At 42.6% G+C, this 59642-nt stretch overlaps 1 protein-coding gene across 1 annotated transcript; it reads left to right on the forward strand.

The window, feature by feature from the left end:
- The first annotated feature begins 5843 nt into the window (after positions 1 to 5843).
- On the forward strand, positions 5844 to 41021 carry LOC132400411 (protein LEG1 homolog). Its single transcript, XM_059981351.1, has 6 exons — positions 5844 to 6171; positions 13168 to 13254; positions 23523 to 23707; positions 37011 to 37135; positions 37621 to 37889; positions 40849 to 41021. Exons 1-6 carry the CDS (start codon positions 5844 to 5846, stop codon positions 41019 to 41021), a joined length of 1167 nt encoding a protein of 388 aa, XP_059837334.1.
- Positions 41022 to 59642: the final 18621 nt, after the last annotated feature.

A 59642-nucleotide genomic window follows, 5' to 3' on the forward strand; every position in this document is an offset into this window, starting at 1 on the left:
TCTTTCTGGATTTTGGCTTCTCTGATGGCCAGTTTCATTTTCAAAACTGCTTTTTGTCTGGCGTAACGCAGTCGCACCTTGGCGGCTTCTGCCTTGGCTCTTACCTGTGTGGACTTACTTGATGTCGTTCTACTGCCCTTGTCGCAGGGCGCCATCGACTTGATCCCGGATCGAGCTGACATTGCAGCACTTGGAACACCTGATAACGCCTGGGTGGGCTTACTTGATGTCGGTTTACTGCCCTTGTCGCTAGGCGGCGTCGACTTGATGCTGGATTGAGCTGACATTGCAGCACTTGAAACACCTGATAATGCCGCTTTTTCACTGTAACGTTCTCCTTCGCGTGTCACTGATAATGCCGAATTTAACGTCGAGATAAACCAGTTAATAAGAACCAGATCGCAGTAAGATTAACCATTTACTGTTCACTCTTCACATTAACATATGGTGAAAACTGTTGATAAAACAATACAAGATTGATACAGTATTTGTTCCTTCCTTAATATCACATTTCAAGTGTAAATACTTGCAAAGGTGACTATAACTACATTACACTAAGGTGCAGTATACAGGGAGAGTTTACCTGCTCCATTGACTACTTTAAATACACTTCCATGCAAACTATCCGCGACTCTTTAACTAACGAAAGCATAAACATTATCTACCGTCGTTACTTCTAACAGGATCGGCATTAACATCTTAGTTCAATATATCGATTATCTATTAACTTACAGCGTTGCTCTCACTGTGATTTCTCATGCCTGCAAAACAACTTCTGCTCAGGTGAGCCTCGTGGTAAGCCCCCACCCTCGTGCTAATTTCAAACCGGTGTTTTCCCACAAGACGCGGCGAAACCGGATGTGACGTCATCGCATGCCGATATATTTTACATGCAATGAATATACTTTAAACACTTCTAATTCTAACTAGAAAATACTATTAATGAATTACTAAGCGAAAATATTATAAACTAAATAACTGTCGTAAAGACAGCACACTGGCCCTTATAAATCAGAGAATTGAGTATAGGAGTTGGGATGTAATGTTAAAATTGTACAAGCCATTGGTGAGGGCAAATTTGGTGTATTGTGTACAGTTCTGGTCATCAAATTATAGGAAAGATGTCAACAAAATAGAGAGAGTACAGAGGAGATTTACTAGAATGTTACTTGGGTTTCAGCACCTAAGTTACAGAGGAAGGTTGAACAAGTTAGGTCTTTATTCTTTGGAGCGTAGAAGGTTGAGGGGGGACTTGATAGAGGTATTTAAGATTATGAGGGGGTTGGATAGGGTTGACGTGGATAGGCTTTTTCCATTGAGAGCAGGGGAGATTCAAATAAGAGGACATGAATTGAGAGTTAAGGGGCAAAAGTTTAGGGGTAACGCGAGGGGTATCTTCTTTACTCAGAGAGTGGTAGCTGTGCGGAACGAGCTTCCAGTAGAAGTGGTAGAGGCAGGTTCGATTTTGTCATTTAAAAAAAATTGGATAGGTATATGGACAGGAAAGGAATGGAGGGTTATGGGCTGAGTGCAGGTCGGTGGGACTAGGTGAGAGTAAGTGTTCGGCACCGACTAGAAGGGCCAAGATGGCCTGTTTCTGTGCTGTCATTGTTATATATGCTTATATGTTATAAGTATAAATATGTGAATTCAAAGTCCAAAATTTATTATCAGTGTACATACATCTTTTTCTGTAGGCATACTTAGCAAATCTATAGAATAGTAACTGTAAACAGGATCAATGGACAACAAACTGTGCAAATGCAGATATAAATAAATAGCAATGAATAACCAGTGTGAAATTACAAGATAACGAGTCCTTAAAGTGAGACCATTGGTTGTGGGAACACCAGATTTGCATGATACGGAATATATTTGTTGTAAGGTTCTAATTAAAGATCAACCCGAGATGTTGAGGCTGCCAGTCTCATCACTTACTGTATGGTACCTGAACATTGCCATAATTTTCTGTTTTTAATTGCAGATTTCCATTTTCCTCTATATTTTCCATTGGATTCACAGAAGGAATAGTGGAAGCAGAGAAAGGGATAACTACTGGAGATGAAAATGAGCATGAGGCTCTTGAGTAGCATGTAGAATTAAGATTGATTAGAGACATTTCTCAATAAGTTAGAATGGACATGATGATAACTTTCTGTGCTATATTAATCTAAAGACTTTCTAAGCAAAACTAATTTATAGATGCATGCCAAGCAAAACTAATTCATAATTTAAACTAATTTATGTGATTTCATTTATGAGATAATTAAAACAAACACGTTAAGTGTTATAAATTTGTATTTGTTGGGAATTGAAGTGCTAAATTCAGTTAATATGCAGAAGTTAACTTCCATTGATCCATAAATTTAAAATGCAGGCGTAGATTTTTAATTTGCAGACCATATCTGTCAAAGACTATAAACTCACTGTTGAGTATAGGTTGGGAACATAGCAGCTGTTTAATTTCACTGACCTTAATCTGTACCTGCCTGTTACAGAAAAGGAGGATAAAGTTAACCAACATTTGGATCAGAGCAGGAGAGATGAAGGTCATTTATAGTGAAATAAAAAGAACATCATGAAGTAGAAAAGGCTACATTGTGGAAAGAAAAAAAGCATATTTGCAAGGTCAGGGATGTATTTTTCATTATTTCTAATATTGCTTATCCTCCTCCACTTCAAGGGGAATTTGGTAGCATGTTTTTTCAAAAATAAGTTCACATTTTTTGAACTGGACACAGTTCATGAACCTATACATCTATGAGATTGGGGCCGAGGGGTGAGATGCAGACACCCAAGGAATGAATGCTCACAACGACCTATAATCAGGGATATGGAGATCATTCAGCTGTCCAGTTGGCCGGGACTGAGCGGAGGCGAGCAGCCAGCATGGCAGCCAACCAATCAGAACAACGAGTCAGACCAATATAAACGTGAGCACTCAGCACTTACATTATTGATGTCACCTAGACTTGTAATGAAACATTTACAGCCTAACCTCCAGGCTCAGAAAGCAACCCTACAAACAAGCAGCCAATCCAGCTACCAATCTCTTCCATTTCAAATAAGTTTCCAAAATAATTTCAAAAGTCACTGGATGTACCCTTTAGAATACAGACAATTTTAGAGATATCTGGAGGCACACTATAAATAACGAGCATGAAATAACAAGATAAGGAGTTCTTAAAGTGAGAGCATTGGTTGTAGGAGCACCAGATGATTGGGGGAGCACCCCTTTTGTTCAAGGGCTGGATGGTTGCGGGGTAGTAACTGTTCTTGAACCTGCTGGTGTGAGTCCTGAGGCACTTGTACCTTCTGTCTGATGGCTGCAGCAAAAAAAGAGCACAGCCTGGGTGGTGTGGATCTCCAATGATAGATGCTCCTTTTCTACAGCAACATTTCATGTAGATGTGCTCAATGGTTTGGAGGGCTTTACCCGTAATGTACTGGGCCAAATCCACTACCTTTTGTAAGATTTTCTGTTCAAAGGCATTGGTGTTTCCATACCAGGCTGTAATGCAGCCAATCAATATAGGCAGCATTCACAAGAAAAGCAGAAATGAAACACAATTTTTACAAGAAAGAACACAATTAGAATAAAAGTAAGTCAATTTTAGTGCAAAGTGATCATAGTTTTGCTAAAATCTAATGGTTAGAGTTTTGCTGTTTGGATCAAGAAATTAGGAGATGAAGGGTGTTCAGTTTGAAAACGGGACAGTGGGATGATGTAATGGTCTTGTGAGTAGGATTATGTAATTGTCTCTTGACCATGGGGTAACGTTATGTCTCGTGATGGCATGTTCCAAATGGTATTTAAACCAAGCCCGCGGTCTGTGACGCAGTTCTCATTTTTATTTTTGTGCAACGTTGTTGTTCCTGGTCGGAGGTGTGGAGGCTCCACCGCTTTTGTTTGTTGCAACTTTATTTTTCCCTTACAGTCCCGTATCGGAGAGTGAAGGCATTACCGGAGTTATCCAAGTTCAAAGGATTGGATAAAGTTAACGTTGTTCAGCGTTTTGGGGAATGATAGACCTTTGTGACTTCATTCGGGAATTGTGACATGCACATTTGAGTTAAACCCCTGCAGGGTTGGGAAGGTTTGTGCAGTGACCACCCTCCGGTCAAAGGATCAGTTCCATTTATTTCCTCGTGATTTCTTCGAACAAGGCATCTCCCGGCTGTGGAATCGGCAGATCGTCGATACTTCAAAGGATTCATTTGTTTCGGGGAAGTCTCTCCTTAATGACTGTATAAATCACATGGAATTTTGAATTTACCACTTTAAGTCTGCGCTTAGATGAGAACTCGTTAAGAGCAGTTTCTAAGTTTGAATGTTTGTGCCACCTAACTGTTAACTTACGTTTAAGTTAGTCGTTTGTTTACTTTTCTAAGTTTGAGCAGAAGTTAATAAATCTCCGGATTTGTTTTAAACCCTGTCTCAGTTTCATGTTCATTGCTGCTGCATTCGTAACAAGGGAAATAGCTTTTCTTGAACCTGACGATTTGGGATTTCAGCCTTCTGCACTTCCTGCCTGATTATAGCTACAGGACTATAGCTTGGCTCAGATGGGAGGGATCTTTGATGATGCATATTGCCTGCTTGAGACCACCTCCAGATACTGCTGATGGTGGGGAGGGGTGTCCCTTTGATGTATTGAGCTGATTTCACTGCTTTCAGCAGCTTCTTAAGGCTGATTTATAGTTCTGCGTAGTAGCCTACACCGTAGCCTTCGTAAGTGGCCTGCACTGTTGTGAGCATTTATACCTGTGCGTCGGCGTGTCTGTGTCGCTCTGCAATTCACCGCCAAAATGCTAGTTGGCGATGGGGTTTCTAATGGCGACTGAGTGCATCATGTTGGAATTGACGCTAATAAATGTTGAACAGGGGTTTATTGCTGCTTTTATTGAAATGATACTGCAAAGCAGAAAAGAAAGAAGACGTCGGAGGAGATGGTATGGAACGGATTGAGGCAGGAGGAGGGTGAATTTTCTGTGCTTCTCCGGCCACTGAGAGACATGGACGAGGAAATGCATTTCAAATATTTTCAGATGTCGGCAGGTAGATTTGACGATTTGGTTCATTGTCTCCAACCATTTATTTCGCATCAGTGTACACACAGTATGCCTACAGACAGGAGGAAATGCGATGCTACCAAGCGGACCGATCACAGTTGTTTCGGTCTGCGTCGCCATGACGCACAGTTACATTTTTGGAGAGGTGCGCGTCAGGCTATGGCGTAGGGTAGGTCGTAAAGTACAGAGTAGATTACGTGGCCAAGCCATACACACGGTGTTCATTCGATGCAGAAGTATGAATCAGCTTTTACGTTCTTGTTTATTTAAATTACAGCATCAAACCGTGATGCACCCAATCAGAATAGTCTCAACACTGCATCTGCAAAACTTTGTTGAAGGGTTCAGTGATTAGCCAAACCCCCTTAGCATCCTAAGAAAGTAAAAATACTGATGCACTTTCCTTACGAGTGCATCTACGTCTGCTGGGCCCAGGACAGGTAATCCAATATGTTGAAGCCTAGGAGTTTACAGCTGCTGACTCTTTCTCCAGCCAATTCCCCCAATGCAAACTGGCCCATGTTTACTCTCCTTCAGATCGATTTCTTAGTCTTGCAATGATCTTACAAAGTCTCTTTAGGTCGATGTCATAGGTTGATTTGTTGATTATTAAGCTCCCAGATGAGTTAGGCCAAAACCTTTTCCCATTGCTGGGAAATGAAACACTTGTGAACTAGTTTGGTTATCTGAAAACTCGAGGTCCACATCAGCAGAGGAGATCTTGGAGCATATATAAATGGATTTCAGACCACTGTGCGAAGACACCTAAAATGACTCGATTTACTTTAGCTTTTAAAACATTTGCCTTTGTGCTTCTAACTTCACTACTGACAAATAATCTTACTGCACATGGACAGAAGAGAGGGCGAGGAAATAGCAATTACCCACCACTTTGGGATGATGTCCCTGGTTCACTGGCTGGTTTCGTTAGCGTCCGTAACAAAACTGTGATCAATCCTTGGAATTACATCGAACGGATGGGAATGTATAAAATACTACTGAGTGTCACCGCTAAGTACATGAGTAATCTTGGACCCAGCAACACTGGAAATGCATTATGGGGGCTGCCTCTGCAACATGGCTGGCAGTTTATTACAGGTATGAGATTAATTGCATGTGCACTTGTGCCAAATTCATGTCTTTTTCTAATTTCTCTAATTATCTAAAACAACTGATTGCTAAATATTTTCAATCGACTTCATGAAAATTTATTTCATTCCCTATAGCATGCAGCACTTTTGCTAAACTAAGCCAATTAATCCCAGCACTGCCACAGGGACAGAGCAACAAAATTAAAGTGCTAGCAAAGTAAGAATTTCTATTGTAAAGCACGACAAATTGAAATACAGATCTGAGATGTCACGGTACATAGATATTGGATGAAAATATGTGTAGAGTTCTTTGTGTATTCAAAAGGGATCCTCACAGGGAGGGGGGAAATGGACAGAGAGTTCCTGCACACTTTGTAACAAGAGATTACAAGGTCGAATTTAAAATGCTGGAGGAACTCAGCAGGTCAGGCAGCATCTGTGGAGAGGAATAAACAGTCCTTCATCAGGACCGGAAAGGAAGAGGGAAGAAGCCAGAATAAGAAGGTGGGTGGGAGGGAGGAGGAGAACAAGCTGGCAGGTGATAGGTGAAACCGGGTGAGGAAGGAAGGAGAAATCTCTTTTTTTTTGTGATTGGATGGTTGGATGGAGAAAAAGGCATTGATGGAAGTGGTCCTCTAATCTATGTCGGGTCTCATCGATGCAGATCATGCTGCACCAGGAGCTCTGGAGATGTTAGTGGACCCCGACAGACTTGCAGTGGCATTGCCTCAACTGGAAGGACTGCTTGAGGCCCTGAATGTTGGTGAGGGACGAGGGGTAGGGGCAAATGGAGCACTTGTCTCACTTACAGGGATAAGTGCCGGGGGAAGATCAGTGGGGAGTGTTGTTGCATGAGCAAAGTCAACAGGGAGAAGTACTGATGGATGTGAAGCATTCTCTTATTCAACAAAATGAGATACAGCTGGTATCATATGAAGACCCTTCCAGAAGAAGAAGGTTTGCTTGACCCAACACTGTATGACATTTTATATGCTAAGTTCAAAGAACAATTCAGGCTGAAGATCGAAGAATAATTCTATATTTACAATACCTCCTTAGAGGTACATAACCACTCTCACACATCTCTCTTTGCATCCACATGAGAGACACCCAAGTAATGAATTTAATCAGCATTGTCTGGTCTTCCAATTAACTGTCGTTCATGGCTCTTAGGAACCCATTGTTCAGAGCTGCATTTTAGATTTAACCCACAGTTCATATTCGCATTGAGAAATTGCACTCGAACAGGCTGCTTCAGGAGTGGCCGAGGTACCAGGAACCAGCTCTTCAACATGCACCTAATAATGGAGAAAATGAGAGAGGTCAATACCACCCCCCCCCCCCCCCCGTACATCTGCTTCATAGATTACTCAAAAGCATTTGACTGTGTCAAATACACCAAACTGTGGACGACAATGATTCAACTGGGAGTGGCACCACACTTACTGGCTCTTCTAGAAACACTGTATGCTACGCAATCCTCCAGCCTTCGGACCACATCTGGTGAGACTGAATGGGAAAGGAGTCCGCCAAGGCTGCATCCTTTCTCCACACCTTTTTAACATCTACACTCAGATGATCTTGAGACTGGCAATTCCAGACAACACTGGCATTAAAACAGGAGGAAGAACCGTCAGTAACTTGAGATACACCGATGACACAGCCCTGATAGCCACAGCAGGAGAAGGCCTACAAGCACCACTCAATAATGTTGCAAGAGTCTCTGCTGAATTTGGATTGCTGATAAATGGCAAAAAGACCAAAGTTATAGTGATAAGTAAAACGGCAATTCAAGCTGACATCTATGATGGAAATGACAAGATCGAACAAGTGTCCCCCTTTATATACCTTGGTGCAGAACTAAATGACACAAACAAATGCAGCAAGGAAATAAGGCGAAGGCTAGCAATGACAAGCACAAGCACCACCGAACTCTGGAACATCTGGAAAGATAGATCTCTGAGCACTGATGCCAAGATACACCTCCTCAAGAGTCTCGTCTGGCCAGTAACCCTATATGGCTGTGATAAAAAGCAGCTGATGAAAAGAAGTTGGCAGCATTTGAGATGTGGACATACAGGCGGATCCTCAGGGTATCATATGTTGAAAGGAGATCCAACAATTTCATCCTAGAAAAGACTGGCACGAAACCAATACTTCTGGAAACCATTAACCAAGGGAAACTTCTCTAGAACTGATGACACACTGGAACGCGCTGTGCTTGAAGGCAAAGTAGAAGGAAGCCGCTTCTGAGGCAGACAGAGAACAACCTAGATCGACAACATCAAGAAGTGGACCAGCCTCATCGCCAAAGATGCACGAGGTTTGACTGCTGACAGATCGCAGTGGAAGGAAGTGGTCGCCAAGGCTTTGGCAGAGTATGTCACTTAATGATGATGATTCGCATCCGAAGACTGGTGACTGAAGTCAGTTGCTGAAGTTATTTGCTATATGTGCTAACCCCTCTAACAAGGAGGAAACATAGAAACATAGAAAATAGGTGCAGGAATAGGCCATTCGGCCCTTCGAGCCTGCAGCGCCATTCAGTATGATCATGGCTGATCTTCCAACTCAGAACCCTGTACCTGCTTTCTCTCCATGCCCCCTGATCCCTTTAGCCACAAGGGCCATATCTAACTTCCTCTTAAATATAGCCAATGAGCCAGCCTCAACTGTTTCCTGTGGCAGAGAATTCCACAGATTCACCACTCTCTGTGTGAAGAAGTTTTTCCTCATCTCAGTCCTAAAAGGCTTCCCATTTATCCTTAAATTGTGACCCCTCGTTCCTGTGACCCCAACATCGGAACCAATCTTCCTGCATCCAGCCTGTCCAATCCCTTTAGAATTTTATACGTTTTAATAAGATACCCCCTCAAACTTCTAAATTCCAGTCAGTATAAGCCTAGTCGATCCAGTCTTTCTTCATATGAAAGTCCTGCCATCCCAGGAATCAATTTGGTGAACCTTCTTTGTACTCCCTCTATGGCAAGAATGTCTTTCCTCAGATTAGGGGACCACATCTGCACACAATACTCTAGGTGCGGTCTCACCAAGGCCTTGTGCCACTGCAGTAGAACCTCCCTGCTCCTGTACTCAAATCCTTTTGCTATGAATGCCAACATACCATTTGCCTTTTTCACCGCCTACTGTACCTACATGTCCACCTTCAATGACTGGTGTACAATGTCACCCAGGTCTCATTGCACCTCCCCTTTTCCTAATCAGCCACCGTTCAGATAATAATCTGTTTTCCTGTTCTTGCGACCAAAGTGGATAACCTCACAATTATCCACATTAAATTGCATCTGCCATGAACTTGCCCACTCACCTAAACTATCCAAGTCACCTTGCATCCTCTTAGCATCCTCCTCACAGCTAACACCGCTGCCCAGCTTTGCGTCATCCACAAACTTGGAGATGCTGCATTTAATTCCCTCGTCTAAATCTTTAATATATATTGTAAACAACTGGGGTCCCAGCACTGAGCCTTGCAGTACCCCACTAGTCATTGCCTGCCATTCTGAAAAGGTCCTGTTTACTCCCACTCTTTGCTTCCTGTCTGCCAACCAATTCTCTATCCACATCAATACCATATCCCGAATACCGTGCGCTTTAAGTTTGCACACGAATCTCCTGTGTGGGACCTTGTCAAAAGCCTTTTGAAAATCTAAATATACCACATCACTGGCTCTCCCCTATCCACTCTACTAGTTACATCTTCAAAAAATTCTATAAGATTCGCCAGACATGATTTTCCTTTCAGAAATCCATGCTGACTTTGTCCGATGATTTCACCTCTTTTCAAATGTGCTGTTATCAGATCTTTGATAACTGACTCTAGCATTTTCCCCACCACCGATGTCAGACTAACCGGTCTATAATTCCCCAGTTTTTCTCTCTCTCCTTTTTTAAAAAGTTTGGTTACATTAGCCACCCTCCAATCCTCAGGAACTAATCCAGAATCTAGTGTTTTGAAAAATTATCACTAATGCATCCACTATTTCTTGGGCTACTTCCTTAAGCACTCTGGGATGCAGACCATCTGGCCCTGGGGATTTATCTGCCTTTAATCCCTTCAATTTACCTAACACCACTTCCCTATTAACATGTATTTCCCTCAGTTCCTCCATCTCACTAGACCCTCGGTCCCCTACTATTTCCAGAAGATTATTTATGTCCTCCTTAGTGAAGGCAGAACCAAAGTAGTTATTCAATTGGTCTGTCATGTCCTTGTTCCCTATGATCAATTCACCTCTTTCTGACTGTAAGGGACCTACATTTGTCTTGACCAATCTTTTTCTTTTCACATATCTATAAAAGCTTTTACAGTCAGTTTTTATGTTCCCTGCCAGCTTTCTCTCATAATCTTTTTTTCCCTTTCCTAATTAAGCCCTTTGTCCTCCTCTGCTGGTCTCTGAATTTCTCCCAGTCCTCAGGTGTGCCACTTTTTTTTGCTAATTTATAAGTTTCTTCTTTGGACTTGATACTATCCCTAATTACCCTTTCAGCCACGGGTGCACTACCTTCCCTGGTTTATTCTTTTGCTAAACTGAGATGAACAATTGTTGTAGTTCATCTATGCGATCTTTAAATGCTTGCCATTGCATATCCACCATCAACCCTTTATCATTTGTCAGTCTATCTTAGCTAATTCACGTCTCATACCTTCAAAGTTACCCTTCTTTAAGTTCAGGACCTTTGTTTCGGAATTAACTATGTCACTCTCCATCTTAATGAAGAATTCCACCATATTATGGTCACTCTTACCCAAGGGGCCTTGCACGACAAGATTGCTAACTAACCCTTCCTCATCGCTCAATACCCAATCTAGAATGGCCTGCTCTCTAGTTGGTTCCTCAACATGTTGGTACAGAAAACCATCCCGCATACATTCCAAGAAATCCTCTTCGTCAGCACCCTTACCAATTTGGTTCACCCAATCTATATGTAGATTGAAGTCACCCATTATAACTACTGTTCCTTTATTGCACACATTTCTAATTTCCTGTTTAATGCCATCCCCAACCTCACTACTACTGTTAGGTGGCCAGTACACAACTCCCGCCAGCGTTTTCTGCCCCTTAGTGTTATGCAGCTCTACCCATATTGATTCCACATCCTCCAGGCTAATGTCCTTCCTTTCTATTGCATTAATCTCCTCTCTAACCAGCAATGCTACCCCACCTCCTTTTCTTTCCTGTCTATCCCTCCTGAATATTGAATATCCCTGGATGTTCAGCTCCCATCCTTGGTCACCCTGGAGCCATGTCTCTGTGATCCCAACTATATCATATTCATTAATAACTATCTGCACATTCAATTCATCCACCTTGTTACGTATGCTCCTTGCATTGACACACAAAGCCTTCAGGCTTGTTTTTAAAACACTCTTAGCCCTCATACAATTATGTTGAAAAGTGGCCCTTTTTGCTTTTTGCCCTGGATTTGCCTGCCTGTCACTTTTACTTTTCACCTTACTACTTTTTGCTTCTACCCTCATTTTACACCCCTCTGTCTCTCTGCACTTGTTCCCATCCCCCTGCCACATTAGTTTAAATCCTCCTGGACAGCAGTAGCAAACGCTCCCCCGAGGACATTGGTTCCGGTCCAGCCCAGGGCCATCCTGTTTATACTGGTCCCACCTCCCCCAGAACTGGTTCCAATGCCCCAGAAATTTGAATCCCTCCCCCTTGCACCATTTTTCAAGCCACGTATTCATCTGAAATATCCTCCTATTTCTACTCTGACTAGCACATGGCACTGGTAGTAATCCAGAGATTATTACCTATGTGGTCCTACTTTTTAGTTTATCTCCTAACTCCCTAAATTCACCTTGTAGGACCTCATCCCATTTTTCACCTATATCGTTGGCACTACGACCACTGGCTGTTCATCCTCCCAATCCAGAATGTCCTGCAGCCGCTCAGAGACATCCTTGACCCTTGCACCAGGGAGGCAACATACCATCCTGGAGTCTCGTTTGCGGCCACAGAAACGCCTATCTATTCCCCTTACAATTGAATCCCCTATCACTATAGCTCTCCCACTCCCTTTCCTTCCCTCCTGTGCTGCAGAGCCACCCATGGTGCAATGAACTCGGCTGCTGCTGCTTTCCCCTGATGAGACATCTCCCCCAGCAGTATCCAAAACAGTATATCTGTTTAGGAGGGAGATGACCTCAGGAGACTCCTGCACTACCTGCCTACTGCTACGCTGTCTAGTGGCCACCCTTTCCCTTTCTGCCTGTGTAGCCTTTACCTGCGGTGTGGCCAGCTCACTGAACGTGCTATTCACGACTTTCTCAGCATCGCGGATGCTCCAGTATGAATCCAATCGCAGCTCCAGACGCTCAATGCGGTCTGCCGGAAGCTGCAGTTGGACACACTTCCTGCACACAAAGTCATCAGGGACACTGGAAGTATCCCTGATTTCCTGCATGCTGCAGGATGAACAAACCACGGGGCCGATCTCAGCTGCCATGACCTACCCAATACTTGCCTCAACTTTTGAAACTTTCTCCTTTTAAAGGAACTTACCCAGCCTTACCTCACTTGGAGTGAAGCTCGTCCTCAGCCTCTGGAGACAAAGCCTTCCTTCTCTGTCTCCCACTACTCCATCGCCCGCTACAACGTTGCCCGCTCCATCTAACAGTTGTCTTTAAATCCTCCTGCTGCCTCACGGTTCAACTTACACACGCTTGCGCAGTCGTGCCCCCGTTAAACTGCCGAAGGAACACAGACAGTGACCTACATGAGTTTATCCATATTCTGCTTTAGCACCTCCTTGGGTATCACTAATTATAATTATGAGCTAGAGTTTATCTGGCCACCTTTCTGAACCTTTTGCACAGGGCTCTGGGCAAGGAAGCAGTTTAGTTATTTAAATCTACGTCTTAAAAATGCGTTTGCCTTATCGTTATAATCTTCAATGAATAAATCATTTGTATGATTGTTCAGTTATTTTAAAGCTTATTTACTGTTGAATATCTGTCATATTATATTAGGTAGGTTAGCAGACCCATCCAACGACTCATCCTGCGGTCAAAAGTTTGGTGACCCACTGTGCATCTCCACAAGAAGCTGGTGGTCTTGTAAGTAACATACTTCTGTTGACTGCTTTAGCAAATGTGCATGGAAGAATCAAATATTCTATGATGCTTATACGGTCATTAGATGATTTCATATTAAAACATGATTCTGAGTAGCTACATTGCAAAGATTAATTCAAATTGTGTGACATGATTCTGTGATTCCATGGCTCTTAGACAATATGTCACTTTTAAACTGTGCAGAGTTGTTGATTCAGAATAATTCTGATTGGTCCAGTATTTGTTGGATAAACTCCCAAACAGTTTGCATCCACTGATACCCAAAGAGGTGCTGAAGCAAAGCGTGGGATTGTCGGTGTACAAGTAGAAATTAATACTCCATTACCGTGCTCCCGAAGAACACCACATACTCTATAATGATTAAAACCAAATCGATGTCCTGCCATTAACCTCAGCCCCGGATGTTGAATTCAGACATGATGATAGCACATAAACATGAGAAAGTCAGCAGATGCTGGAAATCCACAGCAACAGACACAAAATGCTGGAGTCAGGCAGCATCTATGGAAATGAATAAGCAGTCAAAGTTTCAGGCTGAGACCTTCTTCAGGACTGGAGATGAATAAAAAAAAGTAAGGGAAGGGGAAGGAGGATAGCTAGAACGTGATAGGTGAACCAGGTGGGTGAGAAAGATAGTGGGCTAGAGAGGAAGGAATCTGATCGAGGAGAGTGGACCATAGGAGAATGGTAACATAACCTGCTGTCTCAATATTCTCAATGTGGTAAGGGCCTCCGTTGGTCAAAGTTGACCATGGAGATTGCGTCCTAGCTGTCTAGATATGCAAGTCTGGCCAGTACGATATGGAGAGCAAGCTGTTGCCCATGTAGCAAACTCCCCCTCTCCATGCATCTGATGAACCCAAAGGAACGGCAGAGACCGATACAGTTTGGTACCAGAAACATCATGGGAGTTGCCAGTCAACATTAAACTCAATGTAGGACTGCCTTAGGGACTCCAGCTCTGGATTTTTCCCTCAGGGCTTACTCCCGAAGCTTTCCTCATAAGAGGTTATAGCCACAGCTTTGAGATCAGTTTTCCTTCTCCTAGATTAGCTATCAACCATGGGTAACGATCCCCAGCTGCCCGAAGCGACCGGTTTTAAGGTGGCAGTAACCCCCCCTCCCCTTTGCCCCTTCTCCTGTCAGTAGAAATGGTTCCCCCAGGCTTAGTAGCTAAACCACACATGAAGGCCAGGAGCTGAACTTGGTGGTCAGAAGCTCTTTGAGGTGCATGCCATCTGGAGCATTTAATAGGTAGAGGGAGCTTGTCCCCAATACCACCCTCCGGTTATAACAACATTAAGGAACTATATTCTCAGTAATCTTTGGATATTGGTAGGCCATTTAGAACAGAGTTGAGGAAAAACTTTTTCACCCAGAGAGTTGTGGATCTATGGAATGCTCTGCCTCCGAAGGCAGTGGAGGCCAATTCTCTGGATGCTTTCAAGAAAGAGCTACATTGAGCTCTTAAAGATAGCGGAGTCAAGGGATCTGGGGAGAAGGCAGGAACGGGGTGCTGATTGTGGATGATCAGCCATGATCACATTGAATGGTGGTGCTGGCTCGAAGGGCTGAATGGCCTACTCCTGCACCTATTGTCTATTGTCTATGCTGAATGAGAGAGTCATCCCACAGCTCAAGGTGATACTTTCAGCCTATGCTTGTATCTGCATCGCTATCATCCACTGATAGAAACAACCTGCCGGGCGGAGTGGAAGGAATTCACACTGGGAGTTTAATGGAATGCCAAGAGGTTTCATGGCATAAGTTCAAAGGTAAGGGGGCCTCCTGGTGAATAGGTACCTCCTACTACCTTTGTTCAGCTGACAAATCAGTACTCATCCATGTTGAACATCACTTGGAAGAAGCATTAATGTCAGCAAAACCACAGAATGTGCCCAGCATGGTTTCAGTAGCATCATTAATGAGCAGACTGTCCAAGTCCTAAAGGATGCAGCTCTCAGTTTGGGTCTGCAGCTGATCAGTGAGGAAACCACTGATCCTACAAGTCCTTCTCTTGCCCAACGCACCAGATCTAACTGCTGTCCACGACTGCAGTGGTAGGAATGGTTCCTATGCAGTCTGTGTTCATACAAAGGGAATTGTCAGTTGTGTTGGGTGACCTTGGTGAGTGAGATGAATTGCGGGTTGTCAGGAGCAGTCGATTTGTATTTTAACACAACCTGTAATCTTGCGGCATCTCCCTCACTAGTCAAGTCAAAGTTCAACACTGCCTAAATTATGAATGTAATAAAAATGGCCAGAACCAATGGGAATGCAGTTAAGTATGTGGTGGGACCTTGGTGAAGCTCCAATTGGAGGACAATGGGTGTGTTAAATGTCAGAAACAGCATCCTGTAAACTGGCCACAAGAGATCCTGAAGATGCTGGAATTGGAGAGCAACGCACACAAAATGCTTGAGGAACTCAGCAGCAGCTATGGAGAGGAATAAACAGTCGATGCTTTGGGCAAAGACCTTTTATCAAGTCTATAGACTGGAAACATGCAAGCAAATGACTAGATCAAACCGCTGCATATCCTCCACACCCACTTGTGAATGAGAGTGGCTAACTAAACTAATTAGCTACTAATCAAGCACAGTTACATTAACACCCTCAAAGATAGTGGAGCCCAGCCCATTATGACTGCGTGCAAACATTTTCAGACAGAAGCGCTGAACACATGCAAAAAGGTTCAAGTTAAGTACTTGTAATTAGAGTGTATACAAGTGCCAAGTAATGTCCATCTCCAACACGTAAGAGTATATAACTAAACCACTTGAAATTTCACACCTTTCTGCCTGCCGTTAGCACCCTGCAGGTTACCATTGATCAGAAACTGAACCGGTTACTCGCACAAATACACTGGCTTCAGGGGTGGTTGAAGTGCACCTTGCTCCACATACAATCCAGTTATCACCCATTGTGCTGCAGTGAATACCCACTTAGCGGCCACAGTTGTAAATACTTCCCACTGTGCGATTTCACATTATGAGGGGACGGCTGCAGACTAAAAGCTGGAATGTATGTACGATCTTACAACAGAATTGCTACCCACATGACATAGACTACAATAGGAATAAAACAACATCAGATGTCTAACTCGCATCTCCACAAAACAGATTGTTTACTCCCATTTGAAGGAAGGTCTACAAGTGCCTGGTGGGCAAAGGAAACACTTCAAAGATAACAACAAAAAGAGAGACTGAACAACCAGAAGACCCAACTTCAGCCACCACTTACTCTTCCCACACTGCATGTGGATCCTGGATCAGTCTCTACAAACACCTGAGGACCCACCAATAGACAACCCCTTAGGAGAACATCATACTTGACTCAAGAGTTTACATGCTTGGCTGCTGGAGCAGGCGTAGAGGTGATTCGAAGTGGCAGAACTGGGGCGAGGCAGAGTCAAAGTGGCGGTACCCAGGCCCAAGAGTGAGGAACAAGCAGAGTTTTGGCCGAATTGAACACAGGGCCAAATTGAAAAAGCCAGGTATGGGCCGAATAGAGGCAGTGAGCTCCAGGCCCGAGAACATAGCTAAGTGGAAGGGGCCAGGTCCGAGAGCAAGAATCGACCCACTGTTAGGCCGATTTAGCGCCGAGCCAGATTGAAAAGGTCAGGGTGTCAGGGCTGGAGGTGAGTGACAGGCAGGAGTTCAGCCCACTGCTCCACACTCATCTCCACACCGAACTGAGGCTGCAGCCTGCAACTAACTGGCTGCTGGATCGGCTACTATGATGACTAGTTTCGTGGTTGTGGACTCACTTTTGCGAATTTCAATTCTGAATGCTATTTGCTTCTTTTTATTGTTTATATGATGTTTTCTGCACGTCGGGTGTATGATCGTCTTCTTTTTAAAATGAGATTTATTGGGTTTCTTTGCTTGGTGGCTGCCTGTAAGGAGACTAATCTGTCCAATCTCGAAGCTCCTTGCTGTTTCAGTTGGCAACAGGCTGAACTGTTTATTCTACACTTCCCTCCATAGATCTGGTTTCAGGGGTCTATGTGAGATCTCAGATTCCTGCTCATGATTTGTCATCGCATGAACAAAGTTCCAATATACAAAAAGGAAGTCATCCACCTTGCGCTGTAAATGTAACCACAAGCTCGGCTAGCTCGCGTTCATCCAGGGGAAAACAGCCTCTGGCCCTGCCAAACTGAGAATTCACGTTTGTGTGGATGTGTGTAATGTACCGCCCAGTTACAAACCCACAACGCAAAATATCAGACGGTATGCCATATGCAATTAAATGATTGAACTTTATGAATCTTAATCTGAATTAGTAATGAAAATTTAAAAAGGGCCCATTTCAAGGAAAAGTCAAAAGTGCACATTGGAGCTCACTCAGTAGTCATTCTTCCACCGTGGATCTCCTCCGAACATCGCTGACCTTCGGGCCCTCAGATCCCAGTCTACTCCATCCAGTGGTCTACCAGCTCTCTCCACACGTGTCTTCCCTCTTCATCTCTCCTCAACCAAAGACCACGAAAAGTATCCTTCCAGGTCCACAAGACAGACTGGCTGACATGCATATTGCAGTCCTGGTATCTCTAGTCACAACCCAAACATTGCTGCTACAGAGAAACCGTTACCTCAGCAGTGAACATTACAGAGAAACCATTTCGTTAGCAGTGAATCCTTTCAGCGAGATACATAAAGAAATGTCATCCTTATCCCTCTTTTTAATGGACTTTTTGAAGGTTTGGATAAACCTTTCGCTAACCCTTTTTGTTGCTGGGTGGTGAGGAGCAGACTTAAAATGCCTGATGTCAATTTTCTTCATGAACAGTCAGAATTCTTCTGATGTGTATTGTGGTCCATTAACAAGCAAGTTTATTTGTATAGCACCTTCCAAACACAAGGCAGTTCAAAGTGCTTTACATACAACAAGATATAAACAATCAAATATCAAATTTCAGAATATATAAGAGAATAAAATCACACAAAAATAGATATGATAAAGAGAATTTACAGAGCAGGAGATTCAAATTAAAAGCTACAGCAAAAAGAAAAGATTCAAGCCTCAATTTGAAAGAGCTTAAAGTTGGGCAGACCAGATCCACTAGAAGGTCATTCCAGATATGTGGAGCATAGTAACTAAAAGCTGCTTCACCATGTTTAGTTTTGACCCTGAGGACTGTAAGCAGACTCGCCCCAGACAACCTGAGAACTCGGGAAGGTTCATAATGCAGCAGGAGATCGGAAATGTAGTTTGGTCTTAGGCCTTTCTGTGCTTTATAAACCAGTAGTAATATTTTGAAGTTAATCCTCTGACGGACAAGAAGCCAGTGTAGCGACCTGAGACTGAAGTGTTGTGTTCTACTTTCTTGATCTTAGTGAGGACTCTAGCAGAAGCGTTCTGAATGAACTGCACCTGTCTGAAGGATTTTTTACAGAGACCTCTGAAAACACCATTACAGTGGTCAAGCCTACTAAAAATAAATGTATGGATGAGCTTTTCTAGATATTGCTGAGACATAAGCCCTTAAACTTTCACTGTATATTTAAGATGGTAAGTAGGCTGACTTCGTAATTGTCTTAATGTGGCAGCTAAAATTTAAGAACTAGACAATCACAACGCCAAGTTTTCTGGCTTGGTTTGTGGTCTGTAATGACAGGGATTCTAAGTGAGCACTGACTTTTAATTGTTCTTTTTGGGACCAAAAATAATTACTTCAGTTTTCTCTGTGTTTAACCGGAGGAAATTTTGGCTCATCCAATCAGAGGTTTGTTCAATGCAGTTTTTTAGTGATTGTATGGTACCATAGTCACTTAATGAAGCTATTATATAAATATGAGTGTCACCCGCATGATTAAATTGCTTGCCATGATTTGAGCTAGAGGGAGCATGTATATGTTAAATAAAGAGGTACTAGTATGGACCCTTGAGGCACTCTGCATCTCATTTTTGTTCAGATAGATATGCAGCTACCAATAATACAAAATAATCTCTGTCCTGTAACATGATTTAAACCATTTTAGGACTGTACCAGCAAGTCCCACCCAGTTTTCCAGTCTGTCCAGTAATATGCCATGGTCAACTGTGTCAAAAGCAGCTCTGAGATCCAGTGGAAACAAAAGTGAAATTTTATAATCATCATGGTTTAAGCGGATGTCATTTAAAACCTTGACCAGAACAGTCTCAGTGTTACGGTGTCGAAATCCCGACTCAAAAACGTCCATTTGCTTAGTGACAAAAAGCTGATAAGTTGCTCGTAAACAATATTTTCAATGATTTTACTTAAACATGGTGACTTTGATATAGGCCTGTACTTAATATTTACTGGGGCATCTAGGGTTGTTTTTTCACAAAAGAGGTTTAGTAACTGCAGTTTTCAGGGCTTTTAGGAAACAGCCTGATAGAAGAGAAGTGTTGATTATTTGCAGAATGTCTGGCACCATGCAATTAAAAACAAATTTAAAAACAGGAGGACTTCAGGAGCAGCTCAATATCTTCTCAGGTTTTATAGGCAATAGGTTTGAACTGTGTCATCTTAACTAAATTAGTTCTCAGTGAGTGATTGGATAACACTGACTTCTGACCTGATGCAGAGACACTGACAGCATGTCTAATCTTCTGAATTTTGGCAATAAAAAAAGAACACAAGGTCATTAGATGACTTGGTGGATAGAAGTTCAGATGCTACTGATACAGGATGATGTGTTTAAGTAACGTGTGTAGCAACTGTAGCAAATAAGACATGTGCATTATTGCTGTTTTTTCTTAATACCAGAGAAGAACTGCCTTGTATGTCTCAACTCCAAGTTATAGATGCAAAGAGTTTCATTATAAATGTTGTCATGGATCTGGAGTTTTGTGTTCCCCTACCTGCGTTCAGCTTTTCAACACTCTCTTTTTTGAAGTTTAACCAGCATGGTGTTCCTCCATGTACTTTTCCCTCCTCAGAAACTGCTTTTACTTTTGTGGGGGGAATTGCATCAATGACGTCTGTAACTTTAGAGTTGGTCTACAAGATCATTGACAGAGGCCGGAGAGAAGGCTGGTGTGTGAGAAAAGGCCTGTGTGAAAAATACCTTGGAGTTTTTAGTGATATACCATTCTGTGATAACCTCAGTTTGAGCACGAGTGAATGGAGACAACGTAATTTTAAAGAAAACACAGAAATGATCAGAAAGAGCAACATCAGTTACCACATCCTCAGGAGTGTTAAGACTTCTGCAAATGACTGTCAAGGGTGTGGCCCTTGCTGTGTCAGCACCCTGTCACATCCTACGTCAGTCCACAATTATCTGGATACAGAACTGTTCTTGAGGTTATCAACATGAATATTAAAATCACCAACAGTGACAAGCCAGTCAAAGTCAACGCAAACATTAGACAGTGGGTCAGCAAAAGGTTGAACAATATTTTGGAGCCTTTAAGTAGTTAAAAAATAAAGCACACGGCATGATGGAAAGATTTCAACTGAAGAGCGAGATACTCGAAAGATACAAATGTTCCATTTGATATCTGCTTACACTGATTAGAATTATTAAACAGAATGGTTATTCCTCCCCCTCATTTCTTTAACCTGATCTCACTGATAAAACTGAAATTAGGAGGAGCTGATTCAATAAGAGCTGTCAATATGTATTCTTTACCACAGAGAAGACAGCCACCCTCACGGGTGTAACAGTGCCTCGGGGTGGGGGTGCATTTTGAACTTTTTTGCATCCTGAACAGCTTTTGGCCAAGTCTTCGATCCCTTTATCTATTCCCTTCTCAAACACCTTTTCATTAGCTGTGCCAGTCTCTGGTTGGAGCTACCATTTGGGCTGCAATTGTCAGTTGATGTCACACTGAGAGCTTTGATTGAGTGCCAGTCCAGTTGGATTTTTCTCAACCATTTACGTCTGAGAAGTGCTGGCCCTCCACTTTTCAATATATAAAGCTCTAACTGTTGTGTTTAGCCTCCGTATATCACACTTACATCCAATTCGCCTTTGGGAGATACTTTTTTGCCTTAGTAAGAAAACAGTCTGTGGTAGTAAGCCTCTGGAAATATGGACAAAGCTGACCCTGTATCCGGCTCCATTTTCAGTTTTACACGGGACACATCTATAGTGATCTCTTTCAGTCATACTATGCAGTTCTAGGTAAGACAGTTCACCTTTGTCAGACTATGTTGTCTGATTCTGTTTTACATTCAGCAACTATGCATTTGCTTAGTTTTGTGTTTGAGACTTTTCATGCAGTTGGGCTTTTTGTTGGCCTTGCACATTCTCTCTATGTGACCTTGTCTGTGATACTTCTGCAAACTTTTTCTTTGAGCCAACAGTCATTTGAATCATGGGAGGATTTACCACATCAATAACATCTTTGGCCTTTTGCACCATTCAGGGACATTTTGTGCATTTCACATTCTAACCTGCTCTTGTGTAGTTCTGCTGCAGTTTCTAATAATATTGCAATGATCAATTCATGTTTTATGTTTAAGTATCTTTCTGCCAGTGGCCTTATTTGAGTGCTTTGACTATGCACACCACTTAGTCCCTTAATGCAACAGAAAGTCCATCTCTAAAGTCACAGTACTGGGAAAGTTTGCGCAGTTCTGAAATTCAGAAAGGCTTTCATCTTTTGACTGGTTCCTTTTGTAAAATCTAAATCTCTCAGCTATTACCAGTGGTTTAGGGCTCAAGTGATTTTGTAAAGATTATAACAAGTTTGTCAAACATCTTGTTTGCTGGCCTTTAAAGGGTTACAAAGTTGCATGAGAGACTGTATCTTCTTGGGCCCATTAAGATAAGAAGTTTTCTTTTGCTTCTCCACATCATTTTAGCTACAATACAGGTCAACCCTCTCAATATATGACTCCCAGCCTTCATTATAAATCAAGTTTGTCAGCTTTCCAAGTTGAAGCCATTGCTGCATTATTTTCATTTTAAATTTAGTGTGCTAAATAATTTTGCAGAATTACACATTTACAATGGGAGCTCTGTTACTCGGGGGTCCTTCAGCTTTCTCATGCTGTTTGACTCTCCCTGTATAGTCCTGTAACTGTCGGTGCAGTTCGTAATATTTTCTGACATTCAGGTATGTAATCGTTGCAAATTTGTTGTATCTATGCATAACTATACTAGAAACATAGAAACATAGAAAACCTACAGCATAACACAGGCCCTTCGGCCCACAAAGCTGTGCTGAATATGTCCTTACATTAGAAATTACCTAGTGTTACCCATAGCCCTCTATTTTTCTAAGCTACATGTACAATTTAATATATATACTAAATTAAAGCACGTTCATGGGAGATGGCTTTAACTGGTGTATTCACATTGCAGTGAGAGAGAGAACAATGCACATGCAGAGATAACACACCATGTGCTGACAGCAGATCAATACCTAGTGCTTAGGGAGAGGGGTTATTGCTCTAAAAGAAATAGATCCATACATTACACAAACTTTGATAATAAATGATCTTTGAACAAAGTGTGTCTATTTTAAATAATTGAGAGGATGTCTCCAAGGTATTGGATGTGAAATACAATAGTAACAATAGTAAATTGTATTTTTACCATTTTTAAAAGTAGTAAATTGAAATACAATAGTAAACTTAGTAAAGTGACAGGAGGGGGAAATCATCTCATACCTGTGAAGGGAAATTGAAAGGAACGAGAAGAGACTCAGTGCAAGTAGCTTGTGAAAAGAGATCATTGATCGCTTGCCAAACTTTGTTTATGTTCAGTATGTTTTTTTTTGTTGGTTCTCTTGAATTTATTTTTATTGAAATACAGCATAGAATAGGCCCTTCTGGCCCTTTGAGCTGAGCCACCCTGCAATCTCCCAACTTAATCCTAAGCCGGATTACGGGAAAATTTACAATGATCAATTAACCGACCAACTGGTATGTTGTTGGACTGTGGGAGGAAACCGGAGCACCTGGAGGAAACCCACACATTCAGGGAGACAACGTACAAACTCCTAACAACTAGCAGCATGAACTGAACTCGGGTCGCCTATACTGAAAAGTGTTGTGCTAACCGCAATGCCAACATGCCACCCATTCTTTTTTCTCCTGTAAATGCCTGCAAGAAAACTAATCACAAGACAGTATATGGAAACATACACACACTTTTGTAATCAACTTACTTCGAAATACAAAATTTATATTTGACTTTGAAATTTGAGATCTGTTTGAATATGGTTTTGAAGTACTGACGACTAACATGAATGTTTTTTTTCCCATGCTTTATGGACAATAATATTAAGAGTTTTATATAATTTGCTGTGTACTTTTGTATTAGGTATGAATTACTATCTGGCTACAATACCCTTTCTGGGAGCAGTTGAAGCAGGCTTCTTCGAGGACTGGCCATTTGAAATAAAAATATTGCCACCTGAAGAATACATGGATAAGTTTTGCTACACCACAGCTGGCTGCCATGCGCAGAACCCTGAAATGATGTCTAAATGGACAACATTATTTCAGGTATGCTAACTTGCAAAGTTTTGAAATTTTGCACATATTGATATACTTACCGTGGTACCTATAAGATACAGAACAGACAGTAACTTGATAACCTTTCATGCAGGGCAGAAAGAACACATCCTGTCGCTTGTATCTGATAATGTGTCTCCGACATGCACCGCCTTAGATCAGGAACCAAACTGAGCTACACAGAAGCTGAAGCTGGGAGATATAATTTAATTTCTTTAACACAGCAGAACTTTTGGCAGTAGTCTCATTCACTTCTTGTCCCACAATGTTTTAAACATTTTGAACACAAAGACAATAATAAACAATTAATTACCATTTCAATAGCTATAATGACATTTAATGTCGATAGACAATTTTGCAGAATTACATATTTATAATGGGAGCGCATCTCAACCCGCAGAGCCTCTCTGAATATTCAATATTGATGGCTGTCTCCACAATCTTGAGACACCCAAAATATATACCTTTTGGTACAGTGTTGAGGGATGTCTCCCTGAATATACAACTAGCTAGAATATTATAGTTTTATAGCATTGAGTACGAGAGTTGCAAACTCATTTTCGCTGTATTGGTGCATGACAAATTGTACTAAGCAATGACAATAAAGATATTTCATTTCATTTCATTTAAGTGACAAAACAGACCTGTTCTGAACTATTCTAAAGGCAAGATGACACAACTGTGGCTAACAACCTAAGTCAAAGCCAACATAAAAGCCAAAAAGAAGGCATGCAATAGAGCAAAAAATAGTGGGAAATTAAAGGATTGGGAAGCATTTAAAAACCAACAGAAGGGAACGAAAGAAGTTATTTAAGAATGTAAAGTTGGAATACAAAAGCAAACTAGTCAATACTATTAAAGAAGATACCAAAAATTTCTTCAGGTACCACTGCAAAACAATGCCAGCAAAGTAGTAACGGGGCACATAAATGGCAGACGAACTGAACAAGTATTTTGCATCAGTCTTCACAGTGGAAATCATTAGTAGTATAGTGGAAGTTCCAGGTGTCAGTGGTCAAGAAGTGTGTGAAGTTACCACTACTAGAGAGAAGGCTCTTGGGAAACTGAATGATCTGAAGGTAAATAAGTCACCTGGACCACATGGTGTACACCCCAGGATTCTGAAAGAGGTGGCTGAAGGGATTGTGGAGGCATTAGTAATAATCTTTCAAGAATCACCAGATTCTGGAACAGTTCCAGAATAGGGTTGAGATTCTAAATTGGAGAAAGGCCCATTTTGATGGCAAGAGGAAGCATCCAGTAAGTGTGAATTGGGACAGGTTGTTTTCTGGCAAATGTGTATTTGGTAAGTGGGAAGCCTTCAAAAGTGAAATTTTGAGGGTACAGAGTTTGTATGTTCCTGTCTGAATAAAAGGCAAGGATAACAGGTTCAGGATACCTTTGTTTTCAAAAGATTTTGAAGCTCTGATTAAGGAAAGGGAGGTACATAGCAGACAAGGTGAAGGAGAATCATAAGGGCTTCTACAGATATATTAAGGGCAACAGGACATCAAGGGACAAAATTGGTCCTTGGGAAGATCAGAGTGGTAATCAATGTCTGGAGCCAAAAGAGATGGGGAAAGTCTTAACTGGATTTCTTACCTCTGTCTTACATTTCTTACATCATTATTTGGGACATGGATGCAGAATCTGCAGTGCCATAGACAGATCATGAACCCTACATAGATTGCAGAGGAGGTGGTTCTTGCTGTCCTGAGGAAAATTAAGGTAGATAAATCCCCAGGGCCTGACAATGTGTTCCCTTGGACCCTGGGAGGCTAGCGCAGAAATTGCAGGGGCCTTAGCAGAGATATTTAAAACATCCTTTACCATGGGTGAGGTGCCGGAAGATTGGTGGATAAATAAACTCTTCTCAGGCTTCCAGCCGGGTACAGTTAAGAATTGTAACCAAAGTTTTGATGACAATCTCCGCCATTTTCATCAGGGATGATGCCTGCACATGTCTATCCTGGTGATATTTATAACCCTCTAGTCTGTCCCTCCTGATTGGATAGTCCTCATCCAATCAGATTTCTACTCTCTCATCTTCTTTACAATCAAACTCTTGTTCTTACTTAGAGTGAGATCTTGGTCTTTGTTAAAATTATTTTCCTCTATTTTATTTCAATGGCTTCCTTCACCAGCCAGTCCCAAAACCCATTGGAGTGGCACAGTGGTTTTGTGCCATCAAAGTCAATCCTATGGCCATTGTGAATGCAATGTTCTGCTACTGCTGATTTCTGTGGGTAATCCAAACGGATGCACCTCCTGTGTTCCTTGATCCCGTCTGGCTGATATACGCTGCTCTGCATTCACAGGGAGCCTGTAAACGCCAGGTTATCTTTGACCCACATAAGCTGTGACTTGAGCTTCACGATGGCTTTGTGGATGGTATTAATCCAGTCTTTCTTCAGGATCCTGGTGATCCTTCCAGAAACCGTGGGAGTATAGGGAAGGCAGGCTAACGATAGGTTCCTCCCTGTCGTGAGGTTTACTGGTTTTCCATTTAAGGGCTCGAGTGATACCGTTCAGTAGGAATGTTGTGTGTAATCCTCCTGAATCCTTGTGGAGATTCTCCAGGTTTGAAATGGTTTTGCACAGTTAATCAAAGTAGAAAGAATTGTTCTATATTGGGAGGTGTGATGGTGCTGTTATTGCTGAGGTATAAGTGCGTGTGAGTGGGTTTCCGATAGATGTCATGTCTGAAGCTACTGTCTGCTATTAGAATGGCCAGGAATGAGAGGCAACCATTCTTCTCCATCTTCATCATAAATTGAATGTTTGGATGTATGCTGTTCAGATGGTTGTGAACTATAGGAGTGCCAGGAGTCTATGAGGATACACTATGAACATGATTTCACTGTATCTGAAGAAGCTTTTGGGGTATAAGGGAGATGAACACAAAGTCCTCTCTTCAAAGTCCTCCATGTAGAAATTAGCAATAGCTGGCGACAAAGCCGAATCCATGGCCACTCTGTCCATTTGATCATTGCAGTTCCTCTTATAGAGGAAGTACATTGATGTAAGGGGAGGTTCAAAAAGGTCAAATCTTGACCGCAGGAGGACCAAACTGTCCTTAATGGGAACTCTCATGACCAGGAGCATCATGTCGAAACTGACCATTATGTCCTCTGGGGTCGGCTGAATGTTGGTTATCATTTTTATGACGTTGGTCGAATTATAGGTTGGTCATGACTAGAATTGAGATGTTGGTCATGACTAGATTGAACTCTTGCCCCAGCAAGGACCTGGACCCATTGCAATTTGCTTATCATCACAATAGGTCAACAGCAGACACAATCTCAAAGACTCTCCACACAGCTTTAGACCACCTGGACAACACAAGCACCTATGTCAGAATGCTGTTCATCGACTATAGCTCAGCATTTAATACCATCATTTCCACAATCCTGATTGAGAAGTTGCAGAACCTGGGCCTCTGTACCTCCCTCTGCAATTGGATCCTCGACTTCCTAACCGGAAGACCACAATCTGTGTGGATTGGTGATAACATCTCCTCCTCGCTGATGATCAACGCCGGTGCACCCCAGTGTTGTGTGCTTAGCCCACTGCTCTAATCTCTCTAAACCCATGACTGTGTGGCTAGGTACAGCTCAAATACCATCTATAAATTTGCTGACAATACAACCATTGTTGGTAGAATGTCAGGTGGTGACGAGAGGGTGTCCAGGAGTGAGATATGCCAACTGGTGGAGTGATGACGCAGCAACAACCTGGCATTCAACATCAGTAAGATGAAAGAGCTGATGGTGGACTTCAGGAAGGGTAAGATGAAGGAGCACAAACCAATCCTCATAGAGGGATCAGAAGTGGAGAGAGTGAGCAGTTTCAAGTTTCTGGGTGTCAAGATCTCTGAGGATCTAACCTGGTCCCAACATATCGATGTAGTTAGAAGGCAAGACAGCAGCTATACTTTATTAGGAGTTTGAAGAGATATGGCATGTCAACGAATACACTCAAAAACTTCTATAGTTGTACCGTGGTGAGCATTCTGACAGGCTGCATCACTGTCTGGTATGGAGGGGCTACTGCACAGGACTGAAAGAAGCTGCAGAAAGTTGTAAATCTAGTCAGCTCTATCTTGGGCACTGGCCTACAAAGTACCCAGGACATCTTCAGGGAACGGTGTCTCAGAAAGGCAGTGTCCATTATTAAGGACCTCCAGCCCCCAGGGCATGCCCTTTTCTTGCTGTTACCATCAGGTGGGAGGTACAGAAGCCTGAAGGCACACACTCAACAATTCAGGAACAGCTTCTTCCTCTCTGCCAGCGGATTGTTAAATGGACATTGAATTTTTGGGCACTACCTCACTTTTTTTAAATATACAGTATTACTGTTTTAGCATTTTAAAAAATCTATTCAATATACATATACTGTAATTAATTTACTTATTTATTATTTATTTAGTGTTTTTTTCCTCTGCTAGATTTTGTATTGCATTGAACTGCTGCTGCTAAGTTAACAAATTTCACGTCACATGCCAGTGATAATAAACCTGATTCTGATTTGGTGACGTGATGCTCACAGCCCCCAACAGAGGGAGACCGCATGGTAATTAATTGCTTAGCAAGGTAGTAAGTTGGAGAATCTATTCCTCTGATGACAGGCCTCAGATAGCCCTCCTTGTGTATCTTTGGGAACTTGTAAATTCTTGATACTGATGCCTTAGCTTGATAGCTAATGTACTTCTGATATTTAAGAAAGACTTTAAGAATAAGCCAGGACGTTATAGGCCAGTGAGTCTGACATCAGTAGTGGGAAAGTTACTGGAAGGTATTCTAAGAGACTATATATAAAAGTTTTTGGATAGACAGGGACTGATTAGGAATAGTTAACATGGCTTTGTGAGTGGTAAGTCGTGTCCAACCAATGTAATCGTGTTTTTCAAGGAAGTGACCAGGAACGTTGGTGAAAGCAAGACAGTAGATGTTGTTGAGATGGACTTTAGTAAGGGCTATAACAAGGTCCTGCATGATTGGTCAAGATGATTCAGTCACTTGACATTGAAAATGAGGTGATAAATTGGATTAGTCATTGGCTTGGTGGAAGAAGCCAGGGAGTGGTTGTAGGTGGTTTCCTCTCTGACTGGAGGCCCGTGACTCGTGGTGTGCCGTAGGGATTGGTGCCGGATCCGTTGTTGTCTGTCATCTGAATCAGAATCTGAATTGCTTTATTGCCAGTATGTGAAACATACCAGAATAAATACGAAGAAATCTGCAGATGCTGGAAATTCAAAACAACGCACACAAAATGCTGGTGGAACACAGCAAGCCAGGCTGCATCTATAGGGAGAAGCGCTGTTGTCGTTTCGGGCTGAGACCCTTCGTCAGGACCAACCGAAAGGAAAGATAGTAAGAGATTTGGAAGTAGTTGGGGGAGGGGAAAATGCGAAATGATAGGAGAAGACCGGAGGGGGTGGGATGAAGCTAAGAGCTGGGAAGGTGATTGGCGAAAGTGATACAGAGCTGGAGAAGGAAAAGGATCATGGGACGGGAGGCCTCAGGAGAAAGAAAGGGGAGGGGGGAGCACCAGACGGAGATGGAGAACAGGCAGAGTGATGGGCAGAGAGATAGAGAGAGAGAGAGAGAGAGAGAGAGAGAGAGAGGCTTATAGTAGATTTCCAACACCTCCCTCCCCTTTCTTGATCATTCTGTCTCCATCTATGGAGGTGGTTTATCTACTGATATCTACTATAAGCCTACAGACTCTCACAGCTACCTGGACTATTCCTCTTCCCACCCTGTCTCTTGCAAAAATGCTATCTCCTTCTCACAATTCCTCCATCTCCACCGCATCTGCTCTCAGGATGAGGCTTTTCATTCCAGGATGAAGGAGATGTCTTGTTTCTTAAACAAAGGGGCTTCCCTTCTTCCACCATCAACTCTGCTCTCAAATGCATCTCGCCCATTTCCTGCACATCTGCCCTCACTCCATCTGCCCACCACCCCACTCGGGATAGGGTTCCCCTTGTCCTCACCTACCACCCCACCAGCCTCCAGGTCCAACGTATAATTCTCCGTAACTTCCGCCACCTCCAACGGGATCCCACTACCAAGCACATCTTTCCCTCCCCCTCTTTCTGCTTTTCGCAGGGATCACTCCCTACATGACTCACATGTCCACTCATTCCCCCCATCCCTTCCCACCGATCACCCTCCTGGTACTTACCCTTGTAAGCAGAACAAGTGCTACACCTGCCCTTACACTTCCTCCCTCACCACCATTCAGGACCCCAGACAGTCCTTCCAGGTGAGACGACACTTCACCTGTGAGTTGGCTGGTGTGGTATACTGCGTCCGGTGCTCCCGGAGTGGCCTTTTATATATTGGTGAGACCCGATGCAGACTGGGAGACCGTTTCGCTGAACACCTACGCTCGGTCCACCAGAAAAAGCAGGATCTCCCAGTGGCCACACCTTTTAATTCCACATCCCAGTCTCATTCTGATATGTCTATCCATGGCCTCCTCTACTGTCAAGATGAAGCCACACTCAGGTTGGAGGAACAACACCTTATATACCGGCTGGGTAGCCTCCAACCTGATGGCATAAACATTGACTTCTCTAACTTCCGTTAATACCCCTCCTCCTCTTCTTACCCCATCCCTGACATATTTAGTTGTTCATTTTTTATTTCTCTCTCTGCCCATCACTCTGCCTGTTCTCCATCTCCCTCTGGTGCTCCCCCCCCCCTTTCTTTCTCCCGAGGCCTCCCGTCCCATGATCCTTTCCCTTCTCCAGCTCTGTATCACTTTCGCAAATCACCTTTCCAGCTCTCAGCTTCATCCCACCCCCTCCGGTCTTCTCCTATCATTTCGCATTTCCCCCTCCCCCCACTACTTTCAAATCTCTATCTTTCCTTTCGGTTAGTCCTGAAGAAGGGTCTTGGCCCAAAATGTCAACAGTGCTTCTCCTTACAGATGCTACCTGGCCTGCTGTGTTCCACCAGCATTTTGTGATACCAGAGTAAATTGTGGTTTGGTGCCAAGTATAAAACTCAGGACAATAACATAACAGATGGTACAATAACATCGAACAATTTACAAGACAATTGCGGAAACTGCCATGGGCAATCAACAATTAGTGCAAATGTCAATAATCAGATTTAAATAAATGTGAACATATGAACCAACTAAATAATTATCGACAGAACAAGGAGAGCAGGAAAGACCACTTAACAGATGTGTAGGGACAGTTAGGGTATTACACTGGAGTGGGTTTCATTGAGAAGCTGGATAGCTACAGGAAAAAAGCTTCAGAGACGATGTGTGGTCCTGGTGGTGATGGACTTTTCGCATCTCCTTGATGACAATTTGGTGAATAGGTGACTGCTACGGTTGGGGGAGCCGGCAGTAATCTTTCCAGCTCTTCTCTTCACTCTGACAATGTTGGTAGCTAACAACTGATGGTCTTTGCTGCTGAGGGGAACCTCTTGCTGTCACTGGACCTGGACTTGGGAGGAGGTGGCAGGAAACCAAACAGTGATGGAGGAGGTCACAACACTCTTAGTGATAGCTGAATAAGAACTCATCAGGATATTTCCTAAGATGATAAGCTTCCTAAGCTGGCGTAAGAAGAACAGTTTCTGCTGGTCTTCCCTAGTGATGAGTATAACACACTTGTCCCACTTCAATGTATTGGTAATGGTAGTCCCCAGGAATTTGAATGACTCGACCACAGACACAGCCTGACTATTAATTTCCAAAGGGGGACCAGGTAGGGGCTTGTTGGTGAAAGTCACTCCCCATTTCCACTGACTTGATAGCATTAAGCTCCAAGTTGTTATGAATACTCCATATGAAAGACGGTTTACTTCTCTTTGATAGCTGGTCGCATCATATTAAAAATGAGACCAGCTACAGTCATGTCAGCAGCGAGCTTTAGGATTTTAATGGATTTATCTGTGATAGTACGGATATTTGTATAGGGTGAGAACAGAAGGGACGAAAGGACACAGCTTTGTGGAGAGCCTTTGCTTATAGACATTGGATTGGACAAGTAGGAGCCTGCCTTACACACTGCTTCCTTCCTGTTAGGAAGTCCATAATCCACTGATAGATACTATAGGGCACTGCTCGCTGGGTTAGCTTGCTGTGGAGCAACTCCAGAACAATAGTGTTGATGGAGGAACTAAAATCCACAAACAAGATCCTCATATAGGTGTTGGGGAAGTCCAAACGTTGAAAAATGTAATGAAGGCACAATTAACTGCATCCTCAACTGAGTGATTTGCTCTAGTAGGTCAAGAAGAGGATCTGTAATGGACTTATGCCAGGCCAACATCAGATGTTCAAAGGTTTTCATAAGTACTGAAGTCAGAGTGACTGGCCTATAATCCAGTGATCTAGTCTTCTGGGGACTGGACCGATTATAGCAGCTTTAAAGCAGTCAAGACCTCTGCATTATAACAGCGAGGTGTGAAATATCTCAGTGGAGACAGGTGATAGCTGATCTGCGCAGTGCATTAGAGTACCAGGTGAGACACCATCGAGGCCTGCAGCTTTCCTAATGTTCTGTTTTCCAAATGATCAACAATCCAGATGATAATGTGGTAAACTGGATCAGCAAATGTGTGGATGCCACTGAGATTAGGGTGCAGTGGGCAGCAAGGGGGACTATCAAAGTTTGCAGTGGGATCTGGGCCAGCTGGTGAAATGGGCTGGAAAATGGCAGATGGAATTTAATGCAGATAAGTGTGAGATGTTGAACTTCGGTAGGACTTACAGGGTGAGTGGTAAGACACTGTGCCGTGCAGTAGAACAAGGGATCTAAAATACAGGTCCATAATCCCTTGAAAGTGGTGCCAAAGGTAGATAGGGTGTTTAGGAAAGCTTACGGCATTTGGCCTTCATAGGTCAGAGTACTGGAGTTGGGATGTTAAGTTGGAAATGCATAACATGGGTGAGGCCTAAATTGGAGCATTGTGTCCAGTTTTGGTCACCTCTCTACAGGAAAGATGCAAGCAAGATTGAAAGAGTAATTTTATAAGGATATTGCTGGGACTTGAGGACCTGAATTATAGAGAAGGTTGTATAGGGAAGGGCTTGATTCTTGAGAACATGAAAGATTGAGGGGAGCTTTGATACAGGTATACAAGATTATGAGGGGTATAGACAGGGAAAATGCAAGCAGGCTTGTTTCACTGAGTTTGGGTGAGACTAGAACTAGAGGTCATGGGTTAAGAGTGAAAGGTGAAATGTTCAAGTGGAACTTTTAGGCTTTGTAACTCCAGAACCTAAAGCCAATCAAAAGGAAAACAAGGGAGCCCGAGAGATGTGTGTAACTTTTTATTTCTAGTGAGACACACGTCTCACATGGTAGCATGACGATGAATGTCATTCACGTACTTTTACCTATAACCCATAATGGATTATTTAAACAAACAAAGAATGCTTAATCAAACAATGTATTTACAGTATTGCTCAAATACCACTGAAATATTAAATACACAATAGGAACATGAGGGGGACTTTCTTCACTCAGAGGGTTGTGAGTGTGGAATGAGCTGCCAGCACAAGTGGTGGATGTGATTTTAAGTTCAATGTTTAAGAGAAATTTGGGCAGGTGCATGGATGGGAGGGGTATGAAAGGATGGGAGGGGTATGGTTGAAGTGGAGGCTGATGGTATGAGGCAGATTAATGGTTCGGCATGGACTTGATGGGCCAAAGGGCCTGTTTCTGTGCCATGGTGTTTTATGACTCTATGACTCTAACCATTCTAGAATCTAGTGATTCTTGAAAGATTATTACTAATGCCTCCACATTCCTGACAAAGAGCCTCGGTCCAAAATGCAGGCTATTTGTTCATTTCAATGCATGCAGCCTTTCCTGCTGAGTTCCTCCAGCATCTGTGTGTGTGGCTTTGAATTTCCTGCATCTGCAGAATTCCTTGTGTCTCCACAATCTCTTCAGCTACCTCTTTCAGAACCATGGGGTGTAGTCCATCTGGTCCAGGTGACTTAACTACCTTCAGACTTTTCATCTTCCTAAACACATTCTCCTTAGTAATAGCAACTACACTCTCAAATACCTGGCATACTGGCAGTGTCGTCCCTGTGTCCCCCTACCGCCCCCCGGCAATAACTAACCCCCTGGTTCACCTCCTTCCCTTTCTTCCATGGTCAACTGTCTACTCCCATCGGCGTTCTTCACCTCTTCCACCTATTACATCCTCGCTTCTAACCTCATTCCCCCTCACCTGGTCTCAGCTATCATCTGCCGGCATGTCCTCCTCATCCTCCCTCCAGCTTCTTAGCTTGGCTTCTGCCCCCTTCCTTTCCAGTTCTGAAGCGTCTCATCCCGAAACGTGAGACCTGCTGAGTCCCTTCAGCAATTTGTGTCTGTTGCTCAAGATTTTAAGCACTGGCAGAATCTCTTAAATAATCCTCTACCCTTGTCAGAGGATGCACTTGGCCCTTATGGCTGACACAAAGCACACTGCAGATGCTGTGGTCAAATCAAGACGTACAAAAGCTGGATGAACTCAGCAGGTCGGGCAGCATCCATTGAAATGAACAGTCAACGTTCCGGGCCAAGACCCTTCGTCAGGACTGAAGAAGGAGGGGGCAGGGGCCCTATAAAGAAGGCGGGGGGAGGGTGAAAAACCAATCAGAGGAAAGATCAAGGGGTGTGGGAGGGGAAGCAGGGAGGGGATAGGCAGGAGAGATGAAGAAGGAATGTAAGGGGAAAGCACTATGGGTAGTAGAAGAAGGCAGAATAATGAGAGAGGTGATAGGCAGCTGGAGGAGGAGACAGAGTGAAAGTGGGATGGGTGAAGGGAGAGGGAGGGAATTACTGGAAGTTGGAGAATTCGATGTTCATACCAAGGGGCTGGAGACTACCCAGATGGTATATGAGGTGTTGCTCCTCCAACTTGAGTTTGGCCTCATTATGGCAGTAGAGGAGGCCATGTATGGACATACCCGAATGAGAATGTGAAGCAGAGTTGAAGTGGGTGGCAACCGGGAGATCCTGTCTGTTCTGGCAGACGGAGCGGAGGTGCTCGACGAAGCGGTCCCCCAATCTGCGTCGGGTCTCGCTGATGTAGAGGAGGCCGCACCGGGAGCACCGGTATAGCTGTTCCCTTAACATAGTTTCCAAACTTCTCTTAGAATAAATGGAATGTGCAGTTGCTAGAACTGTTAATGGCCAGAGGACAACTGACCGACATGCACCTGAATCACTTTCGGCTGGCTTTTAGCGACTGTGGTCTGAGCCTGACGTGAGATCCATGAAGGATTCAGTAGTACCAAGGGTGAAGTATGTGACATTGTAGGGAAAGATTTGGACTGAAGTCTAACACAATGACTGCGGGAGTGTGAGGGAAAGTGGACCAAGAGTTCTGTGTGTCATGGGCTGCAGTTGGTGCAGGTATAAAAGAGATGAAGGGCTGGATTCTTATGCCAATATACTCCACAAAGACACATCATTAGATGTTTCTCCTCACATTCTCTGTGTACTTGGGAGCACTATAGCCAAGTGCTCACAACACACAACAACAGTGACTGCCTAATCCAGGGGTGGGCAAACTTTTTGACTTGAGTGCCACAAAGGGTTCTAAAATTTGACAGGGGGGCCGGACCAGGAGCAGATGGATGGAGTAATACACCTCATAAGAGAAAATAAAATATCATGTGATATGTAGAAAACATGTGCTTTAATTTCAATTGAAAATGAACAAATGCATTACAACAAAATATCTGTCTTTGAAGTCCCATGGTATTTAGCTATTTATTGAAATGACTTTTAAAACACTGAAAATTAAATGAATAAAATACAGCTTTTTTTAATAGTAACAGTTATTATTTTAAAGCACTGAAAATTCTGTTATCCTTCAAGGTATTATCATCATCACTCTCCTCCTGACTGTCTTTATTTCAAAAACGGTAGGAGATGCAGGTCTACTTGTCCTGCTCCTTCTTATTCAATTGTCCCCTGTGCCAAAACTCAACAACGACCCGGACAATGACAGAACAGTGAGAGCGCGCCAGTATGCGGAGCTCTGTGCTCGCAAATCCCCGCAGGCTATCTCTCTTAGCCGGAACGCTGGCTAATTGTGAGCCGGTTCGGATGTGCCAGGAAATGGGTCGCCACAAGGTCACAAAGTAAAGCGCAAATGTGGAGTAATACGCTGCACCTCAACAAAGGTCAATGTATATAGAGTGCGTCATCTATTGGGAAAATGCCAGAATTGCGGGGAAAAAACGTTAACAAGGTTTATTAATATAATTTCATCAAGTTCTGCAGGCCAGATTAAAAAGCTTAACGGGCCGCATATGGCCCGCGGGCCGTAGTTTGCCCATGCCTGGCCTAATCTAATTGCGCTAGGCAATCTGGGTGTTGATGGTCCCAGATGTCTACATATCACATGAAAGTTACGCCTACTGTTTTCCCTTTTAAGACTCACAGGCTGCCATGAAAAAAGACTAAAGTAACTTAGTTGTGCCTTTCAACAAGTAGACTGTAATTTAAGCTTATTGTGAGCAGTTGTGGGCCCATTGTACAAGAGAGGATGTGCTGGCATTGGAGAGGATGTAGAGGAGATTGATAAGAATTATTCTGATAGTGAACGTATGAGGAGCATTTGATGGCTCTGGGCCTGTACTTGAAGGAGTTTAGAAGAATGAAGGGGGATCTCATTGAAACCTATTGTATATTGAAAGGCCTCGATAGATAGGATGTGGAGAGAGTGTCAAAGGGGAGTCTAGGACCAGGTGGGACAGACTCAGAGTAGAAAAATGTACCTTTACAACAGAGAGGAGGAAGAATTTATTTATACATTGGGGTGGCTTAATCTGTGGAATTCATTGTCGCAGATGGCTTGTGGAGGCCAAATCATTGGGTCATGTAAAGCGGAGGTTGATAGGTTATTGATTAGTAGAAGTGTCAAAAGTTACTTGGAGAAGGCAGGAAAATGAAGATGAGAGAGATTATAAATCAGCCATGATGAAATGATGGAGCAAACTTGATGGGCTGAATGGCCTAATTCTGCTCCTATGGTTTTATGGCTTCAATACAATGAGATCCCATTGAAACGCTTGATAATCATTTTAAAAAATTATTCAAAGAAAGAAACTTGTCATTTTTACTAAGTATGGGCTATATGTGACCCCCCGACTATAAGCTTAACCCTTAACTATCTTGTGTATTGGCTTAAAAAGTGCCAATTTATTCCAAATCTCATCAGCAAATGGATTAACTCTATGAATTAATTTTGCAAAAATGAAACTATAAAAACCTGGCATTTATTTATTTCTTTGTTTATTTAATCAACAGCTACTGAAAAAATCAAAGGAGTTTTCCCAGATCAAGCTGTTAGCAGAACAGGATGATATTTGGCGTCATCTGTGGATAGCTCATGTAGCATCGATCGAAGTTGCACTTCCAAAGTTTTCCGATAGGTAGATTGAGCTATCCGGTAACTTCCTTCTTCCTATTAGCACAGTGGAGTTTCTCCACTTTTACGTGGTGTGTTCTGACTTGCATTAAGTTGATACATTTGCATTGTGCTTGCTGATCTGCTCTCGCTCCCAATGATAAAACCACTGTATTTTCCACGGCCTCCCGGCACCTAGGATTCCCATCCTGAAACGTCAACTGTTTATTCACTTCCATAGATTCCGCCTGGCCTGCTGAGTTCCTCCAGCATTTTGTACATATTGCTTTACCACACACATGATTTATGTATTGTGTTTCTTCCTCCATTGGATCATCCCCAGACATTTTCCGTCGATCAATATTTCTATCCACTGTGTTCCCTGTTCTTTACCTTTCCTTTTTAAAAAAAATCAATCACTTCAAGTAGAAAACAATAGCAGAAAGCAGTGGAAATTCAATAAGTCTTGTTTGGTTTGCATGTTTTATTGCTTTTCGTTTGCTTTGACAGATTGGCAGACATTTCAGCTCCTGAAGCGCAGTTTGGTGTCAGCTGGGCCAACGCAGTAGAATTTATTGCTGCGACTCATTTCCCCACAAACTTCAATCAAACCAATACCTTTCAGGCATTTCTGCCTCCACGGATGCTGTTGGCTGGAGAGAAGGCACCGTCTATTCCTGACCTGAGTAACGAGCAGAACAGAGCTTTGGTTGCTCTTGACATTCTCAACAAAGGAAACAAACTGACAGGTGGGTGTCGTTGGATCCTGCTGATTCTGTGATCCAAAGATTCTTTGGAAGTCAAGAATGAGGCATAAAACTTCATGGTTGCAGCTGTTTATTAAGTGTTACAAGAACAAAGAACAAGGGGAAAAAACAAAGGACAAAGAAATTGCGACTGTCTTGTGCTAAAAATTAGCTCAGATTCAACATACAATAATACATTGTAGAGATAATAACAACCTATGAAATTGTCAGATTCAGTGGCCTGACACCTGCTGCATAGAAACTTCTAGAAAATACAGGATAAGCTATACTACGATTATTGAAAAATTCACTGATACATACACGTATATCATCGTCATCAGTATGTGCCGTGTTGTATGACGTGGGAGATCATGGTAACCATGATTGTTCGTGGCAAAATTTCCCACAGAAGTAGTTTGCCATTGCTTTCTTCTGGGCAGTATCTTTACAAGATGGGTGACCCCAGCCATTATCAAAGCTCTTCAGAGATTGTCAGCCTGACATCAGTGGGTGCATAACCAGGACTTGTGATCTGCACCAGCTGCTCGTACGACCGTCCACCACCTGCTCCCACAGCTTCATGTCACCCTGATTGGGTGGCGGGGGGGAAGCTAAGCAGGTGCTACACCTCGCCCAAGGGTGACCTGCAGGCTAGCGGAGGGAAGGAGCACCTTTGATGGAGACATATCTCCACCCCAACAGCCAAACACATAAATCGATGATTATATAAAAACACAAGCATGCAAAGAAAAGTTAAACTCCGAGGAAAATTAAGTTTTACACTGTAACAGTGACTAAAGACTGGTCAGCTACTTGCTGGAACTAAAAAAATGCTGGATGTAAGAGATTCTGCTGATGCTGGAAATCCAGAACAAAAGATGCTGGAAACCCTTTGCACATCAAGCAGCATTTGTGGAAGGAGAAATAAAGTTATTATTTCAGGTTGACAACCTAATCAGAAATGAGAGAAGACAAGTAAACCTTTAAGTAGTACAAGGGGAGGGTGCCTTGGGTAAGGTGTGAGAGAAGGCGAGGGGAATCTCTAACCATGAGGAGAAACTCATCATGAATCCATTGGTTGACAGGTTAATGAAGGTGTTCCTTGGCTTTCTCTCCTTCATCCAATAGAACACATTATGCTTTGATCATTCTGAATTTAAAATTCATTTGCTTTGTTTAAAATTAAAGTATGGCAGTTTTGATACACCGTTATTTAGAAAGATTTTTATAAGAAAAACACAATTAGATCGATCATGCATTGTCTTCTTCAGATGAGAAATTCTTCAGATGCTGGAAATCCAAAGCAACACACACAAAATGTTGCAGGAACTCAATGGTCAGGCAGCATCTATGGAAATAAATAAACAGTCAATATTTCAGGCCAAGACCCTTCGTCAGGACCTGCATTAAAAAATAAAGCAAAAAGTAATACATAGTCATTTTGAGGCTTAGATATCTGATATATTTGTGCATTGGTAGATCATTGCAACAATTCTGGTGTACTTATTAAGCAATTCACAATCCGAAAGCATTTCATTAAAAATCATTTAGTTTAGGCAGTTCATAGTATGAACAACTAAAATGCCGCATAATTTTGCCATGTGCTTTGCTTTGTGAAATGCTAAGCATTTTCCAAAAAATTAATAAACATAAGGTCTGTGTGAGTACTTTTTTTTCTTGAAGAACAAGAATAGAAATTTGGATATTCCCAATTAGTTTGATATACTTCTAGCTGAAATGATCAAATAACCAAGTAATATTAAATCACTTATTCTGATGCTGCAGCGCCCCTTAGTGGTTATTTGAAGCAGTGCACAGAACAGTGCTCTTCTTATTGGAACTCAGCAGGCCAGGCAGCATCTATGGAAAAGAATAGACTGTCAACATTTTGGGCCGAGGTCCTCCAGCATTTTGTGTGTGTTGCCTGGATTTCCAGCGTCTACAGATTTTCTCTTGTTTCAAATGCTCTTTGTCATTTCATTACTCTTTGTCATTTCTCTTTGTATAAACCTAGGACATCCAGAGAACTCAAGTCAAAAGTTGCTTTGTTTAGAACTTAATTTATTATTAGTGTTGAAGGATATCAGCTAATCTTTTAGGTGTCTTCTTGCTAAATCCTTTCAGTACATTCAAGATATCCAGATATGAGGAATTCAGGTTATCTCCAGTAGAAGTTATCTAAAGAGGGATATGTTTTAATTTTAACTGAGTAGTAGTCCTACTTATGCATACTCAGTAAATCTGTTCTACAGATTTCATTGAGTATGCCCACAGAAAATAATCTCATGGTTGTGTATGGTGACAGATATGTACGTTGATAATAAATTCTTTGAACTTTGAAGGGAATAGCATCTCCCTATATGAATTGGTGTACAGTCCCATAGCCATACCTATGTAGCTATTGTTGTCACATTAATTTAAATTCTGCATGCTTTTGTATTTGTGCCTCACTTGACCAGAAGCTGAGATGATAGTCAGCCAAATTTTCTAAAGCAGAGAGGCAAACTGTTAGCGTAATACTTTACAGTGCCATTTGTAAGATTGGGGTTCAATCCCCGCTGCTGTCTGTAAGAAGTTTGTACGTTCTCCCCATGACCACGTCAGTTTCTTCCAGGTGCTCTGGCTTACTCGCACAATCTAAAAGTATACAAGTTAAAGCTAGTATGTTGTGGGCAAGCTATGTTGGTGGAAATGTGGCAACAATTGTGGACTGCAAATCTACATGAAAACAACACATTTCACTGTATGTTTTGATGCAAATGTGACAACTAAAGCTGAACTCTTACAACAATCATGAAGTGAAGGGTAGCATCGGAACACAACGTAACATCAAATATAGTTTTAATAGCAGTTAAATTATTCATATCTTTAGAGGAAATTGTTCTACTCTGTACACAAACTTAATTTATGTAAATAGTGTTTTATCACATTTAATTGCTTCATTTAAATAAAACTGAGTTTCATACTAGGAGTATATTCTTTTTCTATCTAGGTGGCTGGTTATTGAGGGTATGGAGGAGGACCATGTGCTCAGAAAAAGGGAGAGCAGAGGGTCGGAACCTGTTGGAAAATGTTGTTTTACATCCTGACCTCCTTTCCTCTGGGATACGCAGTCTTCTTCTGGAATACATTAAGAATTGGAACTGTACTACAATTAATAGTTAATCCTTATGCTGCCAGATTCTTTGCAAACCTGCAGTTTGTAATAAAGATTTAAATGTTTCTAAAATAGTACAGTTAGCATTTTTCAATATTCTTCTGTGAAGTTGAAAGTATCACAGAAAATAAAACTGAGTTTTCATTCTAATATGTGAAATTATTTTTTGTTAAAGTTGTATCACTAAAAACCTGCGAAGGTTGAGCATGAAATCCAGACTTGCTTCTTGATTTAATTAAAATAGAATTCCCAAATGATATCATAAGACTTTAAGACATAAGAGCAGAATAGGGCCATCTGGCCCATCAAATCTGCTCCAATTCAATCATGGCTGATCCTTTGTTTTTCTCTTCCTCAACCCCAGTTCCCAGCCTTCTCCCTGTAACCTTTGATGCCATGTTCAATCAAGAACCTATCGATCTCTGCTTTAAATACATCCAACGACCTGGCCTCCACAGTTGCACGTGGCAACAAATTCCATAAATTCAGCACCCTTTGGATAAAGAAATTTCTCCGCATCTCTGTTTTGAAAGGGCGCCCTTCTATCCTGAGGCTGTGCCCCCTTGTCCTATACTCTCCCACCAGGGGAAACATCCTTTCCACATCTACTGACTCTAGGCCTTTCAACATTCAAAAGGTTTCAATGAGATCCCCCCCCCCCCCCCCCCCATCCTCCTGAATTCCAGCGAGTACGGACCCAGAGCCATCAAATGTTTCTCATGTGATAATCCTTTCATTCCTGGATTCATCCTTGTGAACCTCCTCTGGACCCTCTCCAATGCCAGCACATCTCTTCTAAGATGAGGGGCCCAAAACTGTTCACAATACTCAAGGTGAGGCCTCCCCAGTGCCTTATAAAGCCTCAGCATCACATCCCTGCTCTTGTATTCTAGACCTCTTGAAATGAATGCTAACATGGCATTTGCCTTCCTCACCACCGACTCAACCTGCAAGGTAATCTTCAGGTTGATCTGCACAAGGACTCCCAAGTCCTTCTGCGTCTCAGATTCCTGGATTTTCTCCCCATTCAGAAAATAGTCCTCTCATTTATTTCTACTACCAAAGTGCATGACCATGCATTTTCCAACATTGTATTTCATTTACCACTTTCTTGCCCATTCTCCTAATCTGTCTAAGTCCTCCTGTATCCTACCTGTTTCCTCAACACTACCTGCCCCACCACCAGTCTTCGTATCATCTGCAAACTTGGCAATAAAGCCATCTATTCCATCATCTAGATCATTTATATACAGCATAAAAAGAATTGGTCCCAACACCGACCCCTGCAGAACAGCACTAGTCACTGGCAGCGAACCAGAAAATATTCTTTTATTCCCACTTGTTGCCTCCTACCAATCAGCCAATGATCTAACCATGTTAGTAACTTTCCTGTAATATCGTGGGCTCTTAACTTGGTAAGAAGTGTGGCACCTTGTCAAAGGCCTTCTGAAAGTCCAAATATACAACATCCACTGCATCCCCTTTATATATCCTACCTGTAATCTCCACAAAGAGTTCCAACAGGTTCGTCAGGCAGGATTTTCCCTGAAGGAAACCATGCTGATCTTGTACTATCTTGTCCTGTGTCACCAAGTACTCCATCACCTCATCCTTAACAATTGTCTCTAACATCTTCCCAACCACTGAGGTCAGGCTAACTAGGCTATAATTTCCTTTCTGCTGCCTTCCTCCTTCTTAAAGGTGGAATGTCATTTGAATTTTTCCAGTCCTCTGGCATCATGCCAGAGTCCAATGATTTCCGAAAGGTCATTTCTAATGCCACCTCAATCTCTAATGCTACCTCTTTCAGAACCCCATAGTGCAGTTCCTCTGGTCTGGGTGACTCACGTACCTTTAGGTCTTTCAGCTTTTTGAGCACCTTCTCTCTTCTAACGTAACTGCACCCACTTCTCTTCCTTCACACACTACAACATCAGGCATACTGCTGGTGTCCTACACAGTGAAGACTGATGTAGAATACTCATTTAGTTCAACAGCCATCTCCTCGTCCCCCGTTATTATTCCTCCTGCCTCATTTTCTAGCGGTCCTACATCCACTCTCATTTCTTTTTTATTATTAACTTACTTGAAAGAACTTTTTCTATCCACTTTGATATTATTTGCTAGCTTGCTTTCATCTTTTCCATTCTAATGATTTTTTAGATGCTCTCTGAAGGTTTTTAAAAACTTCTCAATCCTCTATCTTCCCACTAATTTTCGCTTTGGTATATGCCCTTTATTTTGCTTTTACAATGGCTTTGACTTTCCTTGTCAGCCATGGTTGTACTATTTTACCATTTGAGTATTTCTTCATTTTTGGAATACACACATCCTGCGACTTCCTCGTTTTTCCCAGAAATGCATTCTATTACTGCTCTGCTGATATCCCTGCCAGCAGCTCCTTCCAATTTACCTTGGCCAACTCCTCTCTCCTACCACTGTAACTTCCCTTATTCCACTGAAATGCTGCTACATCAGACTTTACTTTTTCCCCATCAAATTTCAAGTTCCCTGCTGAACATCGACGGCTCCTCGGTAGAGATCGTTAAGATCACCAAATTTCTTGGTGTTCACCTGGCGGAGAATCTCACCTGGTCCCTCAAAACCAGCTCCATAGCAAAGAATGCCCAGCAGTATCTCTACTTTCTGCAAAGGCTGAGGAAAGTCCATCTCCCACCCCCCCCATCTTCACCACATTCTACAGGGGTTGTATTGAGAGCATCCTGAGCAGCTTCATCACTATCTGGTTTGAAAATTGCATCATCTCGGGTCGCAAGACCCTGCAGCAGATAGTGAGGTCAGCTGAGAAGATCATCGGGGGTCTCTATTCCCACCATTATGGATATTTACACTACACGCTGCATCCACAAAGCAAATAGCATTATGAAGGACCACATACCCCTCATACAAACTCTTCTCCCTCCTGCCGTCTGGTAAAAGGCATCGAAGCATTCGGGTTCTCACGACCAGACCATGTAACAGTTTCTTCCCCCAAGCTATCAGACTCCTCAATACCCAGAGCCTGGACTAACACCTTGCCCTACTGTCCTGTTTATTATTTATTGTAATGCCTGCACTGTTTTGTGCACTTTATGCAGTCCTGGGTAGGTCTGTAGTCTAGCGTAGTTTTTTTTCTGTGTTGTTTTTTTTTACGTAGTTCAGTCTCGTTTTTGTACTGTTTCATGTAGCACCATGGTCCTGAAAAATGTTGTCTTGTTTTTACTGTGTACTGTACCAGCAGTTATGGTCATAATGACAATAAAAAGTGACTTGACTTGACTTGATTTGAAGATCATCCACCTTATTTCTTATACTCTTGAGTACTGTATTTGCTATCCTTTCTGATTCTGCATCCCTAATGATTTGATACTCAGCCTGTTGGCTGCAACTAAGTCCCATCACCTGCCTGTTCTTCCTGACAGTCTGACTGCACGCTATCTTTACTTTTTTACCATCTGTCCTATCCTGAGTCCCTTCACTCCGGTTCCCAATCCCTGCTAAGTTAGTTCATCCACATCCCCCCCAATAGCTCTAACAAACCTGCCCACGAGAATATTGGTCCCCCTTGGGTTCAGGTTGAACAGGTCATACCTCCCCCAGAAGGGATCCCAATGATCCAAGAACCTGAAGCCCTGCCCACTGCACCAGCTTCTCGGCTACGCATTCATCTGCCAGATCATCCTGTGTCTACCCTCGAGGAAACGATGAAGTAAAGATAAGTTCAGCCCAAGCCAGCGTGATTAAAGCCTGAAAGCGATAGCAATAACAGTAATCTGGGAACACTTGACAACATTTGGAGTAAATTCTTCCCAACTTTCAGTTGTTGCATTTAAACCATAAGATGTAGGAGCAGATTAGGCCACTCCGTCCATCAAACTCGCCCTGGCATTCCATCCTGCCTGATTTAAGTTCACTCTCAACACCCTTTTCCCTATATTCTTTGATGCCCTTACTCATCATGATCTTATCAACCTCCCCTTTAAATATACCCAATGATATGACCTCCATAGCTGTCTCTTCCACAGACTCACAACCCCCTTGCTAAAGAAATTCCTCCTTGCCACTGTTCGAAAGCGACATCCTCTGGTCTTAGACTCCCCCTCTATAGGGAACATCCTCTCCACATGCCACCTATCTAAGCCTTTCAATATTTGATAGGTTTCAATAAGATTCCCCCACTTGTTATTCTAAACTCCAGTGAGGACAGGCCCAGAGACATCAAAAACTCCTCATACATAAACCTGTACACTCCCAGAATCATTCTTTTAAACCTTCTCTGGACCCTCTCCAACGCCAGCACATCTTTTCTTAGATAAGGGATCCAACCTTTTCACAATACTCCAAGTGCTGTCTGACCAATGCCTTATAAAACCTCAGCATTACATCCTTGCTTTTATGATCTACTCCTCTCGAAATGAATGGTAACATTGCCTTAACGCTGACTGAACCTGCAAGTTAACCTTTAGGGAAATCCTGCACGAGGTCGCCCAAGTCCTTTTGCACTTCTATTTTTTGAATTTTCTCCCCATTTAGAAAATAGTCTACACTTGTATTCCTTCTACCAAAGTGCACGGTGGTAGACTTTGCTACACTACATTCCATCTGCTACTTCTTTGCCCTTTTTTCCTAATCTGTCCAAGTCCTTCTACAGACTCCCTGCTTCAACATTACTGCCCCGATAGGTGAAAGAAAAACAGATACAGCCACAGTTACAAAGCTCCAGGATCTCCTGTAGAGGGCGCAAGAACAGAATCATGTGCTACTCGCAGAAGGATTGCAGTGAACACCTCCAGTCTGCAGACAAATGCACGCACTAGTACATCAATGCACACAGCACAGACAGACTATTCAGTTGACACATTGTCCACATCATGCTCCAATCATGCGTTTTCCTGTTTATCCTATCTCCATTGTCCTCTATTCCCTTTTCCTCGTACGCTTACCAACCTTGCCCTGAAATAAATATTTACTTTGGCCGTTACCCTTTTCTTGGTAAAATAAATTTTCTTTGCCCCAAATGGCTATGGAAGCCAGTTCACTGGGTAAATTTAAAGTGGAAGTTGAAACGTTCTTGATTAGTAAGTTTGTCAAAGTTTACAGGGAGAAGGCAGGAAAATGGCATTGACAGGGAACATAAATCTTGCCACGGTCTGTAAAGTGTTTGTATGTTTTTCTCTGCGTGACTGCGTGAGTTTTTTCTGGGAGCTCCCACAGTCCAGTTGGTAGGTTAACTGGTCATTGTAACATGATTAGGCTAGGATTAAATCAAATGTTGCCAGATGGCATGGCTCAAAGGGCCAGAAGTGCCTGTTCCACACTGTATCACTATAAATAAAATCAGCCATGACAGAATGGCAGAGCAGATTCCACAGGCCGAAGGGCCATATTTTTCTCCTAGGCCTCACCGTCTATTTCAGGAGCCGTATTAAAGGCCATGGCTGGGTTATCGTTAACACTTCAAAATATTTTTCAGCACTCTCAGAGATGGTATGTTTTAACTGCAATTTGAACATGTTAGAATATCAGTACAAATTTTAATCTGTTTCTGCAACACCACTGCTGTGTTCTCTAGAATGATTAGGTGCTAAATTGTGCTTGGTTTTGTGCTGGGCCGAGATTGACAAAGTTCATTTCATGTGGAATGCATACATGCCCTTGTAGACAAGCTTGGAACTTGCTTCATGGAATAACAAACAAACCCAGTGGAATTTGTCTGACGTTGATGACTAAGTCACTATTGTACCATCAAATAAAGTCAAATTTAAAATGTGATCAAATTACAAGTAATTATTTTGTAGCTTTCATGAGATGTGACATAACAACAAGGGTAAATGAGGGTGTTACATTTGAAGTAGCCTGGCATGGATTTTAACAAGGCACTTGACAAAAATCCACATAGCGTATTGATGAAGAAATTACAATTAAAAATTGGATTGTAGCTGATCTAATTTTAATTAACTACAAATTGGATTAAAATTTATAAGGCATAAGACTTATGAGCAGAATTAGGCCATTCAGCCCATCAAGTCTGTGCCATCATTTCGTCATGGCTGATCTATTTTCCCTCTCAACCCTTCTCCCCGTAACCTTTCATGCCATGACTTATCAAGAATCTATCAACCTTTGCCTTAAATACACCCAATACCCTGGCTTCCACAGCTGCCTGTGGCAGATCCACCTCCCTCTGGCCAAAGAAATTCCTCCTCACAAGGTTCTAAATGGATAACTCTCTATTTTGAGGCTGTGCCCTCTAGGCTGCCCCACTACAGGAAATATCTTCACCACATCCATTCTATCTAGGCCTTCCAAAAAATTTCAATGAGATCCTCGCTCTTTCTTCTAAGTTCCAGTGAGCACAGGCCCAGAGCCACCAAACGTTCCTCGTATGATAAACCTTTAATTCCCGGAATCATTTTTGTGAAAATCCTCTGGGTCCTCTCCAATGTCAGCTCAACTTTTCTTAGATAAGGGGCCCAAAGCTGCTCACAATACTCCGAGAGTGGACTCACCAGTGTGTTATAAAATCTCAATATTGCATCTTTGCTTTTAACCTTGGTGAAAAAGTGGTAAGTATATGGACTAGTGAACTTGTGATTGGGTGGGGGGGGGGGATGCGTGGAGCAGGGCTTAAAAATGTGTGCTAAGTCCCTGGTTTTTCATGGCATATATTTACAATTTGGACTGAAATATGAGTTTCATTCTTAGCAAACTTTCTAGTAATACCAAAATCTGTGATTTAGTTGATAGTGAAGAGTAAAATTTCAAGTTGCTGGCTTGGAGTATTGTGAACAGTTTTGGGCCCGTTATCTAAGAAATTATATGCCGGCATTGGGGAGAGTCTTGAAGAAGCTAATGAGAATGATGCCGGGAATTAAAAGTGTTAACATAAGAGGAGTGTTTGAAGGCTCTGGGCCTGTATGCTCTGAGGTTCAGAAGTATGAGAGGGGATCTCAATTGAAACCTATCGAATGTTGAAAGGCCTTGATAGACTGGATATGGAGAGGATGTTTCCTATCATGGGTGAGTCAAGGATGAAAGGGCACAGAATAGAGAGACATCCATTTAGACTCCTCAAGTAATAAAGCAGTTCATATCCAAATGCAGCAGGACCTAGACAATATCCAGGCTTAGACTGACAAGTGACAAGTAACGTTTGAGTCATTCAATTGCCAAGCAATGACCATCTCCAACAAGAGAGGCTCTAATCATTGTCCCTTGACATTCAGTGGCATCACCATCACTGAATTCCTTTCCATCAACATCCCGGAGATTACCATTGATAGGAAACTGGTCTAGCCATATAAACACCAAGGCTACCAGAGCAGGTCAAAGGCTAGGAATCCTGCAGTGTGTAACTCACCTCCTGACTCCCCTAAACCTGTCCACCATCTACAAGGCTCAGATCAGGAGTGTAATGGAATACTCACCACTCACCTGGATGAGTGCAGCTCCATCAACACTCAACAAGCTTGACACCATCCAGTACAAGGCAGCCCACTTGACAGGTACCCCTTCCACAAGCATCCAATCCCTCCACCATCGATGAACAGTTGCGGCAGTGTGTACTATCTACAAGATGCACTGCAACATCATACCAAGGTTCCTAGGGCAGCACCTTCCAGACCCACGACCACTACCATCTAGAAGGACGAGAACAGCAGATTCCTGGGAGCACCACCACTTGGAATTCCCCTTCCATGACTTCTTGACTTGGAAACATATTGCTGTTCCTTCATTGTCACCAGGTCAAGATCATGGAATTCCCTCCCTAACATCACTGTGAGTGTACTTACACCTCGGGGACCGCAGCACTTCAGGAAGGCAGCTCATCAAGGGCAACTAGGGATGGGCAATAAATGACGGCTTAGCTGGCGACGCTCACATCCCGTAAATGAAGAAATAAAAAAAAGAGGTGAGGAGGAATTTCCTTAGCCAGACGATGATGAATCTGTGGAATTATTTGCCACAGGTGGCAATGGAGGCCAAGTCATTGAGTGTATTTAAAGTGGAAGTTGATAGATTTTTGATTAGTCAGGGCATCAAATGTCCTGAAAGCAAGAGGATGGGGTTGAGAGGGATAACAAATCAGCCATGATGGAATGGCAGAACTGTGCTCCAATATCTTATGGTCTAAAACATCAGTAGACTGGTGAGATGGGCACAAAAATGGTAAAAGAAAATCATTTGGGAGAAGTATAAAGTCATGCATTTGGCAGGACAAACAGAGCAGGGAAACAGACAATAAATATCAGATCACTGAAGCTCAGAAGAATGAAGGGATCTTGGGGTGCATGTCACAGATCCCTAAAGATAGCACACCAAGCTATAAAGGTGGTTAAGACTGTCAAGGATACTTGCCATCATTGGCCAGTTTCTGGAATTAGAACCGTACGAAGCACCAGGCTGGTTGCAACTCGAACACTGAGCAACGTTAGTGATTGGTCGTTTCGTTTTCGGTCAGCACTGGCCGAATGGCCTCGGTGCTGCAAATTTCAGTAATTCTACAAAACGTGCAAGTTTGTTGAGGGAGTTTATTTATCCTGCAAGGGTACTGTTCAGGTAGAACTCTGTGTGCTTCATTAAACAACTTCTGGAGCACCACCTGGTGTTACCAGCAAGTAAGTGTTAATCCCTCCTGATAGTTGTAACTGCGTAAACATTTGGCGGTGTGGGCACTGGAATTAACCAACAGCTGGTTTGTCAGCCAATCAACCCATAATACAACCAGCCAAGCCTTTTTCCCAGTGCGCATTATTGGCAATCACTCATTTCTATAGTTTAGACAATATTTCTCTGCAATTAAGATGTTCTACTCTGCATGTTTTGTTGACATGCTTCCATATAAGATTTCAAGATTGGGTACAAAATACATAGAACATAACAGCACCATGCAACTCTTTGGCCCATAATGTTGTGCAGCCTCTTAGACAATAGGACCTAAGAGCAGAATTAGGCCATTTGGCCCATCGAGTTTACTCTGCCATTCCATCATGGCTGATTTATTATCCCTCTCAACCCCATTCACCTGCCTTCCCACCATGACCTTTGACACCTTTGGTAATTAAGAACCTTTCAACCTCCATTTTAAATATGCCCAATGAATTCCACAGATTCACCACCATCTGGCTTAACCTATTCTAAGGTCAATCTAATCTTTCCCTCCCTCTATTTCTCTGTCATCCATGCGCCTACACAAGAGTCTCTTAAATGTTCTTCACATTTCTGCTTCTACCGCTAACCTCTGGTGGCACATTTCGCATACCTACCACCCTCTGTGTAAAAGGTTACCGAGTAAATTGCCATTAACTACATAACCACACAAGTGGTAACATTTTTTTTTTAAATGACAGTTATTTTTCCACAGAAGGTTTGATGCCATGTTCTGTAATGAGAATAGGGACACAGCACGTTGCGTCACTACCTGCGAAGTGGAGGCATCTTCTCTTATTCATGCAGGATGCAGCACTAACTCAGCAAGTGGAGCTGGAATGCAGGTCAAACTCAACCATTTTGCAACCCCAGCCAAACACATACAGTGAGTGATCTGCAATGTGAGCATCACAAGAAAATGGTGTAAAAAGGGCATCAGCCAGAACTCTGAGATGAGCAAGCAGGACGTATGTACGTATACTGTATAGTAGGTCTTTCAATCAGCTATATGGAGATATACACATTCCCTTTTTTATGACTTCACTTGTCAGCTTGTAAAGGCCAGAAGACACACATGATGATAGACAATGGGTAAGGTAGGCATTACTTCATGGCATAATGGATTATCACTGAACCCTTCCACTCTTGTGGCCCTTGTGGCTAAAGGGATCGGGGGGATGGAGAGAAAGCAGGTACAGGGTTCTGAGTTGGATGATCAGCCATGATCATACTGAATGGCGGTGCAGGCTTGAAGGGCCGAATGGCCTACTCCTGCACCTATTTTCTATGTTTCTTCATTAATGTGTAATTAACAGAGTCAGAGTCATGTGGCCACAGCCTTCCATATCCCTACCATCTGTGTACCTATCCAAACTTCTCTTAAACATTGAAATTGAGTTCGCATGCATCACTTGTGCTAGCAGCTCACTCCACACTCTCACGACCCTCTGAGTGAAGAAGTTTCCCCTCATGTTCCCTTAAACTTTTCACTTGTCACCCTTAACCCAACACCTCTAGTTATAGTACAACCCAACATCAGTGGAAAAAGCCAGCTTGCATTTACCCTATCTATACCCCTCATAATCTTGTATACCTCTAACAAATCTCCCCTTAGTCTTCCACCAGTTCTGCTGAGTCAAACGATCTGAAAACTCAATTGAGCAAAGAGCAGATTTTTTATATGCCTGATTTGGAGAAACATTTTAGTGAACTTGTCTCATGTTTTTAGCAAGGGAATATTTGTCCCAGTAATGGATGTGTGGCTAAAGAGTGCATATTTCCATTGTCACAGACAAATCCTGCAGTTTAGCTGCCATTTGAGCTTCAAATAGCCACTTTATGATGGGGAAATTTTTCACCCACTTAATCAAGTCAAGTCATTTTTATTGTGACTTTGATCGTAACTGCTGGTACAGTACATAGTAAAAATCAGACAAACTTTTTTCAAGACCATGGTGTTATATGACACAGTACAAAAACTAGACTGAACTACGTGAAAAACAACACAGGAAAAAACTACACTAGACTACAGACCTGCCCGGGACTGCATAAAGTGCACAAAACAGTGCAGGCATTACAATAAATAATAACCAGGACAATAGGGCAAGGTGTCAGTACAGGCTCTGGGTATTGAGGAGTCTGATAGCTTGGGGGAAGAAACTGTTACTGGTCATGAGAGCCCAAATGCTTCAGTGCCTTTTCCCAGATGGCAGGAGGGAGAAGAGTTTGTATGAGGGGTGCGTGGGGTCCTTCATAATGCTGTTTGCTTTGTGGATGCAGTGTGTAGTTCCCATTTGAAATTTTAGAATGGAGAAAGGATGCAACCATGGCTGACAAGAGAAGTCAATGCCAAAGTAAAAGCAAAGCAGAGGGCATACAAGGAAGCAAAAATTAGTGGAAAGACAGAGGATTGGGAAGTTTTTAAAAGCTTACAAAAGGAAACTAAGAAGGTCATTAAGAGGGAAAAGATGAACTATGAAAGGAAGCTAGCAAATAATATCAAAGAGGATACTAAAAGCTTCTTCAAGAATATAAAGAGTAAAAGACAGGTGAGAGTATATATAGGACCGATAGAAAATGAGGCTGGAGAAGTTGTATTGGGAGATAAGGAGATGGCGGAGGCACTGAATGACTATTTTGCATCAGTCTTCACTGAGGAAGACATCAGCAATATACCGGACATTCAAGGGTGTCAGGGAAGAGAAATATGCGCAGTCACAATTATGACAGAGAAAGTACTCAGGAAGCTGAACAGTCTAAGGGTAGATAAATCTCCTGGACCAGATGGAATGCACCCTCGTGTTCTGAAGGAAGTAGCAGTAGAGATTACGGAGGCATTAGCAATGATCTTTCAAAAGTCGATAGATTCTGGCATGGTTCTGGAGGACTGGAAGATTGCAAATGTCACTCCGCTATTTAAGAAGGGGGCAAGGAAGCAAAAAGGAAATTATAGACCTGTTAGCTTGACATCGGTGGCTGGGAAGTTGTTGGAGTCGATTGTCAAGGATGAGGTTACGAAGTCCCTGGAGGCATATGACAAGATAGGCAGAACTCAGCATGGTTTCCTTAAAGGAAAATCCTGCCTGACAAATCTTGTGCAATTTTTTGAGGAGATTACAAGTAGGAGATGCAGTGGATGTTGTATATTTGGATTTTCAGAAGGCCTTTGACAAGGTGCCGCATGAGGCTGCTAAACAAGATAAGAGCCCATGGAATTGCGTGAAAGTTACATATGTGGATAGAGCATTGGTTGATTGGCAGGAAACAGAGAGTGGGAATAAAGGGATCCCATTCTGGTTGGCTGCCAGTTACCAGTGGTGTTCCACAAGGGTCCGTGTTGGGGCCGCTTCTTTTTATGTTGCATATCAACGATTTGGATTATGGAATAGATGGCTTTGTGGCTAAGTTTGCTGATGATACAAAGATAAGTGGAGGGGCAGGTAGTGCTGAGGAAACAGAGCGTCTGCAGAGAGACTTGGATAGATTGGGGGTATGGGCAAAGAAGTGGCAAATGAGTTACAATGTCGGAAAGTGTATGGTCATGCACTTTGGTAGAAGAAATAAACGGGCAAACTATTATTTAAATGGGGAGAGAATTCAAAGCTCTGAGATGCAAACAGACTTGGGAGTCCTCGTGCAGGATACCCTTAAGGTTAACCTCCAGTTTGAGTCGGTGGTGAAGAAGGCGAATGCAATGTTGGCATTCATTTCTAGAGGAATAGAGTATAGGAGCAGGGATGTGATGTTGAGGCTCTATAAGGCACTGGTAAGACCTCACTTGGAATACTGTGTGCAGTTTTGGGCTCCTTCTTTAAGAAAGAATGTGCTGACATTGGAGAGGGTTCAGAGAAGATTCACTAGAATGATTCCAGGAATGAGAGGGTTAACATATGAGGAACATTCGACCGCTCTTGGACTGTACTCCTTGGAGTTTAGAAGAATGAGGGGAGACCTCATAGAAACATTTCGAATGTTGAAAGGCATGGACAGAGTGGATGTGGCAAAGTTGTTTCCCATGGTGGGGGAGTCTAGTACGAGAGGACGTGACTTGAGGATTGCAGGGCACCCATTCAGAACAGAGATGCGAAAAGATTTTTTCAGCCAGAGGGTGGTGAATCTATGGAATTTGTTGCCATGGGCAGCAGTGGAGGCCAAGTCATTGGGAGTATTTAAGGCAGAGATTGATAGGTATCTGAGTAGCCAGGGCATCAAAGGTTATGGTGAGAAGGTGGGGGAATGGGACTAAAGGGGAGATTGGATCAGCTCATGATGAAATGGCAGAGCAGACTTGATGGGCCGAGTGGCTGACTTCTGCTCCTTTGTCTTAATGGTCTTATAGTGTAAATGTCTGTAATGGTGGGAAGAGAGACACTGATGATCTTCTCAGCTGACCTCACTATCCGCTGCAGGGTCTTGCGATCCGAGATGGTGCAATATCAGACAGACAGACTTTATTGACCCCAAGGGAAATTGGGTTTTGTTACAGTTACACCGACCAAGAATAGAGTAGAAATATAGCAAAATAAAACCAGAAATAATTAATAATAAGTAAATTATGCCAAGTGGAAATAAGTCCAGGAACAGCCTATTGGCTCAGGGTGTCTGACACTCCAAAGGAGGAGTTGTAAAGTTTGATGGCCACAGGCAGGAGTGACTTCCTATGACGCTCAGTGTTGCATCTCGGTGGAATGAGTCTCTAGCTGAACATACTCCAAACCAGGCAGTGATGCAGTTGCTCAGGATGCTCTCAATACAACCCCTGTAGAATGTGATGAGGATGGGGAGGTGGGAGATGGACTTTCCTCAGCCTTCACAGGAAGTTCAGACGCTGCTGGGCTTTCTTTGCTATGGAGCTGGTGTTGAGGGACCAGGTGAGATTCTCCGCCAGGTGAACACCAAGAAATTTGGTGCTTTTAATGATCTCTACAGAGGAGCCGTTGATGTTCAGCGTGGAGTGGTCACTCTGTGCCCTCCTGAAGCCAACAACCATCTCTTTTGTTTTGTTCACATTCAGAGACAGGTTGTTGGCTCTGCACCAGTCCGTTAGCCGCTGCACCTCCTCTCTGTATGCTGACTCATCGATCTTGCTGATGAGACCCACCACGGTCGTGTCAATGGTGAACTGAATGATGTGGTTCAAGCTGTGTGTTGCAGCACAGTCGTGGGTCAGCAGAGTGAACAGCAGTGGACTGAGCACACAGCCTTGGGGGGCCCCCGTGCTCAGGGTGATGGTGTTGGAGATGCTGCTCCCCATTCAGACTGACTGAGGTCTCCCAGTCAGGAAGTCTAGGATCCAGTTGCAGAGGGATGTGTTCAGGCCCAGTAGGCTCAGCTTTCCAATCAGTTTCTGAGGGATGATTGTGTTGAATGCTGAACTGAAGTCCATGAACAGCATTTGAACATACGTGTCTTTTCCCACCCACCTCCCCAAACTGCCAGAAGGCACCAAGTAGACAACTTATGAGTGTGGAATGAGCTGCCAGATGAAGTGGTGAATGCGGGCTCACTTTTAACATTTAAGAAAAACTTGGACAGGTACATAGGTGAGAGGGGTATGGAGGGATATGGTCCAGGTGCAGGTGTTGTGATGGAAATGAGAAAGATTCTTTGGGTCTCAAAGGCAAGAGCTCTGGATACACAGTTTTAATAATAAGGAGTTTATTTACAATGGGTGAAAAAGCTTGGGAAGAACACAAGCGACTACAATATTCGCACAAATGTGCTTAGAACAGACGAGTGTGGGAGAAGTCAGGTGGACAGTACAATACACGGGGACACGGTGTGGAGGGGAGAGTACAGGTACACATACAAGCAGGGGAAAAGTAACTACAATACCTGCCACCCTTGACTAAGGGCAGGCACAGCTCTTGCTAAAGGGACAACAATAAACGCTCCCACAACCTTATTCAACGCACACCTTACCACGTGTCTCCAGCACTGTTCTGCAGTCTTCAGGCTGGAGTGAAGCAGGGTGGTCCCTCGAGGATGGCAAAAGAGAGCGAGCCAAGCACATGTAGCACCCTTTATAGGCCAGGGGCTGGAGGGTCCAGCCCAGGTGATTCACCAGGGGCCAACAGCTTGGAGCTAGATAGGTTAATCCAATTAAGGAGGCCAACAATTAAGTGTGCATTGATTAGTTGGGAGGGGCAAAATGTTGACTGGTAGGTGGTGTGACTTCCGATCAGGTGAGGGCAGTGCTGCCACATGACAGGCACAGTTCTCTGGATACACCAGGTCAGTGGGACTAGGCAGAAAAATGGTTCGGCACAGCCAAGAAGGGCCAAAGGGCCTGTTTCTGTGCTGTAATGATCTAGGGTTCTATGGTTCTTATGCAGGGCTATAAACAACAATCTATCACTTGTTTGAGAATGTAGTGTATATTGGATTCAATGCCAGATTAAGTGCTTAAAAGATTAAATATCTGCTAACTAGACAAACATTTTCTTTTTCTTTAAACCTGTGCACCAATATTTCATTTCACATTTTCTAGTTGTTATATAACAGGACTGAAGTACATGACACTTCTGAATCATAAAAGAGAACAAAAGGCACTTACGAACAATAGATTCATTGAGAGGATTTACTGCACTTCTGTGACATTTTCAGCAACTGACCTCAAGCCTTTTGAACTTCAAGATAATGCTGTGCTCTGTATATACTTTGCTCAAGAACAGGAAGAAAAATGACATTTACTGTAGGTGTCTAATTCATAAGGTAAAATCCACATCAGAGGCGTCTTTGGTTATTGCAGAAGGCATTAGAAAACTTTATAATTAAAAGTACGAGAAATATGCTACCTGAACGCAGTGTGAATTTTCCTAAACTGGAGCCACAAGAGAAGAACTAACAAAAATACTACAAAATCCATAGAACAGACAGTGCAGAAGGGTTGCATTTTTCACATTTCTAAGATTAAAATTTTAGTGAGTGTCTTGGCTGATATGAATGAGGTGAGAAACCGAGGACTTGCCTCTTCCAACACTGCTGCAAAACATACCTTGTTATTCATTTATTGAGATAGAGCGCAGAATAGGCACTTCAGGTCCTTTGAGCTGTATCCACCCGATTTAAACCTAGCCTAATTATGGGACAATTTACAATGACCAATTAACCTATCAGCCAGTACGTCTTTGGACTGCAGGAGGAAACCCACGTGGTCAAGGGGACAGTGTGCAAACTCCTCATAGGTAGTGGCGGGAATTGAACCAGCGTCGCCTGTACTGTAGAGCATTGCGCTAACCACTACACTACCATGCCGCCCCATTTGTTAGAACAGTAAGCTCAATAAAACTATTAAGTCATTGAGTTAAATATTAAATGCTTCTCTATCTACGGATGCCATCGGATCTGCTAGTTTCCCTTTTATTTCTCTAAGTTCTACTTCAGTGGCAGAAATGCTAAGTGCCAACCCCGTCCTGAACGTGAGCAGTTTCCACTTCAGGGTGGCACAACGTGGTTGCTGCAATTGCTTTCCGGCGTCGGAAACCACTGATCAGGGTTTGATTCTCACTGCTGTCGGTAAGATTTGGTGTGTTCTCCCCGTGACTATGTGGGTTCCCACCGGGTGCTCCACTCTTGTTCACATTTCCAAATGTGAGGGCACATTGTTCGCTAAATTGATTTGAGGCAAACGATGCATTTCACTGTGTCTTTCAACATACGCGTGATAAATAAAGCTAATCTTTAAATTTGAGTCCTTTATAATACAGGTGCTTTTTTTAACCTCGATTGTTTTCCTTGAGTAGAAGCACCAAGGAAACCTCCTGCACCCTTAGACCAAACACGAGTATCCCGACCACGCTGGGAAATCCTTATTGATACACCACAATCTCATCTTTTTGCTTCATCCTTTCAGCACAGGCGGTTAGTTGATACAAGACCACAGCCAATCCACACGTGACCAGAGTCGCAGGCATGTACTGCGTCTCACTTACTGATTGCCATGAATATAATCCCACATACGCAAACATCCAGAGTCCCATTCTGGTCTTCAGCATGTGCCTGCCGATCCCACACTATATATGACTAGTTAAAAGGAAATCCCTATGAAAAGTCCTTAAATGTGTTTAGTTACCATCTCCTCTTCCTGGCAAACTTTTCGTCCTGAGATCCTGGAGCCCAGGCAGCACCTTTTAGAATCTCTCCATTCCCTTTGGCAGGTTCCCCACCATCCCACCACCAGTATCAGGATGGACAAAGCTGCTCCCAGACCATTCCTTCCCTCCAAGAGAAACCACCTCACAACAGGACTGACGGAGAGTCTCAGCCTAAAACATCATCTGTTTATTCACTTACACAGATGGATGTACAGTAGGGTTTAAACTAGGGTTGCAGGGGGGTGGGAACCAGAGTGCCAGAACAGTTAGTGGAGAGGCTGTGGAGGCAAATTAAAGCAAGGTTGTAATGTTGAGATATATCTCAACATTATATAAAGCACTGGTGAGGTCTGACTTGGAGTATTGTGAGCAGTTTTGAGCCCCTTATTTTTGAAAGGATGTGCTGAAACTAGAGAGGGATTAAAGGAGGTTCATGAAAATGATTCCAGGATTGAATGGCTTGTCATATAAAGAGTGTTTGATGGCTCTGGGCCTTTATTCACTAGAATTCAGAAGAATGGGGTGGCGTGACATTATTGAAACCTATCAAATGGTGATATGTCATGATAGAGTGGATGTGGAGAAGATGTTTCTTATGGTGGGAAGAGTCAAAAACCAGTGGACACACCCTCATAATAGAGAAGCATCTTTTTAGAATGGAGATGAGCTCTTTACTATGGTGAATCTGTGGAATTTGTTGCCATTGGCAGCTGTGGAGGCCAAGTCTTTATATATATTTAATGCAGAGGTTGGTAGATTCTTGGTTGGTCAGGGATACGGGGAGAAAGCAAGAGACTGAGGCTGAGAGAAAAATTGTGTCAGCCATGAGCTGACTTGATGAGCCAAATGGCTTAATTCTACTCTCGTATCTTATGGTCGTTGAGTTCCTCCTGCATTTTCTGTGCATTGCTCAAGATATCCAGCACCTATAGTCTCTCAACAAATATAGCATAGTCTCATCAACAGATATGAATGATCGGTAAATGTTTTTAAGTGGTTTTGGCCAAATAGCGTTGGAATACAAATTTAGACATCAATATCTGAGGAAACTTGAAATGAAATTTTTAAACTGGTTAATATTTGATCGTTATGTGCTCATCATTCATACAATTTAAGGTGGTAGATAGAACTCATATGACTAAGGATAAGCCATCTCGTTTTTATTCAGCTATACCTCCCTACTGTGACAGATGTAATAATGGAGAAGCTTCACTAATTATTATGTTTTGGACTTGTCCGCATCTTGAAAAATATTGGAAGGAAGTTTTTCAAACTTTTTCTTACTTTTTAAAGTCAATTTTAAGCCTAGACCTCTGATGGCCCTATTCGGTATTGTTGCAGGACACGATGCTAAGTTGAAGGCATCTGATTTACATATTTTGGCCTTTAGCTCTCTTATAGCTAGGAGGGCACTTTTGTTTAAATAGAAAGATGCTTTTCCTCCTACTCATGCTCAACGGTTATGCGATGTTATGTCATGTTTAGATTTAGAGAAGATTCGTTGTTCAAGTTCTGAATCCAATCAAGACTTGCAAACATTGTGGGGACCTTTTCTGAATTATTTTCAAAACCTTCAACTCATTGTTTAAATTCAGATGTTTGTTGGCTATTATTAATTTTTATTATATGTGAAGGTATTTTACCATTTTTTTCTCCTTAATAAACAGCTTCGGTCTTGGGAGGGGTTAAATTCTCTTTTTTTGTAATAAATTAGTATATTTCAATATAACTATTGATCAACTTACATGAATATGGGGTAACAAGGTTGCTATTATGAATAGATATAATGTAACTGGTAGTTAAAAAAAAATCTTTTTTGACCTTTCATATATAATTTCTTGTACTCTGTATTCTTCTATGTAGAAACAAAAAAAATTAGAAAGG

Source organism: Hypanus sabinus, chromosome 10, assembly GCF_030144855.1.
Source record: "Hypanus sabinus isolate sHypSab1 chromosome 10, sHypSab1.hap1, whole genome shotgun sequence".
NCBI classification, from domain to species: domain Eukaryota; kingdom Metazoa; phylum Chordata; class Chondrichthyes; order Myliobatiformes; family Dasyatidae; genus Hypanus; species Hypanus sabinus.

Excerpts from the sequence above, each read along its gene's own strand:
- LOC132400411 (XM_059981351.1), top strand. The coding sequence starts at position 5,844 with ATGACTCGATTTACTTTAGCTTTTAAAACATTTGCCTTTGTGCTTCTA. Across the intron at positions 23,708-37,010 it reads AATGGACAACATTATTTCAG|CTACTGAAAAAATCAAAGGA; the intron begins GTATGCTAACTT and ends TTTAATCAACAG. Across the intron at positions 37,136-37,620 it reads CTTCCAAAGTTTTCCGATAG|ATTGGCAGACATTTCAGCTC; the intron begins GTAGATTGAGCT and ends TTGCTTTGACAG.